The sequence below is a fragment of the Gastrolobium bilobum genome, unplaced genomic scaffold (assembly GCF_033153095.1).
Source record: "Gastrolobium bilobum isolate Gb01-03AN ecotype WA unplaced genomic scaffold, APGP_CSIRO_Gbil_v1 utg1991, whole genome shotgun sequence".
Taxonomy (NCBI): domain Eukaryota; kingdom Viridiplantae; phylum Streptophyta; class Magnoliopsida; order Fabales; family Fabaceae; genus Gastrolobium; species Gastrolobium bilobum.
In genome coordinates, this window is record NW_026898956.1 from 126,940 (window position 1) to 198,303 (window position 71,364).

The window sequence follows — 71,364 nt, forward strand, 5'->3', positions numbered from 1 at the left end:
TATATATATATATGGGATTCAGATTCAATAATAATGTAATGACCATTAGCAATTCGGAAGTTACACCTGTATGATGAGGGGCTTAGATGACTATCATGTAATAGCTGGACAATGGCTGTGATATATAAATAATTAGTCTTTCCAGAAACTCGGAGATCAAATCCTTTAAAAATAAGGCAATGAATTTATAATTTTTTGTTTTTTGTTTAATGAAATTTGGTTTAATCCAATTTGAGTACTGTACTGAACTCAAACTCGAGACCTCTCCTAAAAAGAAATTGAACTAATAATTGTTAGTTAATGAATTTATAATTCAATCATGAATTAATTAATTATCACATAAATTGCTAGAATCAATAATAATAACAATTTTTTCATTGCTAAAGAGAAAAGTAAAACCAAATTTGTCCAAAATAATGATTGAAATCAAACCCCAAATGGAATCCAATCCTTTTATTTTCAGCTTCATAGTTTAGTCACATAAAGATTTTATCATAAAATTTTCAAGTTTCTTTACTATGCCATCTCTTTTCTTAATATTTCTTTTATACACCTTTCAAACCAAACAACTGATAATTAAATCCTCTGGTTCCATTCATTTCTCCTCCATTCTGTTTCATCATCTTCCAAACTCTTAATAAACAGATATAAAAAAAACAAAAAAACCATTGATCCCAGGTTTGATTCTTTACCAGGTCTACAAAAAAAAAAAAAAAAAAAAAAGGCCAAAAATTAATAGCAATTATAATAAAAGTTCGTTTTTCATTTTTATATTATATTATAGGACTATTGACAAGGGGTTGGTAATTATCATCTGCGCAATTAAGCTGTTACCTGAAACATAAAAACTACATATTTGCTGTAATTATCATCTACACAAGGAATCATTCCATGAAAATTTGCCAATAACAATATTGTTTCAAAACTAAAATTTTCTAGGCCAATCTGAGATTAAGAAAAGGGGGGGAGGGGGTTTAAAAAATGTAAAACTGTGGCAATTAGCATTGATCATCAGAGAATCCAACATCTGCAGCCTTTGGAATCTTGGGGGCCTTCAAACCATCGATCCCACAAAGGATTTAAGGGACCAATTGTCCTGTCAAACAAGGAAAATGTATCTTTTGTTAGAAAAATATATAAAAGATAACATGTGGGTGCAACATAGATATAGGAAGTTCTGAGAAGAGATTTTACAATGGTAGTAACGGATCAGGTCTTGTTTCCACATTACTGAACATTCTAGCAAAACAAACACGGGATGGAAATTAAAAGTTAGACTAACATTGTGATTATGCATGATAGAATCACTTTTTGCTATTAAGCTTACTCTTTGCACGATGTAGATGCTTTCTCCATCCTTTCAAGTTGTCCCAGCTCTTCCTGCATTTTTTTTATTAGTGATTATTAAAACACTTTGTAACACAAGTTTGAAAACAAGAACTAAGCATGTCATTGACAAGAGAGGCTAAAAACCACAATCAGCCTCCCCATGAAAAGCTTATCAAATGGCTGCCTAGATATCCCATATTTTTTCATTATAAAAGTCAAGAGTTTGAAAATCACCATAAAAAGAGCCAGCAAACAACGGTAACACAAACAGTACAAAAAGAATAAGAAATTTAATCCTAAAGAATAGTGAAAATATGACCATAATAATAGTGAACCAAAAAAGTGTGCAGTAAAGAGATTCCATGTACTGAGAATTTTCATATTCAGTCTCCCTAAAGTTTAAGAAACAGGCAGAAAATAACAAACTTAATAACAAGCTTGTTATTAAGAATCATAGAATACTCTTAATAACAAGCTTCTGCCAAATGCTGGGGACATATAATGGAACAGGAAGCAGTTTCTCTTGCATGTCCAAAGAATTTTAAATACTCCTAGCCACTTCAAAGCGATCTCCACAGTCAGCCACTTTTATTAAGGATGTTCTGAAAGCAATACAAAAGTCAACCTATATATCTGAGATATTAATGATTGCTTCTATCCTCAAAGCATGAAATGAGCCTCATGATGGATATGGAATAATCTCAACTAGGTAAGGACTTGATAGCATATTTTCGAACATGAAAATGTTGTCAGACAAGATAATAATATTTGAGACTGTTGTTAACTAAAATTAACCAGTGGCCCCCTTATCAACTTTACTCAGCTGAAAAATCACCAAATGAGCCAAAGGAGGGGGCCACTGAAAGATCTTAGCAAAATTGTCTTGCTCCTTGTGTCCATTGATGTTGAAGAAGAAAACTGCACTGGGGATTTGCTAGTTCTCTGACCATTCAATGGTGATTGCTTAATTGCATATCCTTAACTGAGAAGCACAAGAGCTGAAAAAGGTGTTGGCAGAGGTCTATTCAGTTTGTCAAACACCCAATCTGATGTTTCTAGATTTCTACACACATAAATTTGAAGGTTTTAGGTTGGTAAGGATAAATGAAGGCAAGTAGTCTAATTTTAGTTTGATTTAGTCAAGATCTAAATCAACTTCTTACAGCATTAGCTCCATTTCCCAATTCAATAAAGATTACCTTATTGTAAATTTGCAAGTGATCTAAAATGTCCAAGTTTGGTTTCTAATTGGTCACAGAATTTAGAATTCATGATCTTAACCATCACCTGCTTCCTTAAAATTTAGAATTCTAATTGCAAGGACTTTGACAAATCATATTCCCTCTGTAGTCTATCCCATAATGTGTTGCTTCAGGACACAATTTAAATATTGCTAGTTGAGAAATGGAATCTCAATCATTTACAAAACGAAGTTAAAACGTTTGAGTTGTTGAAACATATAATTGTACAAAAAGAATCAAAACGGGGAAGTATAAAATTACTGATAGATAAGACCTAGATGCAAACTGTGAGACTTATATTGGAATGCATGGAGTACCTATTTCATGAAACTATTACCCCCAGTTCCAGTAAACCCTCTTCAGAAAATAACCTCATAGAAGAATGTACATTCATTATATATTAAGCCAACTATGTCAATGGCAATTATATCTGCATTAACCAAGATTAGCCGAATTTCTCCAACTTGTTTGTTAGTAGTGTTGACCATGAAAATATTATAAAACCCTAAAACACTCGCACACTCCCCGTTTGTGCCCCAACTTTATCCCATAAACGAAAAATACCAAGGTTGATGTGTGTCTAGACAGTTATCAGTTATGGTGACCTTCATTAAGTTATTAAGAACCCGAAAGTTAAATAAGAATACATACAAAAAGACTTCTGTCTCTCTCCCTCACTGCATAGTTAACTCTTCAAATAAGTATAATGCAACTACTGAGTCTCAGCAAATCCCTCCCTCCAATAAAATTCAAAAGTCAATGTGCATATCCATCTTTGCATAACTATGGTAATATGTTTTTTTTTTTCAAATTCTAAATCCATTTTAAATAAGGGATTAGTGTTTCTCATGCTGTAAGAGATAATTTTATCTCATACACACACATAAAGGTATGTGAGGGTCATGTGAAGAGAAAAGAGAGGGAAAAAAAAATATGGGTCCCACATACTTTTATATGTGTATAGAAGATAAAATTATCTCGTACAACATGGGAAATACTAATCCTTTTAAATAAAGCTGCCACTAGTAAAAAAAAAATGATAAAATAAATTGTCAATTTACAGTCATCTCTGAAAATATATGCCCCTTAATGCAAATAAATGTGATTCCCTATGAAACTAAAAGGTGAACTTGTCCAAACCGGAAGTCTCAACTCTTAACTGTAACAAGTAAGCAAAAATGAAAATTGAAGTAAAAATTGGAACATATGTTTAGTTATATCATTTAAATCATCAAGCTTCTATTGCTGTAATGACAAATTGACAAGACATTTAGACAGATTAATCTGCAAATCATCAATCATAGTAAAATGGAGCTTCCTAGGTGAGGACTCATGAACTGTATTAGATGGATCCTCAGATGAAATGTTCATACGTCATTCTGTTGATTGAGCATAATTGATAACCCAAAATGCTGTTAACATAACTGAGTAAAAAATTCAGGTACCAAAACGTTATTATTACCAGAAAAATATTCATTGGGAAAAAGAAAAAAGACCAAACTACCATTTTAGTCCTCCAAAGATACACTTAAGACATCAATTTGGTCTTCCAAAGATTTGCAACATCAAATTAGTCATCCATAGATGTAAAGTGAAATCAAAATGGTCCTTCGACCAATCTCTGTGTGTCATTAACTTGAACCATTTTGATGTAACTTCAAATATTTGGAGGACTAATTTGATGTCACAAATCTTTGGAGGACATAATTGATGCACGAAGCTTTGGAGGACCAAAATTGTAGTTTAGTAAAAAAAAAATTACTAAATAGCATGCATTTAATAAAACATGCCCTTTTTTAAATATCAGGAGGCCACCCCATACTTTAGGCTTATGGACCACAATAACATGTACCTTGCCTTTGCTCATTATATTCAAAAAATCCAGCTGACAGAAGAATACCTCAGCAATCAACTAAATAAAAAGACTGAATTGTTATCAATTTCAGTAATTTTACAGATGGCATTTGTTTCTGACAATAACAACACAACAACGAAGAAAAGTTAAAAACTTTCCCAACCCATTTTGCCATTTCTCGTTAACACATGGAAGAACAAAAAGTAACCCATCAAAAAGAAAAAGCCAATAAAAAAACGACACAGAGAGAGAACAAACAAAAAGAAAAACACCCTTCACCAATGAACAAAACTCCAAAACATTATGACGATGATGATGAAGTACCTACCTCTAAGAACCTTGTTTCTTGTTCCAACCGTTTCAGTTCTGCATGTATCCTATGCTTTCCCCTAGCATCTGCAGAAGACAGAGATTGAACCCGGTGGGTCATGGGTCCCGCGGAGTCGGGCACACCCGATTCCATCTTCTGAGGCTGAGGTTGGGACAATGGAAAATCCCTAGCTCTTGCACACGATTGACGAACCACAAAGCCTATGAAACAGAGGTGATCGAGTGCAAAGACTCAATTTTTGAGGTAAACGAGGACGACCCAGAAATCTTCATGGACCCCATCAAGTGTTGACCATGAAAGCAGGGTGGGTTCTACAAACAACAGAGGAGGATCTAAGGTGTACTTAAAAACACAGAGATAGAGACAAGTCACAAGTGGGTTTGGTGAATAATATGAAGGAGTTGTTTCAAGTTTGAAGCATTCACAGTGGAACGGAACATGAGTTGGAAAAAGGAACTTGAAATGTTTTGTGTTGGAAAAAAAGCTGGTTTTCTTTTGAGTTTCTCATTTTACTTTTTTGGTGTCCTTTTTTTCTCTCTCTCTCTCTCTCTCTTAATGATTCTTTTTCTCTCTCTTACTTTTCAACTTAGAGACTTTGCTGGAGCAGTCTCGCGGGGTAACAGTGTTTTCACTTATTATAAGGTTGCCACTCCCGTTTTTTTTTTAGCTGGCTTTTGGATTGTCACCTCAAAATTTATAACAATTAGTGCTTTAATTGACAATTAAGGCTAAAATTTACCTGAATTAAGGTATATCACTTAATAGATGATGCAAAGGGTTGTTCTATTTTCACTCTGCTTGTAAACATAAACAAAGAAACAATTACCGTTGTTTTTCAATTTCTTGGAATTTGCACGAGTTGCAGGTGTCATGCTGGACTTGATTTTAGGGGGAGAAATTTATTTATTTTTCAGATAATCATGATTTTCAAAAGTATAATGGAAAATTAATGTTTTCAATAATGTTATAAAACAGTTGTTCGAGGACAAAATATTTTCAAAAATATTGAATTAATTTTTCTAATGTTATGTTTAGTTAATTGTAAAATATGAGGAATGTTATACTTACAACCTCTTAAAATCTATTTTTTTTCATCGTTGATTTCGTTAGTCCAACGGTTATAATTTATCGGGTCGTATTTATTATTAATTATTAATTTTCAATAAATTACAACTGTTGAATTGATGGTAATCAACAGTAAAAAAAATTAAGTTGTAACAGGTTGTAAAACTTTTAGGCGACGTTTGGTATGAGATTTTTTTTTTTTACAGAGAAAAAAGATTGTTGGGAATTTAGTAGGAAATTTTTTATTCCGGGTAAGTTATGAAAAAGTGTTTGGTTGGTCAAAATTTTATCGGAAAAGTTGAGTTATTTTACTTATGTTTGGTTGATAGTAAAATATTGATGAGAATGTGAATTGAAATTATCAAAATATCTAAGATCATGGGCAATCTCTTTACACATGATGTCATATATTACAAGGGTATTTTTGACTCAATATATTACATTCAAAATCCAAGACCATGGCAAAAAAAATAAACCAAAGATTAAGTGGGATAATATTTTGTCTTTGTGTAGTTGAAAAAGAAAATACTGGGGAAAAAAATTTGCTAGCATTTTGTCAAAATACTCGTACCAAACATGGCAAATAAATATTCTCCATCCTACTTTCCCATCATTCCATACCAAATCTCCATACCACATACCCCTTTAGGTTGTAAGTATAATGTTCATCGTAAAATATTACTAGAAACAATTTAAATTTTCCTTTTTTCGAAATTCAAGAATACCACCCTTGTGTGGTATTGTTGGATGATATTTTTGGTTAAATTTTTCTCACAAAATAAAATTCGGAAAAAATCACATTCTCACAAAAATTTTCAAAAATCCACTACTAAACATGGGCAACTTAAATTACAACATTCAGTTTCCTAGGAATCTAAACAAAAACTCTCTACGAAACATCCCCGTAGAATTTTGAGAACAGATAAAAATTGCAAACATTATACATTGGCAAAATTTTAGGACTTAAATTTTTTTGTGATAAGTATATCCTACCCCTACTATATATATATATATGGAAAAACATTTCTCAAGCTACTTGAGATAAGTTTATTTCCGGCCATCCCAAAACTACGCCGTTTTGATTATTTATTTCTTTATATTTATTGATTCACCTTTAAATGGTTATGATTCTCTTTTTCTCTCTCTTCCTTTATCACCATTTATCCATCTTTGTACGGTTATGATTTAGTAGCCGGAGATAAAGTTATCTCCGACAGCTTAAGAAATGTTTAAGCCTATATATATATATATATATATATATATATATATATATAAGCCCAAAGGTGAATCAATTAATATAAGGAAATAAATAAACAATACGACATAATTTTGGGGTGGCCGGAGATAACATTGTCTCAAGCAGCTTGAGAAATGTTTTTCCCTATATGGGCTTATCATTTCTCAAGTTATGTTGAGATGATTTTATCTCCAACTACTAAAGGATCAATGGTGATAAAGGAAGAGAGAGAAAAAAGGAATCATAATCATTCAAAGGTGAATCAATTAATATAAGGAAATAAATAAACAAAACGACGTAGTTTTGGAGTGGCCGGAGATAAACTTAACTCGAGTTGTCGGAGAAATATTTTTTCATATATATATATATGTGTGTGTGGGGGGGGAAAGGATATTGTATCAACCAATCAGTGTTACTATCAATCAATTTCATCATTAGATCGATTATGTTGATCCAACGGTTATATTTACTTTCACATTTGTATGATTATGATTTTCCATATTTAATGCTTCCACATTAAATATGGAGAATCATAACCATACAAAGATGGAAATAAATATAACCCTTGTATCAACATAATCGATCTAACGATGAAATCGATTGGTAGTAACCTTAATTGATTGTTACAATATCCTACCCTATATATATATATATATATATATATATATATATATATATATATATATATATATATATGGACATGTTTTTTTTACACCAGGGTAAAACAAGTCTAACACCACATCTCAACTGTTGATGGACGGAAATTATCGGCTCATATTTATAATGTAATTAATGATTAATTAATATTAATTAATTCATATGACTTCTTGGGTCATGATCATTTTACACTTGTGTAAGTTACACTCTCAATCTTGTCTGTTGATCTCACTTATATCTAAAGGCTTCAACTTTTTAGTAATGTGAGTCATTGGATACAATGGATCAATGGTCAAAATTGAGTGTAAGACTTCTAACTCTTACACCGGTGTAAGAATATCTTGCCCTATATATATACATATATATATATATATATATAATATCAGACTCATTTTACATCGGTATAACACTACTAAGTCTTACATCTTATCTCAACCGTTGATTTTCGTGCATCCAACGGTTATAATTCAAGAAGTCATATGAATTAATTAATATTAATTAATCATTAATTACATTATAAATATGAGCCGATAATTTCCGTCCATCAACAGTTGAGATGTGGTGTTAGACTTGTTTTACCCTGGTGTAAAAAAAACATGTCCATATATATATATATATATATATATATATATATATATATGGATCTAATGCTTAGTTGTTTTACCTTGACAATCTGTTCTTTATTTACGTTAAAGTCTTAATCTAATGCTCAGTTGATAAAAGTTAATTTACATCTATCTCTGTATTACTATGGATCCAAATGATGGTGATGATATATGGGAAATACATCTATTTTATTATCATGTTTAAATCTTTCTCTTCTAAGTTCTCTTTCAAATCATCTCAGCCATCTTCTTCTTCTATCCATAAAGATCAAGTTAAAAATCAAACAAAAAATATTTTTAAAGAAGAAATCTCCTTTGAAGATATCAATCAAGATCTGGATAACTAGAAAATTCCCAAAATTCCAAGTAATGAACTGTACAAACTCAAAGGAAACTTCTTTCGAAAATCTGACTATATCATCAGAACAGTTGAAAGAAATATCCCTTTAAATAATGAATTTGAAGAATTTCAAATATATATATATATATATATATATATATATATATAGGGATAGGATCAACTTACACCGGTGTAAGAATAAAAAATATTACACCAGATCTTAATCGTTGATTTTTGTGCATCTAACGGTTGAGATTTATTGAGAATTAAAAATTAATTAATGAGTGAGACCTAATAAATCTTAACCGTTAGATATAGAAAATCAATGGTTAAGATTTGGTGTAAGATTTATTATTCTTACGCCAGTGTAACTTACACTGGTGTAAAATAATCTTGACATATATATATATATAAAGAGGAAAAAGTATTTGTCATTTTAAATGACATAAAATTATGTCATTTTAGGAGAGAGATAGACACAAATTAAATTTTTTATTTAAAATTTAAATTAAAAAAAAATCATCTACTTTCTCTTCCATAATTTTTATTTTTTGTGTCTATTTCTTTCTAGCTTATGTCATTTAAATCCACAAAGATGAAACTCATATAAAGAATAAAAGAAACCTTAAATGTTTGTATTCTTGTTCCATTCAATTCAATTCCATCCCAGTTTAGCGAAAAAACAAAACAAGATTGAAAATTCCGAGTTGGGGTATTTCAGTTCACCCCTTTTCCAACTAACCAATCAACTCCGATTCAGCTAAGAAAATACTTTTCAAGGTTCGATCGTTTTCGTTGTTCATGCTTTTTTCACATTTTATTTTATCGATCTGCAAGCTTGACTTTGATCCAACGCAAGTTCGTTGCTTTTTTGGTTTACAATCAGATTTTCAGATACCCATTTAGTTGGTAATTGATGGGTTTGGTTCGATAATTGTGCAGGTGAATAATTAAGAGGTAGATAGAGAGGATGGGGGCAATGATATCGCGGTTCTGGTTCATGTTATTCCCTGCTAAGGAGTATAAGATTGTGGTTGTTGGGTTGGATAACGCTGGAAAGACAACCACCCTTTATAAATTGCATCTCGGTGAGGTTGTCACTACCAACCCTACTGTTGGTAGCAACGTCGAAGAGCTTGTCTACAAGAATATACGATTCGAGGTCCCTCCTTCACTTCTCACTTTACTTTATTTATTTATTTATTTATTCTGCTATAAATATCATGATATGATTTTGCTTCAAGGGTTTTATGTCATCTTCAATTTTGCTGAATATATATGAGTCTGAGGTGAGGATTTGTCTCTTCTCAGTCTTTCATTGCCATTGGTCTGATCAAAGCTATATATCCCGGAAAGCACCCTCCCTTCCCTTTATTAGTAAATAATTGGCCACAAGCAGTTTGTTTTATAAGCACTCAAATTTAATTCTTTTAGAGTATCCGAACATACAGAAAATAGCCTTTGGACTTTTACCATTACGTCTGTTAGATTTCCATAAAATTTGTGTTTCGAAGGGTACTTGGACATGACACATCTTTGTCCTGGACATTGACTACCCTTTATTCTCTACAACTCCAATCACTCTTTTGGTATTCAATGCTGTTGAATGGTATGTGTTTCTGTATGAACACGGGATGATCACATTAATCTACCTTTTGCTTTGTCTTAGGTTTTGGCTAGGACAGGTATATTTAACCTTTCTTTAAGTCCTTTGCTTGCTAATTATTTTTATTTTTTTTCTCCTGGAGAAGGGGGTGATTGTGGTTTTCATAACAATCCACACTTATGTTTTTAATCTACATTTGGTATGGAATATTTGCAAGCTTTGCTATTGTGCTGGATGAGAGCTATTACTCACTACTCTTTGTCATTCATTTCAGGTCTGGGATCTTGGCGGACAAGAAAGACTGCGGACATCATGGGCAACATATTACCGAGGAACTCATGCTGTAATTGCGGTGATAGACAGCAGTGATAGAGCCAGGATCTCTATTATGAAGGATGAACTTTTCAGGTTGTTGGGGCATGAAGAATTACAACATTCTGTCATTCTTGTCTTTGCTAATAAACAAGATATCAAGGATGCTATGACTCCTGCTGAGATCACCGATGCACTATCCCTTCACAGCATCAAGGATCATGATTGGCATATACAAGCTTGCTGTGCCCTCTCAGGAGAAGGGTTGTATGATGGTCTTGGATGGATTGCCCAGCGAGTAACCGGCAAAGCACCAACATGATTTTGGGTTAATGGAAACTTACGACGAGATTCATTTTCAATGTATTGAACTTATATGACGAGTGACAAAAATCTATGTATCATTTATACTTCAAAGAAGAGTCAAGCCAAGCTGGTTTTTGATTTGCTGTGAAGAAAAATATTATTCGATAACCGTTTAAGACACACATTTCCCCAAATTGCTATAAAAAGAAACCCCTGCAACCAATCCAGGGCTTGGTCAGAAATGAATTCACAAAATCATCAAGTATTGGATATAAAATCCCAAGAACTTGTTAGCTTGGTGAGAAATGAATTCACGAAATCATCAATCTTTCAATTCTGCAGTCCATTAAGTGTACTTGTACAAAAGAAGGAAGCTTGTAAATACCTGCATCAAATTGTTTTTTTGGTGGATCTCCATACTGCCTAGTCAACATGTTGAAGAGACAAACGCTGAAAATAGATAATGATAGCGATCCATAAGTGGCACCGGCAGTATTGAGATCAAGAATTTGCAAGTTTGTAAGGGTTCCAAGATGGTGAGGAACCCTTCTACTGAATTGGCTGTTAGAGAGATTGAGATAAATGTTTCACGGAACCCAAGAAGGAAGGGATTCTAGTCCCTTGAAAAGTGTTTCCCCTTAAGTCTAAATAATTCAAGAACTTAATTCCTGCAAAGATGGATCAACAGCTTGAGAAAATCGCTGTGAAAGTTGACAACATGGTCAGCATCACAGCTCACTCCTCTCCATGTGCATCAAGCTTCACCTTGCCAAGAAGAAAACATGTGTGGTGAAAAGCATGGGCTATATTTGAGGCTACTTTTGAACTTCAAATATCTTGTGTGCAACCAAGGGCTATATTTCCACAACAGCAGAGTTTTGAAAGTTCAAGGAGAAAGAAAAACATGAAAATGAAGACAACTGTATATGGTACTTGGTTGCAAGCTCCCGTTCTAGTAGAAGGGATTTGAAAAGCATGCAAGAGGCTGGTAGTTCTAGGAGACAGGAGATTGATAAATAATTCTGCCATTTTTTTATGTGCTCTAGGAATACTCTTGTAATGCAGTAATATGGGAAGTAGTTCTTGCTTGACTGGATGAAATATGTTTCCAAGAAAAGATCACACAAGCAAGGTCAATGCCAAAATTGATCCCAATGGTGCAAAGACTTGGGATTTTATTTTTACCCCATCAACATGTATATCACACATAAATTGTTAAGTATCAAATTTTTGCATTAAAAAAAAAAAAACAGTGCTTCTGTGTTTTCTTCTTTTAAACTCACTCTGAAGCTAAGTTAATAAATTGTTCATGATTCCGTGATTCTATCAAGTTAGATTTTAGGACCCTTATCATTTTATAGACCATCACTTTTTATTTTATTTTTTTATTTTATTTCTAGGTAATAATGTTATGAGGTTCTTCGGGACATACACTCTTAATTCCGAACAACGTTTGGTAGGAAGTTACCTTCATAAGCATAGCGTGTGGGGCAATCAAGTCAGCAAATGCTTATAGAGATTGCATTAAATTTACAATAGGCTAATCTGCAAGGTCCAGAAGACCAGAACTGCAAGTTTGTAAATGAGTTTAGCTAATTAATTATGATGGTGATCCATAATTATTAACTCTGGAAACTAGGAGTATCTATCTGATAAAGAAATGGAAATACTTAACAAGATAAATCTGGATGAGCAAAAGACTGTCGTCTTCTTTCAGCAGAAAATGGACTCTGCCACTAGTTTGCTCGGTTCTGCATATTTTCTTTATAGAAATTAAAGTCCACTTTAATTTATAATACCAAATTTTTAGTTAAACTAAGACAACATACTCGAGTTGTTCGCTTTAAATATGATAGTGCTTTTAAGTCAAGGAGAAATTCAAATGTGAGTGAGTGAAGTTTCACATTGGTTAAGAATAGATTAATTGAATATCATATAAGTGAAAGAATCCATACATCTAATACTTTAAGATTTTGAGTTTGATTACAGTGATAAGAGTATTTGAAGATATGGAAAGCCAAAGTCTTGACCAGTGTAGCCAAGCCTTAATAGAAGAACCAATGTCTTGATGAGAAACCAATCATTGATGAATCCAATTAGTACTTTTGGAAAAAAGTGAAAGTAGAAGTAAATAAAATATTTTGATAATAAATAATGTTTCTAATATTTCATTTTAAAGGAGAAATACTTTCTTGTGTTATTGAAGAAAATATTTTTCGTGTCACTCATACATCGACTTACGTGCTTTGTTTTTTCTTTTTCTTTTTTAACTTTTTAATGGTTTGATCCATGTGAAACATGTGTGTGAAGGAAAATTTCTCCTCTCATGTGTGAAAAGAGAAAAACAAAGCCCCATTTTAAATTACTTATTTAGTCATTACTCAGTCTTTGTTGTCTTATCCGCGGATCAAAGAGCAAAAGCAAGATATAGCATATTATATACGGGGAAGGATCTATTTACAATTTTTTTTTACAAATTACACTAAGTATGACAAGTCATACACTCTTGATTGAAATATGACCGGTCAGACATAGTATAGTTTGTATACAAAAAGTTTGTAAAATAACTTTCTCCATTATATACATATCAAACTCGGCATATAAACTAAACAACTGAAGCTAATGGTTTTGAAGCAAGAATGTCATCCTGAATGAAATCTTCCCTAATATGTTGGCAAAATGGAAAGGTACAAGAAAGAATCATATGTTACCATCACATACAGTTATGTTAGAGATGAACAGTTCCAAAATTTTACCATCATATCCTACCCCAATTCGTTCTCCAATATTAGATGGGCATGCCCTTAGGAACAATTTGGTCCTTGATCCACATGTAAATTGGAACTAGGACATAGTAAGTGGCTGCAATTGCACCAAGAATGAACCGCGAAAGAAACAACAATGGATTTACTGGCTCCTTTACATCCTCTACCTTAGGACCAAGCTGCATAAAGACATGCATAACGACACATCAAAATTGCACTACAAGAAAAAGCAAGGAAATTAAGATTCCAAACAGATTAGTATACTTCTTGGTTAACATTGACTTACAATGTTCATTATGTATAACATCTTAGAGTGTATTTGATGATTCAAGAAGTGATGATGGATGCTAAAGATTGCTGAATATGAACATGAAGCTACTAAGGGATAATTTCGTACATTGGCCTCACAAAGAAAATGTATCTGGCTACAAGAATTTCAAGAGCTACATCATTAGCCACCTATAAGTAGAATATTCACGATATAGGTTGCTTGCTGAACTTTGGCTGCATAATACTCATTGAGACAATCAAATTGACTCCCTTGTTCATTAATATTCAGAACTAGGATTGCCTTCTAAGTTAATTGTCCTTTTCTATTCATCCAAATTTAGACACAATTTCTTCCCTTTCAATTGTTGCTTCAACAAGAGAATATAGAAGGCAGTGCAAAAGCAACAGTGATGCACGATAAAAGTTTAACATAAAAGCACAACCCTTGGTCATGGTTGACTTCACACTTGAATATATGATACATGCATACTCATCACTTCAGACTAAAATGGCTTCGTATGACTCGGCAGTGTTTCTTTTTCAGAAAATCTTTTGGTTACTTTGCTCCATACACAAAATAACAACATTCAAAAATCCAATCCAACTAAAAGTAAGCTTTGTGCTTTTTAAGGAAAAAGCAAGCAACTAAGTCTTCTCATTTCCCCCTCAAGACTTTTTCAACTTCTGAACAAACATATCTGAACTGTGAAAAGAAGTTCAGATACTACACTCTAAACATTCATTGCAAAAGCTGTACAAGATAATTATTTCTCTGTTAGTACATATTAAAAATCACCCCATATCAATATGCCAAATGTTAATCCTACTCTGCAGCACAATATGATCAAAAGTTCACAACAAGGGTCTGAGCATGGTAATTATGTTCATGTATTTGAACAAAAAAATATGAAGGCTTCCGGGAGGACTAATAAAAGGGTAAACTCTGGTGTACAAGGATTTCAGACTAGCGAGTGTAGGGGCGAGCGTTAATTGTTCGCAGCCTTACCCTTATAGTTTTTTACAAAGAATTGTTTCTCATACTCAAACCGATAACTTTACTGTGGCTCTAAGACTCGCCCTTTGAGGAGGACTAATGCTCAATGAATTTTGATATCAAAAGTAGAACATTAGAAGAATGAAAATGCATTACCTTCAAGGGAGAGTCCCCAGAGAAAGGCTTGACACCAGTCACAGAGCAACCCATGATGAGGCCATGCCGCCTTTCACCACGATACCATTTTGGACCTATCCTTTTCAGCTTGACATCTTTGAAACCAGCCTTTTTAAACCATTCAATATACTCTTCCTCCTTGGGGAAGAGCATCCACATGTCTGCAAAGAACCGAGACAACCAGAAAGTTGGGTATACAGGACCTATAATACATGCTTTGCCTCCTATTCTCAGCACTCTGTATGCTTCCTTAATGCCACGCTGTGGGTCAGGCCAGTATTCAATACTGAAGAACATAATCATATGTCATATTGATACAAGATTAGCCATTTTGTAAAAGATGCTTACATTTCATCATTAAGACTAATTTTGTATATTTGCTTTTTAGCTAATGATCATAGAGTTTAAGAATTAGTTATCATGATTCATGAAGGCTAAATTTTAAAAAAAAATTGGTTTGATGATCATAAGACTAAGATTTAGTTATGGTTTAACTTAAAAAGCTGAATTGGGCATCAGCTAATTTAGCTATCAACTATCCTATTATAAGTGTCATTTAAACTACATATCAGTTTAAATGCAAAACTACATTCAATTATCCTACAAGCATGCCTTAAAGTTGAGGTTCAAACCCATGTCAGAGAAATAGCCTTAAAAAGAGTGAATGTAACTCACTGACATTAAGACAAATTACCAAAGCCCCAAATCTTAATTGCAGTCCTTCAAAAGAAAAAATTGTCACTACATATTACCTTCCAGCAGAAACATATCGATCAGCATAATCAGTTGGAAATGGAAGATCTTCTGCATCACCCTCAATTATGTTGCATTCTTTCAAGGGTTCCTTCTTCTTAGCCTTGGCCAGCTGGTGAGGGGACTGGTCAAGAATGGTAACATTTTTGGCATCCACATGCTTCACAATACCAAGAGTGGTGAATCCAGTTCCACCCCCTACATCCACCACTCTCATATTACGGTCGTAGAGATCAGCAGGCTCCAGTGCCTCATCTCTCATGTCTTCAGTCCAGTGCCCAGGGTTTATAACATGATCATATACAATAGACAAAAACCTGTAGAACCAGAATGCCTCTTTCTTGTGTTGGATGAATCTAGGCTGAGAAGCAGGCCTGAAGGATGAGATGCTGCATCTGGGTGTCAAGTGTTTGTTACTATAAGACACTGCCCTCTTCTTCTTGAAGAAGCAGCTCTTGTGGAAGTTAAGACTCACTAAGCCTAACTCAGATGGAGCTATGCCACTAATGAGCTTTGTATTTTCAGCCCCACTAAGCATCAAGGAGGCCATGGAGTGATAACAATGAGAAAAGTTGCTGAAATACTAAGGTTCTTCCAAGGAATGGCACATTTTTTTTATTATGATAGTTTATATCAAAGAAACAAGACATGGATGGTTTGAAATTATGAAAGTGACTGGCTTAGTAAGGATTACGCTGTGAGAGATAAAGACACAGAACTTGGTGCTGGTTCAATAAATAAGTGAATATGCACCACATAACATAAACTAGCGCTGATGTGTTCTTGTTCTATTCATCACTGAGGTGTTGCCATCACATGACAATGGATTTTTTCATTTAATAAAGCAACACATATTTCATATTTATTAATAAGGTGGAGTTATATTTATAAACTTTTTTGACAAACTCTTACAAATTATATATTAGGGGTAGTACACTATGTGCTAGAATATATTATCCTTAATACATAGTTCAGTTTGTAAGAGTTTATAAATTAAAAAATTGTAAATATAACTTTAGTCTTGTTAATAAATCCAATTATTTTTATTTCTTAGCACGAGAATGAGAAAGGATGGATGAAAGAGTGAGTTCTGCGTTTTTGACCAAAAAATTGCAAATTTCAAAAAAATTCATATGTTTAGTTCGTTCACCAAATGTTTTATCGGATTAATGCAAGAAGACACGTTTCAGGTGGTTACGTGTTTAGTCGCGCACTTGACACATGCGTGTTTCTGACAAATCTGAATACGTACATACTAGGTGCGCGTTTCTGACAGTGACGGAACATGCATGCCTGAATATGACACATCTTGGTACTGTACTCATCAGACTTGTCAGAAACACGCACCTGGTACAGACATGTTTAGACACGTACCTGATACAGACGTGTTCAAATTCGTCAGAAACATGTCAGATGCGCAACTAAACACGTAACTACGTGAAATGTGTCTTCTTACATTAGTCCGGTAAAACATTTACTGAACGAACTAAACATATGGATTTTTTTGAAATTTGCAATTTTTTTGTCAAAAACCCATCGAGATTCTATATGATTTTACTTAAGCACCCTTGGCTCATTTATGGAAATATGCTGCATCCATGAGAGTAACGAAACTAACAATTTTCTATATAGGAATAAGTTTTGGAAGCATATGAAAAAAGGAAACATGAATAAACATCGAACCCCGAACGAGTCAAAGGGCGCAATAATAAAGAGCCAAGGAAAAAAACAGTGGAAAAGTGTAGACCATCTATGATTTTAGTCTATGAGTTGCAAAATTAGAACGAGGACAAGAAGGTAATTCAATCAAAGAGCATATTAGAGGTTAAACGAACTGGATTATGAGGTGGTTCCAAGGAGACCAATCAACTGCTACCAGCTGTACACTCAAAGATGAAGATATGATAGTGGCTAACATATTCACAAGGCATCTTATCAGGTCCAGAACAGCAAGATTAACAGCAAAATTCCTCCATAAATAAAAGAAAGAATTCACATTAATGAGAAACTAACAATATAGTAAAAATGATTGGTGTTTTTTTGTGTTATAGACACTGTACATTTTTACGTAGGAGTAAAAAATAAAATTATCTCATGTAATATAAGAAATATTAAAGTAAAAAGCAAAAACATTCAGAGCCATTGATTGTTTCCTTTTAACTGTTTCTCCACCAATGATAGATCGAGAAAAGCTAGTGTAGATGGGAGAAACTTAAAGAAGGGAAATTCCATGAAAAGGATTGTTAGGATTCTTTTTTAGAAAAAAAGGAATAAAATGAAGGAAGAAGGTCGTTGGTAGGTTAAGATGGCTTTATATACAAAGCAAATTGACATTGTACAAAGAGTATTATTGAATAGGTGGGGTTTGGTAGAGGAGCAGAGCAGGTACTAGGTAACAACTGCCCTTTTACCATACCAATGTACGTGTTGTCTAAATTCTAAAGTCCCGTGAAGAAAAGGAATAGAGATTTATTAATTGATCCAAATCGATTCAAATTGTGGTGATTGAATCGATAAATTAAAAATTAAAAAATTAAAAACTGAAAAAAAAAATTATAAATTTTAATTTTATTAGATCAATTTTTGAATTAGTTGATAAAAATGGATCCAATATATTAATTTTTTTTATCTACTTGAATCTTTATCTAATCATAGCCTAAAAATTTTTAAATAGTATCCATTTATATATATTTTTTCTCTTTATTTCTATATATGTGAGTGTAGAAACATAATTTTATGTTATATTAAATGAGATAAACAATTTTCATTTTCAGTAAAGATAGTATTTGCCTTTCCCCAAAATAAAAGTATATAGTATTTGCCACAGTAACAGAGTGAAGACACCGGCACCGCGTGCGACTACTGCTCAAACAAAGTCTCAAAGGTGGAAAGAGAGAGAGAGAGAGAGAGAGAGAGAGAGAGAGAGAGAGACAAAAAGGACCCACCCAAAATGAGAAACTCAAAAGAAAACCAGCTTTTCTTCCAACACAACAACACAATAAGGAAAACTTCAATTTCAACTTGAACACTTGAAAACACGGTTTTCTTTTACACCCCCATAATATTGGCTTCATTGTGAATACTTCATACTTCAAACATCCAACACACAAGCTGAAAAACCTTTCTTTCATATTCTTCACCAAACACACTTGTGTCCTGTCTTTGTCTCTGTTTGTTCTTTTAAGTACAACCTTAGATCCTCCTTTGTTGTTTTCAGAACCTACCTTGCTTTCATGGCCAACACTTGATTGAGTTCATGAAGATTTCTGGGTCATTCTTGTTTTCCTCAAAAATGGAATCTTGGGATTCAATCACATCTGTTTCATAAGTTTCGTTATTCATCAACCGTGTGCAAGCTAGGGATTTTCCATTGCCACCACCTCAGCTTCAGAAGATGCAATCGGGTGGGCTTGAATCTGCAAGCCCCGTGACCAACCGGGTTCAGTCTCTGTCTTCTGCAACAGATACAAGAGGGAAGCATAGGATACATGCAGAACTGAAACGGTTGGAACAAGAAACGCGGTTCTTAGAGGTAGGTACTTCACCATCTTCATCACAATGTTTTTGGAGTATTGTTCATTGGCGGGGTGTGTTTTTTCTTTTTGTTTGTTCTGAAAGTGTGTCGTTTTTATATTGGCCTTTTTGTGTTTTGATGGGTTACTTTTTGTTCTTCTATGTGTTAACGTGAAATGGTAAAACGGGTTGGGAAAGTTTTTTTTTTTTTTTTACTTTTATTCATTGTTATGTTAGTATCGTCTGAAACAAATGGCATATGTGAAATTAATAAAATTGGTTGTTGAAGAACCTTGAGGTCACCACCCCAAAAGCTAGCTCAAAGGGTGGGAGTGCTCAAGACCTTATAAACTCCACATTAGTTGCACTTACAACCAATGTAGGACTATATATCTCAACACGCCCCCTCACACGAGAGCCCATTGGGCTTGAAGAGTGGACAAAGCAACAGACCCATCCTACCTGTGCTAAGAAACGCCACAAGAGAAAGTGGGGGGCGGCGAGACTTTGATACCATGTAAAGAATCTTGGGATAATGTAAAGAACCTTGGGATAATGTTGGAAATTAAATTAACAATTTAGTTGATTGCTGGAATAACAGACAGTTTGGTTTATGGAATTTGGTCATATAAGATAGTTTGTTAAATTAATGTTCAGATAGCGGAATTACATGCTATTTGCAGTCTATGAACCTCAAGTATGGGGTGGCCTCCTGATAGTTAGAAGGTAGTTGTTTTATTAAATGCATGCTATGTAGTAATTTTTCCCCCCTATGAATATTTTCTGGCAATCATAATGTTTTGGTACCTGAATTTTTTACAAAGTTATGTTAATAACATTTGGGTCATCAATTATGGTTGCTGAACAAAATGTGTTTTTACAATGAGTCCTCACTTAGAAATCTTAACTTTACAGTGATTGATGATGTGCGGATTAATCGGTCTACATGTTGTCAATTTGTCATTGCAGCAATAGGAGCTAGATGGTTTAAATGATATAACAGAACTTATTTTCTATATTTTTTTACTTTTATTTTTCATTGTTTGTTTCTTATTACAGTTGGACAACTTAACTTTTACATTTTGTAAGAAATTGCCAGAAAGTCCATTTATTAGCATTAAGGGGCATAGAATCTCTAAGTTGACTCAAAATTGATAATTTATTTTATCACTGTTTTTACTAGTGGTAGCTTCATTTTGTAATCTATGCCTCATGGCTCAAGGAGACGAGCCTTGTTTAATTTTAAATGAGTTTTGATGTTGTATCTCTTTTCATTTTAAGAAAATTGTTTCACCGAGCCCAACTATTTTGGGATAAAAGTGATGTTGATGTTGATGTTGATGTTCATTTTAATAAAAATGTCTGTCCATTTTAACTATCGTTGATATGCATCCATGTTTCTTTCGTAATTTTACCTTCAAAAGTATTCTTCGAAGTCATTATTATTTAAATTATAAAACAAAATGATGACATGGCAATAATTAATTAAGTGATCATAAAGTTGAACAAACACCAAAGTCTTATAGGGGACCTTATTTTTTAGCATAAACTGGAAATTGAGTTTCAGGAATGACATGAATTTCCAATTTTTGGGGCTCTGATGCCTACCTCTTTATTTCCCTGCATTCTGTTAAATGTGGGCTATGTTGACTCACATTCTTGAAGTTGTGTTCATCAAGCTTTAATCAAGGCTTTCCCCTTCCTAGCCTCAATTTTGAAACTGAAGAAGATTAATTAGGACCATCAAGAAAGGTGGACACAGGGATACGTTTCAACAAAATTAAGTCAGTTTTTGGTCTGGTCTCATATGCTTGCATTATCACTTAGTTGATGCTAGTCTTGTAATATCTTAATTGCCTATTTATTGGCAATAGGAAATACTTTTCTTTGGAGAATTATCACATGCGCTTCCTGCATTCCAGAGGTTACTGCTCCTTCTGTAGATTATTTATGCTAGTGCACTGTTTGAGAAAAGATTAATAAAATCAGAGTCATTCTGATCAATCAACAGAGACTGGGATTTAAAGGGTCCTCTATTCATCTATAAACCAATATGTGAATGATTACACGAGGTTAATCTAAATTAACTAGGAATTGAAGGTGGATGTCGAAGTGATAAATTGGGAGTATAAAAAGCGAAAGCATATGAAGATTACCTATGCTTTCTAGACTATTTTATGCAAACCTTGAAGATATTACTCCATTACACATTGCATTCAATATCTTATCCCCATTTCAATGTAAAAAAAGTAGAAGTTTAAAACTACATATAGTCATAAATCTCAGAAATATCATAAATATTACATGGAGGCTCCTATCCCCCTTGCAAATGGAACAAACAGCAATAGAGTTTAAAAAACTTCAAGTTATTATAGTTATACAAAAATGGAATGTGTGCCTTTACTTTTGAATTTTATTGGATGGAGGGCCTTGCTGAGACTTAAGGTGTGTTTGGATTTGATTATTGGGGGGCTGGGGAATCACTTTTTTTTTTTTTCAAAAGCTGTGTCAGGGGGCTTTTTTGTTATAAGCTGTTTTGAATACAAAATAAGCTAATTCAAACACACATTTATCTGGAGAATTATCTATAGAAGGGAGAGAGAGATAGAAATCTTTCTCTACATAGTCTTATTTAAGGTTTAGGGTCTTAAAAACTTAATGTATCTCACCATAATAGATAACTGTCAATCTGCTCAGACTATGCCTTTTGAAAATATTTCGGAGTTTCTGTAGTTTTTTTATACATACATGAACCTTAGTATTTTTTGTTTGGGATAAAAGTTGAGGCACAAACTGGAAGCGCGAGTTTTTTTTGGCTTTTGTAATAATTCCATGGTCAACACTAACAAACAAGTTGGAGAAGATATAATTGCAATTGACATAGTTGGCTTAATGCATATGATGAATGTACCTTCTTTCATTAAGTTATTCATGAAATAGGTACTCCATCCATTAATTTAAGTCTCCCAGTTTGCTTCTGGTTCTTATCTATCAGTAATTTACTACTTTCCCGTTTGAATTCTTTGTACATATTTATTAGCATAAAAAACTCTTTAAGTGTTTCAACTTCATCTCTGGAAATAATTGAGATTCCATTTCTCAACTAACAATCTTCAAATTGTGTCCTGAGGCAACACGTAATGGGACAGAGGGAATATGATTTATCACCAAAGACCTTCCAATCTTATGGCATCTCTTCTTTTAAACATAAGATCATGAATTCTAAATTCTATGACCAATTAAACACCAAATTTGGACATTTTAGATCACTTACAAGTAGGCACTCTCTATTGAATTGGGGAATTGCGGGAATGCTGTACGAACTTGATTTAGATCTTGACTAAATCAAACAAAAATTAGACCCCTTCATTGATCCTTACCATCCTAAAACCTACCTTCAAATTTAGGTGTGAAGGAAATATGGTAACATTAGATTCGGGATTTGTCAAGCTGAATAGATCACTGCCAATACCTTTTAGAGCTCGTGTTCTGGTCAGTTAAGGATATGCAATTAAGCGGTCACCACTGAAGGTTCAGAGAACTAGCAATCCCCTGTGCAGTTATGTTGAGCAAAATAATGTTGCCAGTGATGAGTAAAGCTGATAAGGGGACCACTGCTAACTTTTTAGTTAATATAGTTTCATGTTAGGAGGTATGTTATCAAGTCCTTACCTAGTTAAGATTATTCTGTATCCATCAAGAGGCACATTTCATCCATTGAGAATAGAACCAAGCATTAATTTGTCAGATATATAGGTTTATTTGTTATTGCTTTAAGTGGCCAGCTGTGTAGGTCACTTTGAAGAGGATAGGACTGTAGAAGGATTTGAATTTTTTTAGACATACCTTAAAAACTGCTTCTTGTTTTGCTATATACCCCAAGCATTTGGCATAAGCTCATTTGTTAGGAGTCTTCTATTATTCTGAAGTCCGAACTCCAAACAAGCTGGTTCTTAGCCTCTCTCTTTTCAAAGACTTGCATTTAATTCTCAATCCCAAACTTGTGCTGCAAGTGTTTTAATATTCACTATAAAATGAATGCAGGAAGAGCTGGAAGAGCTTGAAAGGATGGAGAAAGCATCTACACGGTGCAAAGAGTAAGCTTAAAAGCGAAAATTGATTTGATAATGTATAATCAATGTTGTTTTAAGTTTTAACTTTGAATTTCCATCTGGTGTTTGTTTTGCCAGAATGCTCAGCAATGTGGAAACAAGACCTGATCCGTTACTACCATCGTAAAATCTCTTATCCGAACTTCTTATCTATATCTATGTTGCAACCACATGTTATCTTTGATATGTTTTTGGTAACAAAAGATCTGTTTTTCTGGTTTGATAGAACAATTGGTCCCCTAAATTCTTCATGGGATCGATGGTTTGAAGGCCCTCAAGATTCCAAAGGCTGCAGATGCTGGATTCTCTGATGGTCAATGCTAATTGCCAGAGTTTTTTTTTTTTTTTTCTTTCGTTTTTCTATCCCAGATTGGCCTAGAAAATTTGTGAGTTTTGAAACAATATTATTGTTGTCAAATTTTCATGAATGCTTCCGTGTGCAGATGACAATTACAGCAAATACATAGTTTTTCTTTCAGTTAACAGCTAAATTGTTCCGGTGATAATTACCATTGATGATAAGCGTGGGATATGAGATATGGCAGTAGGGGTTTCAATTTCTTGATATCTTTGGTAACGACATGCTCTTAACAAATTGAAACTAAAACAATCTACAAATTAGCTTGGCTTAACTCTTTGAAGTATGCAGATACGTAAATTTTTGTCACTTATCACATAAATTGAATTCATGAAAATTGAATCTTATTCGAAGTTTCCAGCAACCCAACGTCGTGTTGGTGTTTTGCTAGTTACTTGCTGGCCAATCCATTCAAGACCATCATACATCCCTTCTCCAGAGAGGACACTGCAAGCTTGTCAGAACAAATAATCAAGATTAATTCTTCTCATGTTCTCACTTGATACACTTTATATACTTGATAGGCTATATATAGTCTATAAAGTGCGTGGGATAGGGTAGGGCTGCAGGGATTTCAAACTATTGATAGCTTTGGTAAACGATATGCTCCATTACACAAATTGAAACTGAAAAAACCTACAAATTAGCTTGGCTTGACTCTTTGAAGTATAAATGATACGTAGATTCTGTAATTCATCACATAAATTCAAGAATATGAATCTCATCGTAAGTTTCCATCAACCCAACATCATGTTGGTGCTTTGCCAGTTACTCGCTGGGCAATCCATCCAAGACCATCATACAACCCTTCTCCTGAGAGGGCACAGCAAGCTTGTATATGCCAATCATGATCCTTGATGCTGTGAAGGGATAGTGCATCGGTGATCTCAGCAGGAGTCATAGCATCCTTGATATCTTGTTTATTAGCAAAGACAAGAATGACAGAATGTTGTAATTCTTCATGCCCCAACAACCTGAAAAGTTCATCCTTCATAATAGAGATCCTGGCTCTATCACTGCTGTCTATCACCGCAATTACAGCATGAGTTCCTCGGTAATATGTTGCCCATGATGTCCGCAGTCTTTCTTGTCCGCCAAGATCCCAGACCTGAAATGAATGACAAAGAGTAGTGAGTAATAGCTCTCATCCAGCACAATAGCAAAGCTTGCAAATATTCCATACCAAATGTAGATTAAAAACATAAGTGTGGATTGTTATGAAAACCAGAACCATCCCTTCTTCAAGAAAATAAAATAAAATAATCATTAGCAAGCAAAGGACTTGAAGAAAAGTTAAAAATGCCTCTCCTCGCCAAAACCTAAAGAAGAAAAGCAGAAATATAGTTATAATAAATGCTATCAACTTCCAGTCTCCTCATTCTCCTCTATCACAATTGTCACTCACCATGCGCAACCCACCTACATGCATTTGCAAATCCATCATCTGGGCACATCACTTTCACAACCGCCACATTACTCCTGTAAATCAAGGAGCTTACACCCCAAAACAACACACATCCTCCATACTTCTCACTTGTGCACCCTATGTCCAGAATTTCCTAACTGTTGAGATATATAGTCCCACATTGATTATATGTGCAACTAATGTAGAGTTTATAAGGTCTTGGGCACTCCCACCCTTTGAGCTAGCTTTTGGGGTAGTGTATCCCAAGGTTCTTTACACTAACCTCCTTCACTTTGCAGGTATCCACACACACATACCTGATTATTGGCCTACAATTCTGGTCTTATCTATTCCTGTGTCCATACCAACGATTTGAGGATTGAAACACCAGCCTCTATCAATTGGACTGGATATTTCTTGTCCCATCGTACCGAACAGTGATCATCTCATGTTCATACAGAAACACCTAGCATTCAATAACATTGAATGCCAACACGGTGGTTGGAGTTGTAAAGAATGAAGGGTAGTCAAGCATTCTTAGAAACGGAGACAAGTAAACAATGTCCAGGACAAAGCTGAGTCTGGTCCCAAGTATCTTCAAAACACAAATTTCATGGAAACCTAACAGATATATTGGTAAAAGTCCAAAGGCTATTTTCTGTATGTTCGGATACTCTAAAGAATTAAATTTGAGTGCTTATAAAAACAAACTTCCTGTGGCCTGTTATTTACTAATAAAGGGAAGGAAGGGTGCTTTTCGGGATATAGCTTTGATCAGACCAATGGCAATGAAAGACTGAGAAGAGACAAGTCCTCACCTCAGACTCATATATATTCAGCAAAAATGAAGATGACATAAAATCCTTGAAGCAAGATCATATCATGATATTTTATAGCAGAATAAATAAAAAAATAAAAATAAAAGTAAAGTGACAAGTGAAGAAGGGACCTCGAATCGTATATTCTTGTATACAAGCTCTTCGACGTTGCTACCAACAGTGGGATTTGTAGTGACAACCTCACCGAGATGCAATTTATAAAGGGTGGTTGTCTTTCCAGCGTTATCCAACCCAACAACCACAATCTTATACTCCTTAGCAGGGAATAACATGAACCAGAACCGTGATATCATTGCCCCCATCCTCTCTATCTATCTACCTCTTAATTATTCACCTACACAATCATCGAACCAAACCCATCAATTACCAACTAAATGGGTATCTGAAAATCTGATTGTAAACCAAAAAAGCAACAAACTTGCGCTGGATCAAAGTCAAGCTTGCAGATCGATAAAACAAAAATGTGCAAAAAAAAGCATGGAGAACGAAAACGATCGAACCTGGAAACGTTGTTTCTTGCAAGGAGAATCGGAGTTGTTTGCTGTGTGAATTGGAATCGTGAAAAGGAACCCCAAATTCCGATTTGTGACGGAATTTTCAATTTTGATTTGGTTTTCAGTGGAAAGGAACTACGTCGTTGGAATATAAAATTGTGGTTTACGGGCATGACGTGGACCGCATTGAGGTCGCTGAGTCGCCAGCCACGTCGGCAATTACAAAAATTTTAATGTTTATTTATTGAAAAAAGAGTTTGTGATTTTAAATGACATAAAGTTATGTTATTTAGGAGAGAGATAGACACAAAATTAATTTTTATTTAAAATTTAAATTAAAAAAAATCACTCACTTTCTCTCTCCAATGATTTCCATTTTTTGTGTTTATCTCTTTCTTAAAATCACATAACTTATGTCATTTAAAATGTCAAACATCAAACCCTTATTTATTAAGTTTAAAGTTTCTAAAATTATTTTAAGGGAATAATATCTGTCATTTTAAATGATATAAGCTTATATCATTTTAGATCATAATCGTTGATTTCCGTCCATCAACGGTTATAATTTATTAAAATTTATAAAATTACTTTAGATAACTTTATTTAATATTCATTAAAATACACACATAAAGATGTGAGTTTATATTTTTTTTCTCTCTCTTCTCTTTACATATGTGGACCATACATATTTTTTTATGTATATTTTGATGAACAATAGTTAAAGTTAGGGAAAAATATCTATCATTTTAAAGAATATAAACTTATATCATTTTAGATCTTAACCGTTGATTTTCGTCCATCAACAATTATAATCTATTGGGTCAAACTTAATGGGCCAAATTTATTATTAATTAATTAATAATTTTGATCCAATAAATTATAACCGTTGATGGACGAGAATCAACGGTTATGATTTAAAATGATATAAGCTTATATCATTTAAAATGACAGATGTTGTTATCAAAAAAAAAAAAAAAAAAAAATGACAGATGTTATTCCCATTAATTAATTAACAATTATAAGTTTTAAAATTTTTTTTTGGTACAATATAAGTTTTAAAATCTTTTTTTTCTTGTTTATGTTCTAAATAGAAATGGTTAAAAGTAATTGTTTCACCGTCAAGCTCAAAATTTCGATTATTTGATAAGCACTCTTTATTTTTTGGAGTTACCCAACCCTAATTATCTCTTTGAGACGAGTTGGCTCCCTCCGATATCCCCACGAGCTTCGACTCTTTGAGCCGGCTCTGGGACTAATCCGGAGTGCGGGGAAACAGTGATGGCTAAAGGTTCAGCCCCCTCCCCAAGAATGCATTCAGCTGAAATCGAACACATATCCAACCCTATTAGCTCAGCGCCAAGTTACTAACTGAGCTGCACCATTGGGTTTTTTATCGATAAGCACTCTTATGTCTATATATCTCAAATAGATCTCAATTGTTTTTCGTTAATTTTGTTTATCTCCAAGTCCTTAAATGTTTTCTTAATTAGAGATTTTATATTTGAACATTGGGCTATTATTGTCTACTCCTTTGTGTTTTTTTCTTGATTATTATCAAGTGACATCGAAATATCAAGCCAGATTTACGAGAGAACGAAAAAATAAAATAAAATCAAAGTTAGGGATTTTAAATGGGCTGCTTTAATAGTTTAAGAGTTTTATTAATGTCATGTAACATAATTTAAATGTTGTTTCCAACACATACAATAAAAGAGAGAGAAAGTGGAATAATGAAAGAAAAAAAAAAATATGGATCCCATCTGTTTAATGTGTGTATAGAAAAATGAAATTATATTATATTACATGATAAACATAAAACTCGTAGTTTAAACCCTGCCTACTTAATATTGGTTCAAAATATAAAGATATAAAGACAATGCCATCCGTGTCAAGAGCTTTTGTCAAGATAACATTATATTACGATAAATGATGCTTTCCATACCATTTTTTACATATTCGTATAATTTAGGGGACAAAAATATCGTTTTTTCAAACGCTAGAGACAAAATGTAACAATTTATTAAGCGAAATAACCTAAATTTGTAATTAAACCAAAACTATAGTAACAATTCTATTTAAAGTCAGGATTTTGAAAATATTTCCCTCATACAAAGATGGTGAATGATAAACAAGCACCCATTTTATATTTTCTTTAATTTAGTTTTAATTTTTTTTTTAAAATAAAATTATTTAGTTGACTCGTAGTAAAAATTTTAAATTATTCTGTATAAAAATATTTAAAATAGTTATTGCTTAAAATATATAAATTTTTGTTTTAAATTATCTTAATAAATTAAAAAAAACTTAATAATTAATAATCACACCACATCAGGTTTAGCTAAATTGAAAAAATATTTAATATAATCCCAGCCCACTAATTGATTCAATGATCTGAGCTAATTAAAATAAAATATTTTTTAACATGTGAGTCGAGAGAAAATAATATTTTTATCCAAATACCCTCCTCCTAATGAAGTGCGCAAAAGATGATCTCCCAAATTGTGTTGTGTCAAGTCTGGTCAAAATCAATTTCTTCTCCAATTTTATAACCTCAACTCACCTTACATATTTTGTTTGATTATTTGGGTCACTTCCCATATTTTGACATTTCTAATTTTAATTACATAACTAAAAACAACTTTAATTATTCATTATCCCTAAGGATGGTGTTCGGTCCTAGAAAGACCGTATTGCTATACCGTATGGTATGCGCTCAGAGATACTGTATAAACTGGTGTATACTTGGCTTATAGCCGATGTCTCAATCACTGCGCACAAGCAATAGGCTTATAGCCAAGACGTGAGTGTGTGCACAGTGTTGGCAGTATTAGTAAATAGGTTAAAAGTGTATACCTGAGGTCTTTAACCTCTTATTTATAAGGGTTACCTCTTGGGCTTGTGTAGATCTTCCAGTTGTAGTAGGATTTAACTTCCTTTCTGTTGGGATAGGGACTCTATCTTTAGCTGCCTTACTGTTTTATATTGTTAGGATAATTGAAGAATTATCCTTTAAGGGATCCTTGGGTAGGTGGTTAGGATATGGAAATATTCCATAACAGTTGCCCCCCAGCCCGGCAGTTCGAAAGCTCGGACTGCTGGGGTGCCTAAGTTTGATTGATAAATCGACCCTACCGAGGTACTATGATCCTGCCTTGGGTCTGGTGTGACTACCTCTTCTGATTTTAGCTTTTTATATTGGTTTCTTTTCTCTTGAAGTCTCTGAGTGGTGAGTTTGTTGACTTTGAGCTCTGCTTCTCTTGCCAAGGTTTTTTAGTTTTGACTAGGCTTATAGTCAGTCTTTTATATAGGCGTTCGCCTAAGTTTAGGATGGCTTTTCATGCCTCCTTAATAATTAACCCGACTTTGCACTTCCTGGCGTTAAGTGTCGTGGTTCCAGATTTGGCTCGGTTTCGCATACCGAGGTCTCTATTAGCATGGACTTCACCTTTTGCAAATGTGTATTGTACTTTAGGGAGCATGAATTTTCTTACTACGACTTCCCCCTTTTGGATTTGACTTGCTGCCAATGTTAATTTTGGGAAGGTCTTTCGTGCCTTCTTGAACCATTAATCCGGCTTCGAATATCACGACTTCTCTTGTTTTTGATGGACTTGGCTTCTTTTGCCATAGTCTTAGATTCTTGAATGAGGAGTTCGCCTCCTCCATTTTAAGCCCGAATACGTATACCGAGGCTTTTATTTTGAGCCCCGCTTCATTTGCGATGGCTTTCTTTAAATTGACTCGGCTTTTGCCTTGTCTACACTTTTGAAGGCAGTATCGTTGCCTTTCTTATTTTAGCCCGGCTTAAAGTACCGTGGCTTTACTGTTGGATTAGAATTTTTGCCAGTTTTGTTTGAGTCCGGCTTCGCATACCGTGGCTTTCTACTTTGAGCCACGCTTCATTAGCGGTGGACTTTTTATCTGAACCCGGCTTCTTACGCCGTGGTTTTCTTATTTTGAACCCCGCATCATTAACGATGGATCTTTAATTTGAGGCTGTCCTGTTGGGCCGCCGCCTCGATTTTTCTTTTATCTCAAATTGGGATGTGATCTTTTTCCAGATCACTATCTCTCCAAATTCGTCTTCTCGGATTGGGGTGTGATCTTTTTACTAGAATCACATCTCTTCAATTCTGTCTTCATTTTTATCTCAGATTGGGGTGTGATCCTTTTATTAGGATCACATCTCTCATTTTCTGTCTCCATTTTGATCTCGGAGCCTGAAGATAAGGCTAGGGCTGAGTTGGAGCTCAAGGCTGAGGCCGAGCTATTAAATTTGAAGCCCTTCATTGGGCTGAGTTGGAGCTCAAGGCCGAGGCCGAGCTATTAAAGTTGAAGTCCTTCACTGGGCTGAGCTCGAGGCTGATGCCGAGCTTTTAAACTTGAAGCCCTTTGTTGGGTTGAGCTCAAGACCGAGGCCGAGCTATTAAATTTGAAACCTTCATTGGGCTGAGTTGGAGCTCAAGGCCGAGGCCGAGCTATTGAAGTTGAAGCCCTTCATTGTGCTGAGTTGGAGCTCAAGGCTGAGGTCGAGCTATTAAATTTGAAGCCCTTTATTGGGCTGAGTTGGAGCTCAAGACCAAGGCCGAGCTATTAAAGTTGAAGCCCTTCACTGGGCTGAGCTCGAGGCTGATGCCGAGCTTTTAGACTTGAAGCCCTATGTTGGGCTGAGCTCAAGGCCGAGGCCGAGTTATTAAATTTGAAGCCTTCATTGGGCTGAGTTGGAGCTCAAGGCTGAGGTCGAGCTATTAAAGTTGAAGCCCTTCACTGGGCTGAGTTCGAGGCTGATGCCGAGCTTTTAAACTTGAAGCCCTTTGTTGGGTTGAGCTCAAGGCCGAGGCCGAGCTTTAATCTTGAAGCCCTTTGTTGGGCTTAGCTCAAGGCCGAGGCCGAGCTAATAAATTTGAAGCCTTCATTGGGCTGAGTTGGAGCTCAAGGCCGAGGCCGAGCTATTAAAGTGAAGCCCTTCACTGGGCTGAGCTCGAGGATGATGCCGAGCTTTTAAACTTGAAGCCCTTTTTTTGGGCTGAGCTCAAGGCTGATGCCGAGCTTTTAAACTTGAAGCTCTTTTTTTTGGGCTGAGCTCAAGGTCGTGGCCGAGCTATTAAACTTGAAGCCGTTCGTTGGGCTAAGCTCGAGGCTAATGCCGAGCTTTTAAACTTGAGGCCCTTCATTGGGCTGAGCTCCAGGCTGTGGCCGAGCTAATAAACATGAAGCCATTCGTTGGGTTGAGCTCAAGCCTAGGCCAAGCTAATAAATTTGAAGCCCTTCACTGGGCTGAGTTGGAACTCAAGACCGAGGCCGAGCTAATAAATTTGAAGCCCTTCATTGGACTGAGTTGGAGCTCAAGGCCGTGGCCGAGCTATTAAAGTTGAAGCCCTTCACTGGGCTGAGCTCGAGGCTGATGCCGAGCTTTTAAACTTGAAGCCCTTTTTTTGGGCTGAGCTCAAGGCCGTGGCCGAGCTATTAAACTTGAAGCCCTTCGTTGGGCTGAGCTTACGACCGAGGCCGAGCTAATAAATTTGAAGCCTTCATTGGGCTGAGTTGGAGCTTAAGGCCGTGGCCGAGCTAATAAATTTGAAGCCCTTCATTGGTCTGAGTTGGAGCTTTTTCCTTATGATTTAATGACCTCCAGGTCTTCACTTGCTCCATCAAGAATTGCGACGACGAGAATCTTCGTCAAATCGTCGCCTGCTTGGATCTTGAGCTCTATTCTAGAGTCTCTCGGAGGATCAAAAGCCTTTTTTGCGGTAGGATTTGTCTCCTCATATGTATGTGGTTTCAGCAATTTCAGGGCGCGCGAGGTCGCCTGCAATCTGTGGCTTCATGCTATGCCGCGCGTGTTCACCATGGATGGGAGTCGAAATTTGCCGTTTCCCACAGACGGCGCCAATGTTCGGTCCTAGAAAGACCGTATTGTTATACCGTATGGTATGCGCTCAGAGATACTGTATAAACTGGTGTATACTTGGCTTATAGCCGATGTCCCAATCACTGCGCACAATCAATAGGCTTATAGCCAAGACGTGAGTGTGTGCACAGTGTTGACAGTATTAGTAAATAGGTTAAAAGTGTATACCTGGGGTCTTTAACCTCTTATTTATAAGGGTTACCTCTTGGGCTTGTGTAGATCTCTCAGTTGTAGTAGGATTTAACTTCCTTTCTGTTGGGATAGGGACTCTATCCTTAGCTGCCTTACTGTTTTATATTGTTAGGATAATTGGAGAATTATCCTTGGGTAGGTGGTTAGGATATGGAAATATTCCATAACAGATGAAAATAACATAGTTATCTCTAATTTTAACATGAACGTGGAGGAAAAAAAGGGTGAAAATTATTAGTTAGTTATATCTAAGAGCTTTATTAATCTCATACAATAGGAAAGAACTCTCTTATGCAATAGAGATAATAATGTGTGAAACCCACCCACTCTAAAAAAATAACACAAAAATTAATGTATATATAGAAGAGAAAAATTTTCAACTACAACATAAAAATATATTTTCTCTGTATCTAATAGTTGTGTTTGATGTTATAAGATAATAGGTAACAATTGAAAGAAGCATGTATAACACTGTTAATGAAAAACACGTGTTTGTGTTAGGAACAGCACAAAGCCTAGTCCCTTCCGCAGTTTGGCGACAACATCAAAACGCATTTCTCAGTTCTCTGTCTGTTCCTTTTTCCTCGTTCTCTCCGCCCCTCTCTCTCTCTCTTAACCCAAACATTAAACATTAAACACAAACCTCGCCGCCACCGCCACTACAACTAACCTTCTCTCTCTTTCTCTCTCTCCTCGCCACTACCACAATGTCAGTGTCACACTCCCTCCAACTCCAATTCCAACTGGTGTCAACCCCACCATACACCGCACACACCCGCCTCCCAAGTTCCAAACTTTCCTTCCACCGTCACTCAGATCGGCGATTTGCCACCAACCACCTCAGCATCCGCGCTTCCTCCACTTCCGAAGTGTTGGTCTCCGACAACAACGGAGTGGGTCCAGGGTTGTCCTCGGATTTGAGCTCCATTGAGGTGGATGCTGTCACTGAGACAGAGCTCAAGGAGAATGGCTTCCGCAGCACGAGGAGGACGAAGCTTGTGTGCACCGTTGGACCCGCCACGTGCGGCTTCGAGGAGCTGGAGGCTCTGGCCGTTGGAGGCATGAACGTGGCGAGGATCAACATGTGCCATGGCACAAGGGAATGGCATAAGACCGTCATCGACCGTGTCCGAAGACTCAACCACGAAAAGGGTTTTGCTGTTGCTATCATGATGGACACTGAAGGGAGTGAGATTCACATGGGTGATCTTGGTGGTGCTTCCTCTGTCAAAGCTGACGTATATATATAATATATATCTCTTGTTATGCTTCATATTCTTTCCTTTTCTTGCTTCATTCATTGCTTGTTGCTTGTTTGATTGCTTTCTTGTAGGATGGTGAGATTTGGACTTTCAGTGTTAGAGCCTTTGGTTCAACTCTCCCGGAGCACACCATCAATGTAAATTATGATGGTTTTGCTGAAGGTTAATCTAATGAACCATTTTTTGTTTCTTATGAGCTGCTTTTATTTTTTAACTGTTGTTTACGAGGTTTTTAATTAACCTAATCTGCCAGATGTCAAAGTTGGGGATGATCTATTGGTGGATGGAGGAATGGTTAGGTTTGAGGTGATTGAAAAGATAGGTCCCGATGTTAAGTGCCGTTGTACTGATCCTGGATTGTTGCTGCCGAGAGCCAATCTCACATTCTGGAGGAATGGTAGTTTGGTACGAGAAAGGAATGCCATGCTCCCTACAATTTCTTCAAAGGTTCGCATCTCCTTTGCCTCTTTACTTTTTTGCATCAGTTTAATGTTAATTTTTTGTGCTTGAAAAGTACATGATTGGTGGAGTATAATATCTATTTTTGTGATGAGCTTTGCCTTAAGCAAGAAACGAAAGCTTGCTAATGCTGTAGTGTTATCCAAGGTCACAATTAGAAGCAATTGGTGCAAATGGGACTTTTTTTATTTGGGTCAGTGTCTGGGGTCAAATGACACCATTGGACTCTATCAAAAATCGAAAGTTCAGTAACACCATTTAGAGTAAGGTCTATTTTAATGGTTTCTCCTTAAAGTTTTCTGAGGTCTTCTGCTCCTTTTTGTTGTACCATCATAAATTTTGATCAAAATTTCTCATACGAGTCTTTGTTGGTCTTCTTACAAGTCATGACCAATCCACCTTAAGCAAGCTTCCATCATTTTCTCATCAATAGGCTTTGGTGTGTTACTCTACTTTCTGCTCTTGTTCACACTTCACTGACCAACATTGACTATCATAAAGCATTTCTGGTTTGATTGTTGCCATAGTTTGATGAGCACTTTGCATTCATAAATTGTAACTAAAGCATTTCTCCATTTCATCAACCCAGCTTGAATATGCATGACATGACATCCCCATCACTTTATGTGGTGGTTCCAAGATACGCAAACTGTGCAACTAATTGTATGATGTGCTTCCCAATTGACACTTCCAAAACATTCTCACATCTTATTGAACTTGCATTTCATATATTCCTTATTATTCCTACTCAACTGAAATCTCTTTGATTCCAAAGCTTCTCTCCACAAAAAGCATGCATTGACTCTTAGATGTGCCCTCTGCCCAATTAGTACGTCCAACCAAGTTGACCCCTGGTTCAAACCTATCATATTGTTATAGGAAAATCTTTTGTTACATCTGCATGAGTTTCAATACTTGTTGTTGTCCTATCATGCATATCCTTTATAGCAATAATATATGCGACATGAACTCCTTGATTCTCTAGATCCTATTACATGATTTCGCATGGCATCTTATCATAGGTTTTTTCTAGATCAATGAAGATCATGTGTAGATTTATTTTATTTTCCTGTTTCATTCTATATCTTTCTATCAAACCCAGCACTAGGTATATAGCCTCCATGATTACCACTACAGCATAATAGTAATTGAGTGTCCTCTTGTTGTAATATACTCTCAATTACTCTTTTTTCAGAGTGTCATCATTTGGCTTATTCTGTAGTTCGCACAATTTTGCATGTCTTTTTCATTCTTGTAAATAATTATCTAAGTGCTCATTCTCCACTCATCAAGCATTTTTGAGACCTTCTATCTCAATGAAAAACTTTGTGATCTGAGTTTATACCTTTCTCCCCTAAACATTTCCAAACTTTCATAGGCATATTATCCTGTCCTACTACTTTAGCATTGTCCATATCCTTTAGTGCTTCCTTTACCAAATTCTCGAATTATGTAAAAAAAGTATAATTTTGACATTCTCTAGTTTTCAAACTCTACAAGCCTACTATTGTTGCATGTTCTTGGTTTACTAGCTTGCTTGTAGAAGTAACTTTTCAATCTTTCCTTGATATCTTGTTTAGTATACAAAACTTTTCCTTCTTTTTTAATGTATTTCACTTTATCTGAATCTCTTGCTTGCCTTTTTTTTTTCCTCGGCTAGTTTGTAAATATTAACTTTTCCCGTTGTTGGTGCTTAAAGATTGATACATCCCCTCAAAAGCTTTGGCTTTCATCTGGCTAACTTCCTTCTTGTATCTTTCTTAGCTATTTGATACTTTCCCAGTTTTCAGTACGTTTTGCATGAGTGCAATACTTAAAAGCACTGTCTTTTAATTTAAACCTTTTGCTGAACACTTTCTTTGCACCATCATGCTTCTTTACTTTAGTTCTGTGTGGGTCTGGGTTTGGAGTAGCATTACTCTTGTTCAAGTAGCTAGAATTTGTTCTTTTTGTCTTGAATTGAAACATAAAGTCATGGATCAGTACAGTGAGTTCTGATGTCTGAGAATTATATATTTTACGAATGACATCCTAAGGTCATTTGTCTGCATTTCTTTTTTCTTCTTTATTTTCTTACAAGTACAAATTTGCTGAGAGATAAGAATAATATTATCATGCATAGCCAGTGTTGTAACAATAAGGTACCTGTTGTTTGTGATGATTCTAAACTGTATCACTAAAACCAAATTGACAACCTAATTTTGCACTACTATTTCCCATCCAATGTAGGCCTTGGAGAAACATGTTGACTATGGTTAGATTGACCTTGGGTTCAAATTGATGAGAAATCCGCGATCAAAATCTTAAAAAATTTTAAATCTTGTAATGCATGTGGCGATGGCAAATGATTTAACCATTGTGCATCATGGATCTGTGGTGAAATCTAAAGTCTAATTGTCATGCAAATATTTGGGAATTTATGCTTTCAAGTCTAAACCATTCATGTTGGATTCAGGTTGTTCATGTATTGATGCTGAATTTCCTTTGGTCAGAAAACTATCCATCCCAAATGATGTAATTTTTCATTTATCTGATTTTCCATATCCAGGATTGGTTAGACATTGATTTTGGTATTGCTGAGGGTGTTGATTTCATTGCTATTTCATTTGTCAAGTCTGCTGAAGTTATTACTCATCTTAAGAGTTATATTGCTGCGCGATCTCGTGATAGGTATGCATAAGAACTTTTTTACATTACTATTAAAAAGTATTATCATTATATCATTTCTAGTACTATTATTATTTCACCTTTGACAAGTAACACCTTTGTTATTTACTCCTTCTGGTATGCATCTTATTCTTGTCTTACGTTTTTCTTTATTCTTTGGTTGACTACGTGATTTTATAATGTTCTTTTTTTTTATAAAAAAATGGCTATGGAGTACATCTCAAAGAGACTAAAAGGTTAAAGCAAAAAGGAAAAAAACCATGGATGTTGATTTTATTGCTTGTTTACAGCTCAGTCCTTTTGATTACTTACGGCCCCATTTATGGGGATTTTCTAAGTCAAATGTGTTGGGGGGTTTTTCTATCCCATTGTTGGATTGAATAGCTACGTCATTCAACTGGAAGAGATCTACTATATTAATTGGGAGCTTAGATAACTCACATGAGAAGCTAGGACAGAAGCTGAGATTTGTTGCTGTCAGAATAAGATATCTCATTTCTGTGAAGTAATTCAACAGTAGCATGAGGGCTAAGAGATAAAGGAAGATAAATTATAAGAATAGAGCAGGTTCTTCATTAAGGTTTTCTCCTCTTATATAACTATTTATGGTAACCTGAAATTGTTTAATTGTTGTTTGATGAGGTGAACATTATTTCTAGAGGCTAAGGCTTGATGCAAGAAATGTTAATTCGTTATAAGTGAACACACAACATAAACTAAGGCATCCAAAAGGACTAGAGTATTTTGATTTGTGAACTGCCAATCAAATGTTTGTATGGTACTCTAAATACCATACCATAAAAGTATATGCCTGATTGAAGAAAGGTATTAATATTAGAAAAAGAAGAAAACAGTAAAAATTATTGGGCTATTTTATATAGAAATTGACTAGTCAGAGCATAACATTCATAGTAAAAGAAAACAGTAAAATGTTTTAAGTTATAAACATAAACATGCTAGTAAGTAGTAAGTTGATAACAAGTTCTAAAGGTTAAAGTTCACGACCTAGATAGATGTGGTAAATTTAATTCATAACTAAAAGAGATAAGCAGCCCAATGTTACGCAATCCTGAGTTCATAAGATAAACATAAATCAGTCCAAGAGTTCTATGGATTATGGAATTATATTGTATTCAGTGTCATCTTCTTTCTTAGATTTATCTCATTCCTGACATCATTTTTGTTTGATCCAAATCTGCCTTGGTCTCTTTCAATATTTGGAAGTGATTTGATCCTTTTCTGTGGACCATCATATTGGTTAGGCTTTTTGGCTTGACTAACAAAAATAATTTCATCCAAGGCACTAAGGGTGCTGTAGACATATGCCCAAATGAAGGCCATTGCCTCAAGCACCAGAGGCTATGAACCCCCTGATGCCTTGCCTTAGTGCCCATGCCTTTTGGAACCTTCAACTACACTTCCTCTTTGGCTTGAATACCATATGAATTTGAGTGAGGCGCTAGAGGCTATCTCCTTGCCTGAACCAGAAAAGCTCTATAAGGTGCTAGGGACGTGTGACTGACTGAAGGGGCATTGCCTTAATCAGGCTCGCGGACCCTTTCTCTAGTGCCTCTACTCTGTGCCTTGAGCACACCTTATGGCACCTTTAACTACATTGTTATCAAGTATGAGCTTCTAATTTCATTATTTTGCGGACTGCATTTCTTTTCCTTTTTTTGTTGTTTACTTTATGCGCTATCTTTTAGTAGTAAAATAAATTTATGAAGGAAGAAGAGAAAAGTACCAAGAAAGAGGATAAGACATCCTCTCAAGAAAACAAAACAAAGAGAGCAAAACTAGAAACTAGGAGATTGGAACATGTAACAAAGCATGCCAATTTCTCTGCATGTCTGAAAAAGGAAAATCTGTAAAAACACCGTGTACAGAACACCAAAGGTTGGCAAAAAAAATAATCCTATCCCAAATGAAGTCTAGAGCCAAACAAGTGCCCTTAAATATTTGCATTCCTCTCCAGCCATAAACGCCAAAGAACTGCAAAGACAGAACAATGCCACAAAATTTTAGCCTCTTTGTGCAAGCCAAAACCACTGAAATTAATCAAGAAAAACTGATCCAAATCCTTAGGAAGACCCAGTATTCTCCTAAAATTTCCAACAGCTTATTCCAAAGAAAATTAGATGCAGAACAGTGTAAAAAGAGATGAGCCCTGGTTTCCAAACTCAAATTAGGCATTTGGGGGACAAAGCAGGGAGAGGTCTGCACTTCTGTAATATGCCATCACTGTTAATCCTGTTAAGATCAACAATCCAAACAATTTTATGCGCTGTTGTCAATGTTGGCTTTATTACATATTTGGAATATGCTAATACTGAGAGTTGAGACTGAAGTACTGTAATGTAAATATGTAATGAATCTGGTTGTGCAGTGATATTTCTGTCATTGCAAAGATAGAAAGTATCGACTCATTGAAGAACTTGGAGGAGATAATTCAAGCGTCGGACGGAGCTATGGTGGCACGAGGAGACTTGGGAGCTCAGATACCTTTGGAACAGGTTCCATCTGCTCAACAGAGGATTGTTCAAGTTTGCAGACAGATGAATAAGCCTGTCATTGTTGCCTCTCAGCTACTTGAATCCATGATTGAGTACCCTACGCCTACAAGAGCTGAAGTAGCAGATGTTTCAGAAGCAGTCAGGCAACGAGCTGATGCTTTGATGCTTTCTGGTGAGTCAGCCATGGGCCAGTACCCTGAGAAGGCCTTAACTGTTTTAAGAAGTGTCAGTTTGAGAATTGAGAGGTGGTGGAGGGAACAGAAACGCTATGAAGCTATGGCACTCCCATCAGTTGGGACTTCATTTTCAGAAAAAATATCTGAAGAAATCTGCAATTCAGCTGCAAAGATGGGTAAGCAGTCTTCAAGTCTTGACTTCTTGCTTTGTTTGTTTTTCTTATTTTGTTCTTACAATTTGCATTTTCTATAATTTTCACTACTGCATACTTGATTTGATTTGTCAGCATCGGCATATAGTCATATACTGTTTAAGAGTTCAAAGTTAACAAAAATTTTATAGGCTGCTGTGTTGCTTTCCAATTGTTATGTTCGATAATCATGGTAATAAGCCTAAAACAATGATAGTTTTCGACTTTCTGTAAGAATCTCTGTGTTTAAGGAAACTTATATGCTGGAAGTCTTTTTTAATTATTCAGCATTGTTGTCTTTTACTTTCTTACAATAATATGACTTATAAGAGGCTTGCTGTGTTCTTGACATTATTTGATGAGGAATTCTGTGCTCGTAGTATTCATATTTCAGTCTACCTTCATGGTCAAGAGATCCTGATAGCTCATTTTATATTTTCAGTTTTGTATGCTTTTGAGTTGTTTAGTGTTGTATCTTAATTTGAGCTATAAACTTTTGGCAGCCAATAATTTAGAGGTGGATGCGCTTTTTGTTTACACAAAGACAGGCCACATGGCATCTTTGTTGTCACGTTGTCGTCCTGACTGCCCAATCTTTGCTTTTACAACCACTCCTTCTGTGCGTAGGCGTTTGAACCTTCAGTGGGGCTTGATACCTTTCCGTTTGAGCTTCTCCGATGATATGGAGACCAATCTCAACAAAACCTTTTCATTGCTTAAGGCCAGAAATCTGATCAAATCAGGTGACCTTGTTATTGCTGTCTCAGATATGTTGCAGTCAATACAAGTGATGAATGTTCCTTGAGAATGTTTCATTTCTTCTGAAAGCACGCTCTCTCTATATATTGCCCTTGGTTCAAAACTTGGGTTGCTGCTAGAGTGTTTAAATGGAGCACACCCACTACATGAATGAATTCTGTCATTCTGTCATTTTAAAACTAAAGGATGCAACTAAACTTTGGTTGAATTTATGTTTATGCTACTGGTGTTCTTTATTGTAGTGCATACATGTTATACACCTTCAAGGCCTACATATCTTATTGCAGTTGAGTGAGGAAATATATTACAATATTTACCCTTGTAAGTTATAAGGAAAATCTGAATTTTCTATGTTATATTGTATCATTGCATTAGCTTTTTTAACTTGCTTATTGTGTAAAACATGAAGTTTCAATAAAGATTCCACAGCAGTCAGTATGGGACCGTGTCAGATATGCTCAAAGTTATATACAAGCTGCAAATTTTCTGCATGCACCTTATTGTCAATTTCTACAGTTGCTTTACTTTAGGTTTTGGTATTTTAAGATACTCCTATTGTGATTGAGGAAGGAAATAAATAACCTTACCAAAGCAAGATGCTTCATAGTTCATATTGACTAGGATTGGCTTTGTTTAGTAACTCACATGGTTCAGTTTTCTTTATTCTTTTTCTTTTAATTTGGTTCCTTGTGGGCACAAGCATCATGTAGAATGCACGCCACAAAGTCACTCAATGATTGAATCATAAACGGATACTTCGATTTTTTGTTCTTATGGCATTAGCTAACCCATTAACATATAAACTGTTAAGAAGTTTGATACATTCATTCTTCCAAGAAACTGGTAAGACAATGTCCACGCTCACAATTTAAGTAGTCTAATTATAATTGTGCATAATATGGATAGAAGAATAGTACTATTTTATTCAGTGGTTTTTCTTTCTTATGTAACAGACACAATATATATTGCAAAAGAAAAATCACAAACGTCATTACTCCCGCAATAAAAATCGAAACTTGCCATTGCTAATTTGCTACCGAAACTTGTCCTCTGAATTTTTGTTTGTATTTCGTAAAGGGGAAATCTGAAATTAGAAGCAACGTGTTGTTGAGCATTCTTCACTCAGAAAAATTTTAAAAGCGAAAAAGTATCTACATGACGGCAACTAATGCAAATCCCTAATCAAATTTGATGGGAAGTTTAATTTTCCTGTGGTGGATAAGGAGGTACATTATTGGAAAAAGTGTAATATACCACATATTACATTTGTTAAAGATAGTTCTCAACTTTTGATGTTTTCGTGATATTAAATTTTTGGGGAAAACATTTGTCCTTTTAAACGATGTTGTATCCTTTTAATTTTTAACATTATGTATTAGTATTACGGGTAGTATATGAGGTTCGTTTTTTCTGCAGTTACTGCAAATAAGTTATCTGCAGTAAGCTTAATACGACGTCGTTTTGAGGTGAAAATCATGGTGTTTTTATAATTTTAATTTGTTTCAGGGTTATAATAGTCTTTATATTTATAATTTTTTAAGATTTCAATACCAAAACAACGTCGTTTTGAAAATAAATGCAGATAACATATCTGCATTAACTGCAGAAATATTTTTTCCATAGTTATAATATGAAAAATTACTTTTTTTTCTCTCCTCAATCATTTCAGTTGATGTGGAGAGAGAGAAAATGAAATTTTCATATTATAACTATATACTACCCATAGAACATAGTGTAAAAAATTAAAAAGAAACACACTTAACCCTAAATTTTTTGTATATATTTTGGTAAAACTTCAAAAGAAATTATAATCGTCAGATTGACAAAACTCAACGGTTAGGATTTGGTGTCAAACTTTTTAGTTTGATACCGGTGTCAAATAATCCTATCCATATATATAATATATATAATATTACATTAAATATAGTATACTATTTTTGAAAGAAGTGTGTACAGTACTGAGTCCAACAATATAAATGAAATTATTCAATGTCATCTGCCTTGTAAATGATCTTAATTGCAGGCAGTTAACTAAAATTTTGACCGAGTCAAGTTCTTTATGATCCTTTGAACAGGTACCTTCCTTGGCTTTTAATGGATTCTCATATGATCCTTTGAACAGGTACCTTCCTTGGCTTGTTTGTCTTCCAAGCCAACCCACTCAGAAAGGTGAAAGGGGCAAAAGGGTAGAGTGAGAAAAAGACATGGGATGTACAAGTGACCTTAAATGACCAAAATATTAAGTCTTTTAAGCTGCTGCAAAGTATTGCAACAACTTCAGATGAAGCTATTCAACTTCTATAATTAAAATTTGAATAGGGGTACTAACTGCTCTTTTTGTTCCTTTCTTTATTGTTCTTTTCTCTTTAACTTGAACCCAGGAAGAACATAAAGATACACATAGAACAAACGAAAAAAGAAATGCAAGAGAGCTCGCCATTTAAATAACCAAAAAATGAATGCAGAGAAGATGCTTATCTGTTTACTGATTTGACATAGTCAAGTTAAAGAAGACATAAGATATAAAGTGCCTTATGTTATCCTCACATTATTTAAAGAATTACATATACTGAATTTATGTGCTGCAACACCATCTAATATGCATTAACTAAGTACAAAAATTATTTCTCTTTTTGAAATAAGAGTAACTAGAATGGGGTGTTAGTTTGTGAGAGTGAGAAGAATCCAAGTGTAATCAATTGAAACCACATAGTAAAGTGGCTTTCAACTTACCACACAAGGCCAACAGATTGGGCTCAATTTACCAAACTATCAAACTCCAACTCCATAATTTAGTGGACCCACATTTGGAATTGCAAGTTGGGGAAAAAGATATGAAGGTGACTTGAAAACTTGAAAGCACCATATAACACCTGCTACACTACCCATTATTGTGGTCACTGACAAATGATATAATGTCCTTGTAGTCTTCAAGTTAATCCCTAGTTGGGTTTGGTTAGTAAATATCTACACAAAGATCATCCAAACTGAACATTTGATCATCACACGTGAGAAGATATTCTTTGCTGAGGTTAAAATCACTTACTTGATTCAAACGGGTGGTTAAATCATCTAAGAAAAAAATGTTTATTTTTGTTGAATTACAATTTTTGAAATTCTTAGCATCATCATGAATGGGACCCATTTGTAAAACAATTAAAGTGGCTCTTAGATTCATCATCAGCCGCGACTCTTTCAGCCCAGGTGTATAACATCATCCTAGGACAGTTAAAATGTGCCATTTGTTTGAGCTCAATAACTTAGGCCTCAAATCCAATAAAGGGTACAACGTTAATAATATAAAGCTTAGTATTTTGGCTTATGACATGGGAAAACCAGGAAAACCCAAACAAGAATCCCAAAGATGGTTTTGTAGGAGAAGGAACAGGGACAGGGGTGTGGGGCATGTCCTGTATGGCCCTTCCTTATGGAACACTTTATGTCCTCATCAGTCATCATCTCCCATTTTATTTTATATATCAACCTAGAAAAATTAGTATTGTTGAGGCACGAATTTTTGTTGCAATTGATACAAACAAATACAAACCTCATTATAGTTAAAATAACTCACCATGAAGCGGCCATTTATCATGATGATAGTCCACACTTTTGAATGTGGTGTGCTCAGCATATTCACGACAAATACATTTCAAACAAATAAAAAAAAAAGTTTATCTTTAATAAAAATTTGATTTGATTAAATAAGGAAAATCAACCCATAAGATGAGTTCAAACGTCCTGTTCTGTAAGTAAGAAGTTTGAGCAAGCACAATCAGAATGATTGCTTTAGCCTCATTCATTATTCACAAATTTATATCAGCAAGGCACCACAATAACATTATTTTATATACTGATAAGAAAGAGGGTTTGAATTAATAAATATTGCATTTGGACAGTAGCTGCTATATCCATATCAAATAGTGGAATTAACAAGGTCAAACAAAGCATACTTTTATTTTTATATACCTCTTAGGAAAATCAAATATTTACAATCACAAAAAAAAAGTGGGTCCAATCTCATATGGCATATTGTATCAAATAATATAAGCATGTCATTGCAAATAGTTCTCTTAGGTGAGCGAGATATACACTTGACTAGGTATAAGGGTAAGTAACTACTAAATGGTGCTGTGGTAGGCCAACCATTGAGGTACTTTGGGCGGAATATGGATAGTGACAACTATGTCTGACAATAGCCTCTCTGTTTGGCTAAGTGGTTAAATGGTGGTGGATGCCTATTCTTTAGTTTTCTGTTGCTTCCGTGGGGTGGTCACCCACATTTTTGACTCTCTCCAGGACCATGCTTTTTAATCAACACTTATATATTTCTGATATATTTTGATGGTCATTTTGTACTCTAATTTGGTTAACTGTATCAAACAAGGTAAGAATTGCGTTTTCCTATTTTAGGGATAAGATAATATGAATAAGATAAGGCACATTTATATTTTGGGAAATGATGGAATATTATATATTTGCAACTTTCCCGCTTTTAAAAGTTGGAAAAGAAAAGAAATTGATTAAGCTATAAAGAGTTTTAAGGGAACGAAAGATTTCAAGTAATTGTGACTAGAGTACTTATTTAGGTGTTAACGGTGTGTTCTCATTTTTGTTGAGACAATGAGGGTCACAATGATGAAATTAAAATTTGTAACTTTTCCTTTATGTGAAAGTTAATAATTTTAAGAAATCGCCAAATAAGTTTACTATGCATAGTACATTGGAAATCAAGCTAAAACAGGCTAGCTAGTTTACTTTGATTGATCTGGACCTTCCATGGAAAATATGACATAAGATCTTCCTACCCCAAAAGTTAAGAGTATGTTAACAAAGAGAAAATTGAAAGAAACGGAAATTGTAAGTGAAAACTAACTTAAACCTACTTTTGGTTAAATTGAAAATGAAAACAAGAGGCCAAAAAGAAGTTTATGCATGAAAATTGTCGTTCTCGTATGTCTTTCAGAAAGTTTTATGTTTTTTTTTTGAGCAGGTTATATTTACAAACTTTTTTGTTTACAAACTCTTACAAACTACACTATCTTCTCTTGGGAGAACACTCATTACACTATGTTCTCCCGGGAGAACATAGTGTAATTTGTAAAAATTTTCATAAAAAATTTGTAAACAGACCCTTCTCCTTTCTTTTTATACAAATAAAAGAATATGATGTAACTGTTATTACCCTTTGTACTTTTAATTATGGAAAAAATGTTTGTCATTTCAAATGACATAAAATTATGTCATTATAAGAGAGAAATAGACATAAGAAAAAAATTATTTAAAATTTAAATTAAAAAAAATCACTCACTTTCTCTCTCATGATTTTCATTCCTTGTGTCTATTTCTCTCTTAAAATGACATAACTTATGTCATTTAAAATGACAAACACCAAACTCATTAATTATTTTAACAATATTTTTAAATTTTTATTTTTTTTTAAATTTTCCAATAATTCATTGATTACATGATTAATCTATTTCGAGTTCAATAAGATCACTAGCATGGTAAAATTCTCTCTACTAAATTTTTAACATGACTGCATATATATATTTTTTAGGGATAGGTTATTCTACCTATTATTTTTTTCTGTCTATCTTTGCCTACCACTTTAAAACATCATTAGATCGGAATTTTGGCTAACATTTATCTTTCTCTCTCTTCCTGAGATTCTAATCTAACGGTATTTTAGAGTAGTAGGCAATGGTAGGTAGAATAATCTATCCCTATTTTTTAATATTTTTCTTAGATTTTCTTTATTCTATTTTAATTAAGGTTTTCCTTTGCTTCCTTTTTTAATTTGAGATGTTTAAGGTTTTCCTAGTTGGACTAAAAAACTGTGAGTGACAGTGTACATCCTCATGTATATATCATACAATATATATGTTTTCTTATGCATCCATGCGTGCTTGCAAATTTGGGTTCTCGACATGAGAATCATCTTGTTGCTTTAGAGGGTACAGGTTTTTTCGTTTATTTTGTTGTACACAATACAAACCGCATATATAGACTTTGAATTAGTAAACCATGTTCGTCCACTCAAAATGGTCAAAGTCCAATATTATTTCTTTAATAAATAATCATATTATTAGTTACTAAATGGGAATTGTAGCATTTTTCTCCTCTCTTTTCAAATAGCATCCACTGAAATTATGCCATAGGATCAGAGGTAAAACAAAAAAAATTTATTAGAAAAACAATTAGTCTAGAGTTTTAACAAAAATATTTAAAATTTTGAAGGTTCTAATAATATAAAATAGTAATATTATAACAGTAGAAATTAAAATCTAAAAATTTAAAGAGGGCCGTGCATGGCCCCTCTAAAAAATCTGGTCCTGTGAGAACCGCTGATTCCAAGTGTCTTTTTATACTATTTATTTTGGAGAAGAATCCGTTTATAAATATTTTTTATAAATTTTTATAAATTATACTATATATTCTCAGAAGTACATAGTGTAATCAAGTGTATTTCTGAAAATACATAGTATAGTTTGTAAGAATTTACAAATATAACTCTCCCATTTATTTTAGTAGTTTTCAATAGTTTAATTTGAAATGTAAAAGCCCCGAATTGGGAGATTGAGTGATCAATAGTCAACTAATCCGGTTACATTTACAATTTTTTTTGTTTTGAACTCTTATAATCTTAACTATGTACTTTGAGAATTATACTCTCAAATATTTATACTCCCTAAAATATATAGTTTAAGTTGTAAGAATTATAAAAAAAATTATAAATATAACCCTTCCCATTAAATAGTGCATATTGTTTTCAACAAACGGATCTTAAATAAAACCCAAGTAACACATTCATTACAGATCCAAAATTCATTTTTTTTTTTTTTAAATAAAGAGGGACTAAGCCCCAGAAACAGAAAGAAATTACAAATCAGAAACTAACAAGCTAGACATATTTCTAGAATCAGCAACTATAAGTTCCATCAACTGAGGAGGAGGATCTTTAAAAATCTTGAAATTGAGATTATTAGTCTGCCCAGCTTTAGCTAACCAATGAGCACATTTGTTCTTTTCTCTCTTTAAAAATTCATTTGGATCTTGGATAACTCATATATATTCAGTAATGCTAATTGTACTGTAATGTAATAATGTGATAATTGAAGTATTGAAGTTGGATGGCTCATATATACTTAATTTTTTTTAATACAATGAGAGTATTGAAATTTGAACCTGTAAACTACTCAAATCTTTTATTACTGGACCAATTTCTATGGCTTGACACACTAGTGGACCCAGGTTGACGCACATGTTCGCAAATGCCGACATAAAACTGGTGATTTTAGTTTTCTTTTTTCTTTTTTTGTAGGTTTTTATCTGTCTCTTGGTTCACTATTTATATTAGGAGTAAATACCTTTTTAAGTCTTTAACAAAAAATACGGTCTCCACTTTAGTCCCTTATAAAAAAAATTAGATTTGAGGTTTCTAAGAAATTCAAAGTGGATCAATTTAGTTAAAATCGTGATCCTCACAAATTCAAAAAAGACCCACATTAGTCGCTCAAAAGGACTAAAATGTGTCCACTTTGAATTTCATAGAGACCAGGTCACTACATTTTTTTGTAAGAGACTAAAGTGGGGACCAAATTTGTTGTTAGGGACTAAAAAGAGTATTTACTCTTATATTAGTTAGTTAGCAACGTAACAAAGTATAGAGATGATTAAAACAACGTAGCCAATGCAAATTGTTTAGAGAGAAAACTTATTCTTCCTCCACTGTCACGTACCCATTCCCATGCTCTCTTCATCATTTGTTTCCTTTTTCATTTTTCTAAAAAGAGATGATTGATTGCAGGTCTGACATTCTCAAATAAGTTAATCTCTAGAGACGATGCCTTCACGGTGATTTCGCTTGCCTTCTGTACAGGTAGTGTTGACTTTTTTATTCACCTCTATAAAATAGAATGATAATGTATGGATGTACTGGAGTATATTCTAATATTTGTTTTAAAGGATTGGTAAGATTTAGGAGGGAATAATTGGTCAAACTATTGCTTGTAGCTTGTTATGGAAGCAACTAGATTATGAGCGAGTTCATAACTTTGTACATAAAGCGTTAATCTAAACTGTCTTTACAAAAAAAAAATCGGGGCCACCACTAAATGTGCGGACATAAAGAATTTTTCCTGGATCCACCATTAGCTCTTGACATATATTTAATTTAGACATTTCAAATTAAATTAATTATAAGTATATGTCTAAATTAACTTTTTTTTCTTCATGAAAACTTTAAAATGGAAATATTTTAAGGATAATTTTTGGTTGAAAATTTGAACATTTTTATAATCTCTTAAATTATAATAGAGTGATTCATATTTAAATATTATTTAACTCTATTTTAATTGTTTTTAATAATATATAAATATACTTTTAACTTTTTATACATAACTTAGATGAAAAATGTCATTATATTTAATTATTTCAATATGATAATTATAATTTTTAGGACAAAAACTAGTTATAATTATTACTACTAATTTTTTTATTTTAAAAAATAATTTTTTAACTTAATCACAATTATATTTTAACAATTTCTTCTTGCACATATAGTTTGATAATTAAAACTTATTTTCTATGTCATCTTAATAATACTTAGAAAAATCTCGGCACATCATATATTAATATTATTTACAGAAATAAAATAGAAATATATTAAATAATATTATTCAATTTTTGAATAATATTATTTAAGTTTTTTTTTGCTGGAAGATCTATCATAAATGTAGGCCTTGGGAAAATTCACAGATAGTTCATCTCGAAGGGAGAACTCTCAATTTTTTCAAATATTATTATTAGTAGATTTATGAGATTAAAATTAAAATAAATTTATAAATATTTAGAAAACAATATTTTTGAAGTATTTAGTAATGATAATTTTATAATAAAATGTATATATATTTATTTTATTTTAAGGAATAAAAATGAAAAATTTAAAATAAATAAAAGAAGAAAAATAATAAAAAATTAAGTTGTGTAATGAATTTTTTTTAAAAACTTATTACGTGACAATATTAGAATAAAAACTCTTATGTTATCTGCCCCTTTAGATTACCAAAAAAAATAAAAAAAGTGTTATATATAAATAGATAAATAGCCACGACAATTTTTAGTTTGTTAGTACAAAGTTAGTTCCAATCATACATATATATGTTAAACAAAATAAGCTATGCATAAAGAAAATCAGTTTCACGACAATTTATAGTAGCACAGCACAAAAAGGCTAGGAATGAAAACTTTCAGCTTAGATGAAAATTTAATAAGAGTATTGATTTTGGGAGTACCATTATTTTGGGGGATTTGTACAAGGATTTGACCCCTCATCTACAAAAATTATAGAAAATCGAGGCCCCACTATATGAAGCATTCATTTATAGGCCTGCTTCTATTGTAATGACTATATGGAAAATGACACTCATCTACCGCATTCTGTCTCCCCATTCTTCCCTCTTAATCTAGCTTTTTTCTTTTACTCTAGGCCAAATACAACCCTAGTCTTTTCAACTCAGCAAAGAGATTTATCGGATAACATCAGTTATATGATGAGACTAAGTTTTACCCAAATAAACCTTACGAGGGTTATATATACAAATTATATTATGTATTCTCAAAAATATACTAAGTTACATTATGTACTTTCAGGAATATATAATGTAATTTATAAAAATTCGTAAAAAAAAATTGTAAACGGATTCTCCGATAATCTTTCCCTTCTAACATGTGTATTATTCACGGGGAAAGGAAATAAATAAATATGTGTTTTGAAAAATTGGAACTGATGTGAGACCAAAATATATGGGGAAAAAATGAAGTATTTCAATTTTTTTACTAATATATGAGTATTTAATGATAACAAAATAATCCGTCTCCGTTTTAAAATAGATGATAATGTTTTATCAATGTGATTTTGTTTTCTTTTATTTTTTGAATGTGTTCATTATGAGAACATCCAATTAGATTGAATTTCATATATATGAATGCGATTTTTCTAATGTTATTTTTTCCCTTCCTATGACTGAAATGCTAGATTTCTCATTAACGCAAAAAGAATCTTATCATTTAAATCAATGATTATTGATTATCAGCGTGAATTTTTCTCTTCATAAGTTGTTAAATAATTAAACATTTTTTTCATATTATATTATTGAAGTTTTAAATAATTTTGAAATAATATTAAATTTATAATATAATTGTATAATAAGAATTTTCAATTCAATAATAAATATTATAATATAATTATTCAATAAAAAAAATTATTAAACATGTTTTCATATTATATATCTGCTTTCAATTGTTTTTTAAATGTTAAGTGTGTTTGGTTAAATTTCAAAGAATGTTTACCAAACAAAAAATTTATATATAAAAAAAAAAACAGCATTTAGAAATATATCCTGTTCTTATCTACAAAGCTCTTCCACAGTTCAAGTGTTCCTATTTTGTAGAATGTTAATAAATTTAATCCAAGCACACCTACATCTCATGCCCTAATTTCCCTTTTTAATTAGTTGTTTCTTTCTTTAACGATTGATCTGATAGTTAAATTTGGCAACGTTAATGAAAAGTAAGCTAAATGTGGTCCTCAAGGGTAGGTTTCTAGGGAATAAAAATTAAGTACAAAAATACTCAATGTTTATCTTTGTAAATTATGAAGGTAGGACCTCCTTAATGAAATTCTTTGAACTTCTCACCTAACAAAAGAGTGCAACTTTTCCTCAAGTCGCACAAAAGCAAACCCCTACTATGATTAAAGCATTTGCATCTATAAAAGCTAATAACAATCCCGTGTTCCCACAAAAGATTTTGAGAGACAATGATGGCCCTTTTTTTTTTTTTCAAAAGAAATTTTAATAATTTCAATAGCATTATCAAAAGAAGTTCACTAAAGCGCCATCAATAATCTAGCCACATTAAAGTTCTAACATGGGGAAAAAAAAAGCCATAGTGTTTAATGACAAATAAGCTAATCCATTGAACATGATTATGTTTCCCTAATTGCAAACCCTTTGGCTTTTTCGCATCCTAATCATAAGAGAACAGAAAAGATACTTTTTTTAATAATAAATAATTCAAATGAAAATAAACCCTTATTATAAGTTTGATGTTTGAGATTAAAAGATTTGGGATGAAAACTCGATGTGGTTATTAATTTTTTTCTTTATGAAAAAAAGAAAAAGAAAAAACATTGTCATTTGTCGATTGTCGGTCTAAAACTTCTTTTTTTATTTAAACATAGTAAAACGTACATCAATTATATGAATGCTCTGGTAATATCTATCTTAAAAGAAAACAAGTACTTAATTTTTTTTTATTAAAAGCAAGATTATTAGTCTATCCAAAAAAAAAAAAAAGATTATTCGATTAAGTTAGATCGGGGTTGTTATAGGATGTGTGAATTAATGATGTCTATGCAAAAAATACTTATGAATCATAACAGATCAATGTGCATAAAAAATATGCAAAAATTCAAAGGATGTATGTGCGCCCGTATAATAACAATTAAGCTTTTATAAAAGTTATGTTGTAGAAAAAGTGATTGTGTAATGTTATAGAGATTCGTTTTGCATGCCATAATTTTTTTTTTGTTTCAAAAAGTGTAGACCCCACAAAATGTTGTGTGTATAGAAGATTTTGTTATATCATGTTAAATGATAAATGCCAACCCCTAACAACTATATGAGTTAGAGTTTTAAGAGGACATGTATGTAAGTTTTAATTATTTTTTTTATAAAGGGATGTATCTGATAATCAATAGAACACAATTTCCAAGATTTGGGGCCTATTACATGGATTCAGGAAAAAAATTGAAATACAAATGTAAATTTTGCTAGTATGAGAATAAGCATCTTAATGATTTAAAATAATCCAACAATAAACAAATGAGCACTATTTTAAATTCAGGTGATGAAGATAAGTAACATGTTAAAAAAAATTAAATATGATTGCTCTTTATTTATAAATCACCTGTTTTTAATGTGATTTGTAATATGCCTTGACATTCAAACAAGACAATATTTTTTCTCTATGAACTTTCTTAATCTTTTAAACAAATATAAAAGCAATTAATAACCCCTTAACAAATTCAAAATTCGAGCTTCTTGTTGCTTGTGACAACATATTGGTATAATGCCGGCAAGACTTCCTTCACCAAATGATTCTTTCTTTTTCTCTTTTAGGAAAAAAGAAAAGAAAAAGTAAGAAATTCATGTATAGAAATCGTTGAAGCTCAATTATGTCCTCTAATTTATTCCCCTCTTGTTTCCTTTTCCCCGTCCAAATGCAACATCGGTGAGATATAAATAGGAAATGAAATATTCCTTTCATCTTTTTTTTCTCCTTTGTTTCTTTCTTTCTTTCCCTTTTTTTTAAGTAGATATCTTTCTTTATAGTTTGGGCCAAGAATCCATCCAATTTTTTTTCTCTAATCAAAGACCATCAACTTATACAAAATTATATTATTCACAATCCAGTAGATTTCAACATAAACCAAATTATGAGAAAATATAATATGACTTGAAATCGTGTGGAAAAATATAACATTTCACGTTCAAATTTGCTTAACACATTGATTATAACTTTTGGCCTGCTTCCTCTAAATCAGACAACTTCTTGTGGCTGGAAAAAGTGTACACAAGATCATACATAAAATTATAACAAGTGATATGTCTTTATTGTAAATCTGATGGCAAAAATTGACCAGACATATATGCGTACAACTGAAGAATTCTCCCACACTGTAAATATTGATTTTACTATTTTTAATGTCATAAACGACAACCCATTCCATCATTAATTTTGATAGCCTTCGACCTAACTTTCTTAGTTCATGAATTGTTTGACTGCTAAAATGACCCACAAGCTACCTAGACGATCATTACAGTATGATCATGCAGTTCCAATGTTAGAGTTTATAAGATCAAATATTTGATTTCATTACTACAAGAATTTTCTAAGGATTTTAATTCACAAATTTGGGTGGAAGCAATCAGCAATGCTATTTATCAAGAAGCTTTTTTCGCTGAGTTGGACGAAAAAAGGAAATGCATGCATATACCGATATACGGATACAATTATGATCAAGGAAAAAAAAAATTAATGCTTACACCCATTATATATATTCAACAATCACGTCATTTTATATATTATTTTTACAAAGAAGATTTTCAATTAAAAATTGGGATATAAATCTATCATATAATAGGAAAAAAAATATTCTTGCAGACACAAAATTAGTTGGGGTCCATTGATTTTTTGTTCTCTCTCTTACTTTCACTTTCTCTTTCTTCTAAATTTGTGTCTATTGGATAAATTAAAATTTTCTTGTCGCATGATACATATATGGATTTAGGGCTTGATTGGTGGACAAGATAGGATAAGGGTAGGATATGATATGGAGCTGATAAGGGTAGGATATGATATGAGGTTTATAAGCCTATATCATGTCTTGTGTTTGATGAACACCTAATTGACAATCTGATAAGATTATGTAGAAAGATAAAAGAGAAAGAAAAAATAAAATATAATGCAATAAATACAAATATATTGGGTAGTGGGGGAATACATTGGGTAGCGTGAGGATATATTGGGTATCCAATATTGCTATCCTATCATATTGAATCCTAACCCAACTTCCCCTCATAGGATAAGAAATCGTGTATTGGATAGGATAAAATGAAACAATAGGATAAACTAATTATATCCTATTGACCCACCAAACAAGAGATAAAAGTAGGATATGATAAGTTATCCTATCATATCTTCTTTATCAGGTGCTCCAAACAGGACCTTAGTGTGTATAATTTAAAAGGACACAAGTTGTGTCTTTTTAGTGACTTACACAAAGTATGACCGGTCATACTTTGTGCAAATTTTAAAAGTTACTTTTTTTCATTTTACACTTCATTGATGTGACTGAGGAGAGAAAAAAAAATCAACTTTTCATATTTACACAAAGTATGGCCTGTCATACTTTGTGTAAAATACCTAAAAGGACACAAACTTGTGTCATTTAAAATGATACTTCTTTTTTCCTACATGTATATCCCTTAAAAATTTCCTTTGAAAATATTTTGTTAGTGTAAAATACCTAAAAGGACACAAACTTGTGTCATTTAAAATGATACTTCTTTTTTCCTACATGTATATGCCTTAAAAATTTCCTTTGGAAATATTTTGTTATAATTAAGTAAAGAACCAACTGCATATGTTAAATTAGAATTGGAAGTGCTTTCTCATTTTTTTTTTAAATAGGATGTGCATAATTAATTTAACTGTACAACCAATATGGGTAACACTACCATACAAGGAAATTACATATGCAATATAAATCAAATCAATAGATTCAATGGAATTAAGATAAGAATTATTGAATTGAAAAATAAATCAACAAGAAGACCAATAAAAATTGAGTGTCACAATAAACAATCTGCGCTTTTATGAAGAATACCTAAATTCAATCCGACTATGCCGCGGCGCAATTAGTCTTATAGGATTTGAATTTTAAAAAGTGCATATGTAATTTAAAAGTCAAATTGTAAATAATGATTATTATTGAGAAAATTAAGAGATTATATTTCTTTTTATAGTAGGTAGAATGGGTTTTAATATGATCATATATGCTTGTGTTTTGCTTGCTTTTTCATTAATAATTATCAATCTCATATATTATTTTTTAAAATGTATCATACACTATAAATAATGTTGGTTTTAACTTACAAGTTGTTCAAGGTGTAAATATAATAGCCTTGCTGAATTATAATTGTAAGGTAAATACCCTTTTGGTCCTCGACAAAAAAATACGGAATCTATTTTAATTTTTTTTAAAAAATATTCATATTAGTTCTTTTTAAGGGACTAAAATGGGTCTTCTTTGAATTTCACAGAGATCATAATTTCAAAGAACTGAAATTTCAAAAGAATCACAAGTCGACTCTTTTTTTTAAGGATTAAAATAGGTTCCGTATTTTTATTGAGGACCTAAAAGGATACTTACTCATAATTGTATTTATTGAAAAAATAATAATAAGGAACAATTTCAATCACTGTTTTAAATTGCACTCGCCAGCACACATATATGGGAAAATATAAACTTACACAAATATAAGAATATCAATATTAATGTTAGGAAAACTCTGGTAAAATGTTTACCTAACTCCATGCGTCGAACCAAAAAACTCTTTCTTCTTCCAATTTTTCGATCTTCCCATTCATTTTCATTGTACTTAAATTCCTCTCCTCCTAATTCCTTACATTCAACCAACGAAGAATCAATAATAAGTCTTAAATCCAGATCGGATAATTGTTCTCGAATAGCGTCAGCTCCACTAGAAATTTCTTGATTTCGAAATGTATTGAAACCTTGCGTAGTAAAAAAAAAGTGGATGCTATATTTCCAAGATTGAATTTCTTATTCAAATGAACCTCATAATCGTAAGAAAATGTAATTTTATTGTCACTGTAGAAAGAAAATTTTACAGCAACACATAGAAAAGCAGGATACGCCGATGGATCCTAGCTTTTTTTTAAGAACATGCGAGTCCTACTTTTTCTGTGTCTGTTGTGCCAGAAAAAGTGGCACAGTGATAGCAGAAAAAGGCACCTTTAATTTTATTTATATGTAACTGCTCACATTATTAATAAATTAAAGTCATTAAATATAAATGAAATCAATATTTAAAATTAAATGTAGGATTTTTTTTTTTGCATAGGATCATTTGACATTGTGTCAAATTAAAAATTTGACACTATGAGTAGCGCCAACAAAACGGGATCGACTCGGCGGGCTGACCCGACTGAGCGGGACGGGCTGAGTTTTATAACCCATCTCAAAAGCGGTGCGGGCTCATTTTTTGGCTGGGAAATGCGAGGCGAGGCGGGTTAGTGTAAAACAGGTTGGGGCCGACAGACCGAGTTTTTTAATCCACTTTCAGAAGCGAGGCGAGCTGCCCACTTTGCCACCTCTAACTATGAGGGTCATTAAATCAAGATAGATCAACTAGGGGTGGCAATATGGGTTGAGCCCGGCGGGTTGGGTTGAGGTTTTCAACCCACCAACCCACCTCAACCCGCCCCGCCAGGAAGTGGGTCAAAACGGGTTCAACCCGCCGCGGGCCGGGTTGACCCGCCGGGTTATAATATATATATTTTTTTTACAATTTGATAGTATTTCATTAATCCTTAAATTTTTGTGATATCTAATTTTTTTTTTATCTTAGTACTTCCTAGAAAAAATAAAGAATAACAATTTTATTTATGTCAAATGTTATCTATATATAAATTCCTAAAGAATGTTTGACAAATATTAGTATACATTTAAGATTGAGACTAAAAAAATATAGAGAAGTGTGAAATAAAATAAAATAATATTAGAAAAATTCATAAAATACAATTTATTTTTAAATTTTAATTAATTTTTTTTTAATTGGCGGGTTGGGGGGTTGACCCGCCAACCCACCATAAAACGGGGTGGGTTCATTTTTCTAACCCATATTTTTTGGCAGGTCAACCCGCCCCGCCCCGTTTTTTGTGGGTTGGTGGCGGGGCGGGTCGGGACGGGTCAACCCAAATTGCCACCCCTAAGATCAACGATATCACAAATTTATAAATTGGAGTCGTTAGATAAAGGCAAGATCAATGACTCTTAGACGAGATGTTAAACTTTTCATTTGACACCAATGTCAAGTCAAATGATTGTGTCCTTTTTTTATATAAAATAACACAAACTCCAAAATTTCAAGCATGAGTATGAATAAACTTAGGGAAAAAAAGGTTTGTCTTTTAAAAGAATACAAAGTTATATTCTTTTAGTGATTAATACTATGTGCTTCGGGGAGTACATAATTATGATATAATTTTTTTTTCTCAGTCATTTCAACTGATATTTTTTATATTATAACTATACACTACTCATAATATATAGTGTTAATTATTAAAATAACACAATTTATATCATTTAAAAGTACGTAGAGTTAACCCTTATTTTTACGAAGATAACTTTCACATTGAAGAGAAGAGTGTAACTAGTTCTTATATTATTTTCTGTGTGTTTTTTCCCCCCCTCCTATCCCCCCTTAAGGTGGGTTGCGATTGAGTAATTGGATAAAGTTGCCAATGCCAAGGGCACACTCATTTTTGCAAGTAACGTGCTTGCATGATCCTTGGTGTCAATGTCATCAAGTTGAAAATATTTACAAGTTGCTATAAGAATAATTTTTATGTTTAAAAATTAACTTAAAGTACTTTTCTAAAAATAATGTTTATCTAAATTAATACAATATTAATTTAATGTATAAAAGTACTAAAATATAATAATACATGTATTTTCACATAAATACATTAACTTTTATAGAAGTAAATCAAGAAATTACATCCAAAATGCATTTTAGTATTTTGCCGAAGCCAAATGCACTTCGGGTGGTCAGCGTCACTCAAAATGTATTTTGTACTCCTAGAATGCATTTATCATGGTTATTCAAAATGTATTTTTTAAATTGCAACAATTTTTATATTAAGTACTTAGAGGTAAAATAAATCAATATCAATCGTTGAATGCTACATAAATAATTAACTTTTGTTTATCTGACATTCACACTTTTTCTCACACACACAAAATAATTGTTGTCACAATAAAACTGCTGCTCTTTGCACTTCATTTTTTTCTAGTTATTTGTTTCATTACACTTTTGATTTTCTTTGGCTAATCAAAATAGTAAAATCAATACAATTTCGAATGTCATATTTTTAGTAAGGTGAGTAAACTATTTTTTTCATGTTTAAATTGTTTTTAGAATATTGATTCAGTTCATAAAAAAATACTACATCAATTTATATAGTCATTAATTGATACTTTTTATATTAAAAAAAAACCATAAATTACAACTTTATTAATGTCATGACATGAACAAAAATATCATTTGAGAAATTGGTTGACGTCATCAATATTTTGAATACCAAATTAATGTTGTCCTTAATTTTTTTTTTCTATTACTGATTAACTTGTTTTATATATGTAATTCACTTAATGGAGACAGTTACTTGGATTTTTATGACATGTCACAAATATAATATATGTATGCGGCGAATTGAAAATATGACTCTGGGAGCTTAATAAGTGACAATGCAAGTAGATATAAAATAAAAGATGAATTTTGAGCAATAATCTAATAAACTATTATTTACAATGCGGTTTGTAAGAATTTATTCGAAAATTTTACCCGGTAACATGCATAAACACCTATTCCATCAAGTGACATCATTTTACAAAATATTGTCTTTTGCAAAATTTGAATTTTAAGAAATTTTATTGTGTGGCCTCAAAGGTTAAAAAGTTGTTCATTGATGATCGATTATAAGTTCACAAAAGGTCAAATTGGCATCTTTCTTACGTAAAAATAGTTGAAATTAGGGGAACAAATTTTTTATGTTTAATACTGACATTGCAAACCCTTGATTAGTATATATATTTGATGTCTCTAAATTAAAATATTTTAGAAAAATATATATTGGAAATTATGATTTGTAGTTTATAATGGAATTTGTGTATGGTATTTTTTTTTAATTATGTATCTCTTTTAGGATATTTGCTATGAAGTAACATTGAAATGGATTTTCTCATGTCATGTTGGGTGGTGTTCCTTATTTATTCTATTCACCTCATTTAAAGGGTACAAAGCTAAAGACTCCAAAAACCTCCAATAAATGCTCATTTGTTGGGAATATTCCTCCATTAATGCTATTAGTTGTGACATGCACCATTTTTTTTTTTAGAAATATTCCAATCGATTCATTGCTTCGCAATTAATCCGATTCGGGGCACCATTTTTATTCGTGCAGGGCTCAAAGACTTCGGCCACATACAATAAATGCTACCCACCATATTGATTGAAGAAGATTCTTGAAGAAGGCGAAGGGTTCCTCTCACCTTAGAAAACCCCCTTAAATTCACTTGTAATAGGATAGACATTTAGAGAGAGATTTAGTGAGGATACCTCTAGAGCGAAGTTTGAGTGTGACCTCTTTATGAAAGTTTGAATACCACCACTGTTGGAAGATTTTTCACATTGGGGAAGATTTTCCACGTTAAAAATTTGACTGTTTTCTTCTTTATCTCTCTCCTCTGCATTCTTTCTTATTTTTGCTGTGCAAGCACAACAGTGGTATTAGAATCCGAGTTCAAAGGGTTCTGAGGAGACGAGATGGAGACTCGCAACGTTGACCACAGCGGAGACATGTTTAAACTGATTGTTAACAACTTCACTTACTGGAGACCTATGATGGAAGACCATCTGTAATGCAAAGTAATGTATGAGCCCATAGTGCATGGAGAGATGCCTAAAAGAAAAAAATGATAAAGAGTGAGAAATCCTAAATCGAAAGGCAGTGGCCATGATAAGGAAATATATTGACAAAAGCCTTTTTGAGCACGTGTTCGAGTTCACTAATACCTATGAGTTATGGACAAAGCTGGAGTCCATGATTCACAAGAAGACTCCCAGGAACAAGGCATACCTAATTCGCTGACTTGTGAAGCTAGAGTACAAGGACGACATAAGTATGATCGAACATCTCAACACCTACAAAGGTATAGTGAATCAGCTGTCTAAAGTTAAGCTGAAAATAAATGACGACATGCAGGCTTTGCTACTTTTGAGCATGCTGCCAGAAAGATGGGATACTTTGGTAGTTACTTTAATTAACCTATCTCCTAATGGAAAGTTGACGATGGACGTCGTGACAGACAACATCCTGAATGAGGAATCTAGGAGAAGAGAACGAGGTGTAACTAGCACATATGAGGCGAACGTTGTTGAGAACAAGGGAAGGTCCAACGCCCGGGGTCGAAGTAAGAGCCGGGGTCGTGACAAACCTAATAAGTCGAGAGGCCAATCTAGGCCGAGATATGAGCTAAAGTGCTTCTACTGTGGGAAGCCTAACAAAAGAAGGCAGACGAGAAAAATGGCACTGTGAAGCCTGATTATATTGTGCCAAAAAAGAAAGAAGACAATAGCACCACTGCGGTAGTTGCTAATGTTGAGGCCGAGATATTCCTCCTTGGTGATGACAATTTTTTGAACATTGCATATAATGAATATTCCTGGATCGTTGGCTCTGATGCCTCCTTCCATGTCAGTCCATATAGTTTTTTTCTCCTCTCGTAGAAGTGGTGACTTCAAAGTTGTAAAGTTGGGAAATCATGTGACAAGATTGTTGGGGTTGGTGACATAATCGTGACCACGTATGTTAGGTGCCGACATGTGCTAAAATATGTAAGGCACGTGCTTGACATGTGTCTGAATCTAGGCTCTGTAGGCAAGCTTGATGATGTCGTGTTAGCAAATTACTTTGGATGAAGTAGATGAAAACTGGCCAAGGGAAACTTGATAGTGGCCCGAGGTAAGAAGGAAGGCTCCTTGTACGTGAAGTAAGGAAAAATAAATGGTGGAGTGGCCAACTCTGTCTGAGATGAACACAGTATGGAGTTGTGGCACAAACATCTTGACGACATGAATGATAAATGACTTCAAATTCGAACAAGAAAGAATTACTGATCGGGTTGAAAGGCCAAATGTTGGAGAGTTGCAGATATTACCTAACTAGAAAGCAACACTGGGTTTCGTTTGTGAGACTGAATCAACCTAAACTACTCATGTATGTTCTTTACCTCGTTCATACAGATGTATGCTCCATGTCTGAAAATTCTCTCAACGGAGCTCAATCAAGACACTCTACATGAGTGAAACTACCTTCTACAAGGTATCACTAAGTCCGTGATATGGTGGAAGATGGATAACTCAAACTCGTCAAAGTGCACACCGATCTAAATCAGTTAGACAAGATAACCAACCTAGTACCATATAGTAAATTTGAAGACTGTTGTGAAGGTACCGGGATGCTGCTGAACTTGACTCATTAATGTCCGATGGGGGAGATTTGTTGGCTGGTGTTCCTCCATTAATGCTAGCATGCACCTTATTTTATGGGTGCAAGACTCAAGACTCCAAATACCTCCAATATATGCTTATTTGTTGGGAAGGTTCTTCCATTAATGTTGTTAGTTGTGACATGCACCATAATTATTGGTGCAGGGCTCAAGAACTCCAGCCACCTACAATAAATGTTACCTACCATATTGATTGAAGAAGATCATGGAAGAATGTGAAGGTCCTCTCACCTTAGAAAAATCCCTTGAATTCACTTGTAATGAGTTGGAGATTTAAAAAGGGATTTAGTGAGAATACCCTTTGAGAGAAGTTTGAGTGTGACCTATTTAGGAAAGTTTGAATACCACCATTGTTGGTTATGCTTGATTGTACCTTTAGTGAAAGACTAGGGAAACTTGACTCTTTGTAATCTTTCTTTCGACATAGTGGAAGATTTTCTGAACCAGTGTCTCGTGGTTTTTACTTCTCCACGTTGAGGAAGGCATTCCACGTTAAAAATTTGACGTATTCTCCTTTATCTCTCTCTTCTGCATTCTTTCTTATTTTCGCTGCGCACGCCCAACATGTCTAAGTAACATGATTAATATCAATCATTTATGCGGTGTTTGGTAGGGGGATTATTTTTTGATACCTAGGAAAGTGAGGATGAGCTTTTAAGAAGTCCATGTTTGGTAGCCCATTTTGAAAAATTTTTCCAGGAAAGCAATTTTCCCGAGATTCGCTTTTATGTGTATTTTATATATCAGATTACCACCGAAAAATACCACCCGTGTGGTGGTATTTTCAATTTCTTGGGAAACCACAAAATAGTGACACGAATATATCGACAAAATTAACCTCCCCTGCTATTCACAAAATCTTTAGAGAGAAAGATAGTACACCATATTCTCGCTTCATCTTCTGAACCTGGCCATGAATCAGGACACCCTTTTTGTGAAAAGATATAATATTTCTTGATCTTCATGTTCTCCATGCTCTAACTCAAAGAAAAAGATTCAATCTTTATCTTCAGACAAAGTTTCCTAGCTATAGCTACCTATTCTGTTTCTGCATATGCTAATCTGAAAGGGTAAAAACAAAACCATAGGGAATTCAAGGTTGAAACGTAAGGGAGAAGGGAAGAGAAAAGAAAAGTGAAGTTTGATGGGAACTGGGAAGCTTTATCTTTGTGGATCACGTCGTTGACAAATGTTGGGTTAGTTTTGTAAATACACCTAACATTCCTGGCAATATTTGACAATTAACAAAATATAGACTTAGTAATATTGGGCCAATATTCTCAGTAATATTTTGGTGTACCAAACAATTTTTTGGTAATTCGCAAAAAATTTATTTTTCCTCCATATTTATAGGAATCATTATTCTCGAGTGAATTTTTTTTTCTCCTACCAAATGCCACCTTAGAGATAAATTGATGGGTAGAGATAAATTGATGGGTTTTTTTCTTCTTTTTCTCACGCTCTATTCTAACGCGCTCCCTCTCTTTTGTTTGTTGCCATGGTTGATTTATTTTTGGATGACTAAAATCATTTGACAACTTGATTTCATTAAATGATACATGAGACAATTTATTCTCAAGATAATTAGATACACTTCTAAAACTTGATTTACTATTAGATATAAAAAGTTAGTCGAAATGGACAAAATATTTTAGGCTTTGTCTGGGAGTTTGGAGGGGAGGGGATCCAAGGGAAAGAAATGGGAAGGAATGGAAGGAAAATAGAGGATATTCCCTCCTCTTGATTGGGAGTTAAAAACGGCTCAAAATGAAAGAACTTTAATTTTAAGAACAAGAAGAATTTTGAAGGATTTTGTAAAAAAAATTATTTATTTTTTTAAACTTACAAACAAAGGAAGGAGTTAATAAAATCCTTTATTTTCTTTCCTTTTCCTCTTAAAATTCACTCCCAAACAAGCCCTCTACAAGAACTTACAAGGCTAGTTATAGATCTTCTATTAAAGAGAAACTATTGACAGTGAAAATCAAAGTTAACCTTTATACAAGGTGCTTGATTATCATTATAGATAATGCAACCTTTTTTTATGGGAAAAATATTTGTTCTTTTAAATGACGTAACTTGTGTCATTTCACTTTCACAAAAAAGTGAGACCCACACTTTTAATTTTTTTTGTCTACTTTCTCTTTTTTATAATCTATTTTTTTCTCTAAATTAAAATGATACAACTTTATCTCCTTTAAAATGATACACACTTTTTTCTTTTTTTTTTTATTGTAGATAATGCAACCTTTGTGTTTGTTGCCTGTTATGCTTTGTCTTTGGGTTAAATAAACTAATATTTCTATGCAGTGCACGCCATTGTAATTGTTCTCAATACTCAACGGCTTTAATTCCAAGTTACTGCACTGTGTCTCTAAGATTTGTCCATTAATTCATGCCTCTCTCCACTTTCGTAAGGAGCAAGACAAAGTTTTCCGTAAAAAATTACTGTAACCTTTAAGGAATCTATATCTTCTTGTGGTTTCTTTTACGTTGCTGTTATTGTTACCCATGGAACTTATGGGTTCCAAAAATTGAAAAAATATAATTGTTATATATGATTTGAGATGAGAAACTAGAAGAAGAAAAAGATTAATGGCTGAATTTTTAGTTGAAATCATTATTAAAATAAGAGTAAGATTTACTTAAAATATTATATTTATATATTTTTTAGTATAATGATGCTCTAACAAATTATAAAATATATAAAAATGGTGTCTGCATATTAAAAATGTTTTTATGCATATGTTTTTTTTATGCATATGCTTTTACCATTTCATTAAGATGATTTAGCATATTAACATTAATTTGACTTAATGACAACTTCAAGGGAATTTTATGACACACTAACAAATTATAAACTATAAAAAGAATACAATGTTTCCGTATGTTGAAATAAGTTTGTGTTATTTACAAAAAAAGAAAAGAAATAAGTTTGTGTGTATAAGTTTTTCCCATTTCATTAAGATTGCTTATCATATTGAAATTTTATTCTTTTATATACACTGAAGACAAACTCTTCATAAATAATTATTTTATAAACTATTCTCCCTGTGTGAGTTTTGTATCGTGATATAATTTAAAAAAAAAATGGAGAATGAAACAAGTTTGTATTAGTTTAGATCATTAATATTTCAGTAAACAAAATTCAATCCTCTAAAAATATAATCAATATTAAATTAGTCAAAATTAAAACTTTAATATATGCAACATCAAATCATATTTTTAATGTCATATTTTATTTTTAAAAAATTGATTCTTAAATTAATATTAAATTTATCCTTGAAGACTGGAACGAATATATATAATTCACTAAAAAATAAATTTAATGTTACCGATAAATAAAAAATTAATATAATATTGCATATATTTTTAGAAACCGAAATATTTTTAATCTAAAAATCATCAAATACATAAAGTAGAAAAAACTAATATGAATTGGGGAAAGACGATATTTAATAAAAAAGAGAGTAAACACCATTTTTAGTCCCCGTCAATATCTACGAAGTTCTTTTTAGTCCCTGGCAATAAAAAAGGACCAAATTGGTCCCTGAAATTACAAAAAAAGGGCCATGTTAGTCCTTATGTCAACTCCCAAATATGTAGAGTGACTCTTTTCTTGTACTTTCAGGGACCAATTTGGTCCTTTTTTATTGCCAGGGACTGAAAAGGACTTCGTAGATATTGCCAGAGACTAAAAAGGATATTTACTCTAAAAAAAATTATAACGACAGGAGGACAATGAGCAGTATACTCAAATTGCGTCCAAATACACACAGGAAAGTTACATCAAATTTTTCTATATATAGCTGGGCAGAATTTTTTATTTTTTATTTCCGATCTTTGTATTTATCTGTCCAATGTATTTATTAAAAAATAAATAATATTTTATTATAAAAATTTATTTAATATATTTGGAATTGAATACATATTATATATTTATGTTTACAATAACTTTTAACTGTGATACATATATATTGTTAAATTTTGTTTAAATAAATTAAAATGAGAAAATATTATCACGAATTATTTTACACACTTGATCTACCCTAAACGTGTCCAAAGCCTCTGGTTCATAACAACCTAACGGCATAGTCTTCGTACACACCTCACAAAAAATCACCATCTCTTTTTTTTTTTTTTTTGGGAAATACAAGGAAAATCAACATCTCTCGTCTCACATCACAGGTTTCAAATTTTCTCCTTTTGCAATTTAAAATTTCAAAAATAACAATTATTTATTTTCTTTAAAAAAGCACGTAGTCGTAATGCACAATCACCACGATCACTCTGCACAGTGTGGGTGGTTTTCGATAACCCCAGAACACGAGGGGCATCTACCCGATATTCCACGTTAGTGGCAAGGGCAACACTGTAAATTCCTCCTGACAAAAACCCAATGCGTATAGCGCACGATAATGTTCCCCCACACGCGTCACCAATCCTAACGCTCCGTGATTCCCTTCGGTCCCAAATCATCCATGCCACGTAGGATCATACGTGGCAACTAAGGCCCATGTCAGCAACTCAGCATCTTCTCTATAAATTCTCATCCCTCCCACTCTTCACACCTAATCCAAAACGCTTAAACACAGAACGAAGATTAAAAAGAAAAAGAAAAAGAAAAGCTCCTGAAACTATTTATCTTCCTCAACCGTAAACCGCCACTGACGACGGTGAACTCGCCGGGGAAATGATAATTCCGGCGAAGCTGTCTTTCCTGTCTATTAACAATGCCTGTCTCTCCGATCATCCCCGTTACGTTTTCCACGGGAACCTTGACCTCGAAACGTTTTTTACCTCCCTCTTCTTCTCTCCTCGCTTAGCCTAGAAGTTATTCGATGCTTCATCTCTGAAAATGGAACATAGATGATAGAGTAGTTGTTACAAAGAGAAACGTTTTTCTCGAGAATTTTTGCTCTTGCGATTTATTTTCTTTTTGTTCTCTTTTTATTAATCATGCCTCCGATGAAGATCCAACCAATCGACATCGATTCACCGAAGCTTAATGAAGCGACGGCGGTGGTTCGAAACGACGTCGTCAAGCCGGTGTTAAAGTCGAGGCTGAAAAGGCTGTTCATATTCGACCGGCAGTTTCCAAGCGTGTTGAAAACTTCCTCCTCCTCATCGGAGAAACCTGTCTCCGGCGATGCTCCTCACTCCAACAACAAAGACGGAGCTGGAACAACAACGGAGTTCGAGCCAAGCTCGGTTTGCTTGGCCAAAATGGTGCAGAGTTTTATCGAAGAGAGTAACGAGAAGCAGCCACCGGCCGCGAAGTACGGTCGCAACCGCTGCAACTGCTTTAATGGCAACAGCAACGACAGCTCTGACGAGGAACTCGACGTCTTTGGCGAATCAATATCCTCTGGCTCCTTCGGCGACGCTGGCGACGCTCTCAAGGTAACTTAACTAACTGAATTTGCGAAAACCTCACCGTTCTCAAGCTTAGCTAGCTAGTTCAGGGTTTTCGATTTTTCTCGCTGTTTCTCGCAGCATCCTAAAACTCCATTTCCGTGCTTTCTTTTTCGTGCAGAGCTTGATTCCTTGTGCAAGTGTTGCCGAGAGAAACCTCTTAGCTGACACATCGAAGATCGTTGACAAGAACAGTAAGGTCTACAAACGAAAAGACGATTTGAGAAAGATTGTCACGGAAAGTCTTTCGTCTCTCGGCTACGATTCTTCCATTTGCAAATCCAAATGGGACAAAACTCTATCTTACCCCGCCGGTACTCTTTTTTTCCCCCCTTATAATTTTGCTTTCCACTGAAAAAATTATCGTTGTTTTTCAATTCAAAATTGAAGTTCATTTTAGAAAAAAATTGAATGTTCTGGTTTTGATTCAGGTGAATATGAATACATCGATGTGGTTGTGGAAGGTGAGAGATTGATAATTGATATCGATTTCCGATCAGAGTTCGAGGTAGCTCGATCGACGGGGACGTATAAGGCGATCCTTCAGTATCTGCCTTGCATTTTCGTCGGGAAATCAGATCGTCTTTGTCAGATCGTCGCCGCCGTATCGGAGTCGGCGAAACAGAGCTTGAAGAAGAAAGGGATGCACGTTCCGCCGTGGAGGAAGGCAGATTACATGCTAGCTAAGTGGCTGTCCAGTTCCTGCACCAGAGCGAATCCGCCGCCTTCCTCCTCCACCACCGTGCATGGCACGCCGGAGAAACTGAGCGACGGCGACGGTGCTTCGGTGGAGAGCGATTGTGGTGAGTTGGAACTGATCTTCGGCGAGAAGACCTCGTCACCGGTGCTGGGGGCTGTTACCGGTGATGAAAAGAGCTTGCCGGCGGTGGGGACGCCTACGTGGCAGCCGCCGGCGGTGAAAGTGAGGAGTGTTGAGAGAGGAGCGAAGGTGGTCACCGGATTAGCCTCTCTTCTCAAGGACAAACCATAGAAGAAATTTTGCACTTTCTTTTTTTAACTTTTTCTTTAAATCGTTTTAAGTAAAAAATATAACCAAAATATTTGGATAAGAGTAAGGCTTTTTTCGATTTTTTTTTTTTTTTTTTTTTTGGTATCCCTTCTTCGTCTTCCGTTTTTCCTTTGGGAGGGGACTCTGTAAGAAGCAACTGGATATATGGTCAATCAATGTAATAAAATAGCTGAAAAAAAGAAGTAAATATTTGCAAAAATCTAAGTCTATGTTGTCATTCTGTAAAGTGATTTTGTGGAAAAAAAAATTGTTGGATATTTTAAATTAAAATTTTCTCTCTTAAAAGCGTGTTTGTCTAAAATATTTTTGTACTGAATTGAAAATTTTATTATAATTTTATTTTTAATTTACTCTTATTTTAAATAAAAAATAACCTTTAAACTCTTTAGAGTGATATTTATTTAAGAATCAAGTCTATAAACTAACCAGATTGAATACACATTAAATGTAAAAGGAAAGTACAATATTTATTTGAGGTTAAGAACAAAAGAAAAGAAAAGTTCGTAGTATCTTAGAATGAATGCATTACATTGAAGCACTGGAGAGACTTTTCTCTCGTTATTATATTATAAAGATAAATATATATATTAATAAATAAATAACCAATTCTCTGCTTGGTTTTTGTAATGTATTTAAGTGTTGTGCTATGAGAATTTTTTTTATATAACACCTTATTTTGTCCTTTTTTTTTATAAACTCAATATTAATGTGGTGTGTTACTGTGTTATATCATTTGCTGTTGGGTTGATTTCTTCGAGAGGAGTTACTACTTGCAACGTTTTCGGTCGCTTGAAAGGAGACAAAGAGGGATGCAACTTCTCTTTCTTAAAATTTTCGCATCTTTTCATGAAATCAGATTAATCAATAAAATCCTTATTTATGTATTTTCTCATTTTCATTATAGAAAGCAAGGAACTAGGGAAGAGGGCGGTGGTATTGGTTACGTCAGCATACGATGCAGAAGAACGAAAGATTCGTGCCATCTCGAAATAAACAGAAACAGGAAATCCGTGAAGATCAAGAGCGAACAAAGAAAAAACAATAAAATATTTTCCGAAAATACTTCGATTAATAAATAAAAAGTAGAAAAAAGCGAAATTATTTTTACACCGCAGAAATATAACTTTTTTATTATAGACTTATCAAATTGTGTGTTTTAATTTTTTTTTATTTTAAAAAAATATGAGCTCTGTATGTCTTTGCCCAAAATTTCAACCTCTGTTATTAATGGAGAGGTATAAAGCCTATAAATAAAAAATCTTTACTTTACGATATCCTTTCCAAAATCCCGGAAAAGAAATTGACATTAAATCTATGCAAGCATTGCCTAATGTCTAGCTTTATTAATTTTAGTGAAAAGTTCACGCTTTTGTGTTCAGAATTATTTAGGCTCCTGTGGTCTTTTCTATCACATATGCTCCTGTGCTTTGTAAAAAATAAGAAACCACTCGGATATATATGATAAAAAATATACCTTTTTACAAACCACAGGGACATATGTGATAAAAAAAATTATAAGAACATAAATAATTCTAAAATAAACCACAAAAATATTGGTCAACTTTTTCATTAATTTTATTTGGATAGTACAAAAACAACAAGTAGCTAGAACGTGGTGTGGTGAATTTATTCCCGAGCTGGTAAAAAACAAAACGTGGCAGGAGATCATGAAACTGAGGGGCCCACAGTAAAAAAAAGAAAAGTGAGAAAGTGTGTGTGAGCAGTTAATTTGACTGTGACTGAGGGGCAGTAACTAGTAATTTAACATATTTATCCTCTTTCCGAGTCTGAGGGGAAGGTACCTTTAAAGGGCCTTGGAATGCATGACACGTGAGAGGCATTGCATTTCGTAGTGACGGTTGGGAAGGTTGAAAATAGTGAACACTGAACAAGTGAACATACACATATATATATATTTGTCTGTGTTGGCTTCTTAACAAATTTGGTGCTTTTCTAAATTTTATATGCCTCAGACTGATTATACTCTCACATGTCACCACTCTCTTCTCAGTTTTCACTTCTCAGTTCTGACCACTGATCAGACTTTGACACTTCTGATTTTTTTCTTCTTCTCAAATTCATACTCTCGTCTTGGGTCATGGAGATTGTATCCAGAGGACTACCTCTTCAAACACTTCGACTCGCGAGGATGGAAAAGGGTGAGAAGAGATTGTAAATAATTTATTCTACTTCTGATAAAAGGGAAGAATTATTTGTGGTCGATTTAGTAACAAATAAATATTAATTTTTATCGATATGTATCTTTATTTAAAGTTTAAGATTTATGGTATAACTCGAAATTCAAAATAGAAAAATATAATAAATAAACTTTGGGATATATGAATTCTCGAACCGTGGTGGTTACCCCTAAATTTTTGGAAGGATGACAATTAGAAAAAATCTATTTAATGACAAAATTTTAATAAAATTTTCCTCGTAAAATTTCTTGGCTAATTTAATTTTCGTAATAAATTTCGTCTTAAATCTTGTTTGCGAGAGAATTTATGACGAAAAATAAATGTGAAGATAAAATTTGCGATGAAAATTTCATAACAATTCTCTCACTAAAAAAGTTTTTTTTTAGTAGTTAATTCTACAATGCATATTATATATGTAAATATTGTAATTTTTTGAACAAGGATAATTGTATATTCAAGTATATATTAATTTTATATTGTTAATCTGCCTTTACTTATTTTTTTTCTCTAAACACCGTTATCTTTTGAATGTTTTATTACATCATATTTGTCTCTAAATTTATGGAAAAATTAACTTGTATAGTTTTACAACTTTAAACTAAGTATAAAATATAGGCTCGGAATGTAACTATACTTTATATATGTGCATGTAAATAAATGTCTTTATATAATTTTTCTTCTTGAAGTTATCATAGTCATAACTTTTCCACTTGTTTTGTGAGAGATAATCAGTCAAGTCAGTACAAATAATTTCTTTTAAGATTTTTTTTTAAATATTCATTACTTATAAACTGACGATAAATTGTTTTCCTTTGAGTGACATGATTTTGCTTAGTTAGTGTCTATAATTTGTTTGAGAACGAGTTGCAACGGAACGGATGGAAGCAGGGCGAGTATGCTAGTCTTTAACTCTTAATAAGATGTCAACAAATTGGGCATTAACGAAACCCCACCCCCTTTCTTTGCTATCTTTGCTGATTTTTTATTTTATTTTTTGTTACTTCAAACAAATGTAACGTTTCCATTTATCCAGGAAAAAAAGGTAATGCATTCATCAAATTATTGTATAGATTTTGAGTTATG

The 71,364-nt window shown here is 33.6% G+C and overlaps 7 protein-coding genes across 7 annotated transcripts; 4 read left to right on the forward strand and 3 right to left on the reverse strand.

Moving 5' to 3' along the window:
- Nucleotides 1-835: 835 nt before the first annotated feature.
- On the reverse strand, nt 836-5,343 carry LOC133285780 (guanine nucleotide-binding protein subunit gamma 2-like). The gene is made up of 4 exons (XM_061483061.1): nt 4,754-5,343; nt 1,328-1,380; nt 1,195-1,239; nt 836-1,096 (listed from the first exon to the last, which is right to left on the reverse strand). Exons 1-4 carry the CDS (start codon nt 4,886-4,888, stop codon nt 1,012-1,014), a joined length of 318 nt encoding a protein of 105 aa, XP_061339045.1. The 5' UTR covers nt 4,889-5,343; the 3' UTR covers nt 836-1,011.
- Nucleotides 5,344-9,308: 3,965 nt separating this feature from the next.
- Nucleotides 9,309-11,255, forward strand: LOC133285774 (uncharacterized). Its single transcript, XM_061483055.1, has 3 exons — nt 9,309-9,440; nt 9,603-9,822; nt 10,541-11,255. The coding sequence occupies exons 2-3, from the start codon at nt 9,631-9,633 to the stop codon at nt 10,898-10,900; spliced, it is 552 nt and encodes a 183-aa protein (XP_061339039.1). The 5' UTR covers nt 9,309-9,440; nt 9,603-9,630; the 3' UTR covers nt 10,901-11,255.
- A 2,076-nt stretch (nt 11,256-13,331) lies between these two features.
- Nucleotides 13,332-16,476, reverse strand: LOC133285749 (2-methyl-6-phytyl-1,4-hydroquinone methyltransferase, chloroplastic-like). Its single transcript, XM_061483028.1, has 3 exons — nt 15,843-16,476; nt 15,070-15,376; nt 13,332-13,828 (listed from the first exon to the last, which is right to left on the reverse strand). Exons 1-3 carry the CDS (start codon nt 16,391-16,393, stop codon nt 13,673-13,675), a joined length of 1,014 nt encoding a protein of 337 aa, XP_061339012.1. The 5' UTR covers nt 16,394-16,476; the 3' UTR covers nt 13,332-13,672.
- Nucleotides 16,477-18,723: 2,247 nt separating this feature from the next.
- Nucleotides 18,724-23,920, forward strand: LOC133285781 (guanine nucleotide-binding protein subunit gamma 2-like). The gene is made up of 4 exons (XM_061483062.1): nt 18,724-19,375; nt 23,401-23,453; nt 23,547-23,591; nt 23,695-23,920. The coding sequence occupies exons 1-4, from the start codon at nt 19,238-19,240 to the stop codon at nt 23,777-23,779; spliced, it is 321 nt and encodes a 106-aa protein (XP_061339046.1). The 5' UTR covers nt 18,724-19,237; the 3' UTR covers nt 23,780-23,920.
- Nucleotides 23,921-24,237: 317 nt separating this feature from the next.
- On the reverse strand, nt 24,238-26,688 carry LOC133285770 (uncharacterized). Its single transcript, XM_061483049.1, has 3 exons — nt 26,571-26,688; nt 26,181-26,404; nt 24,238-24,934 (listed from the first exon to the last, which is right to left on the reverse strand). Exons 2-3 carry the CDS (start codon nt 26,370-26,372, stop codon nt 24,575-24,577), a joined length of 552 nt encoding a protein of 183 aa, XP_061339033.1. The 5' UTR covers nt 26,373-26,404; nt 26,571-26,688; the 3' UTR covers nt 24,238-24,574.
- Nucleotides 26,689-33,229: 6,541 nt separating this feature from the next.
- Nucleotides 33,230-41,148, forward strand: LOC133285752 (pyruvate kinase isozyme A, chloroplastic). Its single transcript, XM_061483032.1, has 6 exons — nt 33,230-33,905; nt 34,001-34,091; nt 34,183-34,376; nt 36,937-37,058; nt 39,442-39,920; nt 40,439-41,148. Exons 1-6 carry the CDS (start codon nt 33,375-33,377, stop codon nt 40,738-40,740), a joined length of 1,719 nt encoding a protein of 572 aa, XP_061339016.1. The 5' UTR covers nt 33,230-33,374; the 3' UTR covers nt 40,741-41,148.
- Nucleotides 41,149-66,228: 25,080 nt separating this feature from the next.
- Nucleotides 66,229-68,261, forward strand: LOC133285773 (uncharacterized). Its single transcript, XM_061483054.1, has 3 exons — nt 66,229-67,041; nt 67,175-67,367; nt 67,485-68,261. The coding sequence occupies exons 1-3, from the start codon at nt 66,598-66,600 to the stop codon at nt 68,042-68,044; spliced, it is 1,197 nt and encodes a 398-aa protein (XP_061339038.1). The 5' UTR covers nt 66,229-66,597; the 3' UTR covers nt 68,045-68,261.
- Nucleotides 68,262-71,364: the final 3,103 nt, after the last annotated feature.

Excerpts from the sequence above, each read along its gene's own strand:
- LOC133285780 (XM_061483061.1), bottom strand. The coding sequence starts at position 4,888 with ATGGAATCGGGTGTGCCCGACTCCGCGGGACCCATGACCCACCGGGTT. Across the intron at positions 1,381-4,753 it reads AAGAAACAAGGTTCTTAGAG|GAAGAGCTGGGACAACTTGA; the intron begins GTAGGTACTTCA and ends AAAAAAATGCAG. Across the intron at positions 1,240-1,327 it reads GCATCTACATCGTGCAAAGA|AATGTTCAGTAATGTGGAAA; the intron begins GTAAGCTTAATA and ends TTGTTTTGCTAG.
- LOC133285774 (XM_061483055.1), top strand. The coding sequence starts at position 9,631 with ATGGGGGCAATGATATCGCGGTTCTGGTTCATGTTATTCCCTGCTAAG. Across the intron at positions 9,823-10,540 it reads ACAAGAATATACGATTCGAG|GTCTGGGATCTTGGCGGACA; the intron begins GTCCCTCCTTCA and ends CATTCATTTCAG.
- LOC133285773 (XM_061483054.1), top strand. The coding sequence starts at position 66,598 with ATGCCTCCGATGAAGATCCAACCAATCGACATCGATTCACCGAAGCTT. Across the intron at positions 67,042-67,174 it reads ACGCTGGCGACGCTCTCAAG|AGCTTGATTCCTTGTGCAAG; the intron begins GTAACTTAACTA and ends TTTTTCGTGCAG. Across the intron at positions 67,368-67,484 it reads AACTCTATCTTACCCCGCCG|GTGAATATGAATACATCGAT; the intron begins GTACTCTTTTTT and ends GTTTTGATTCAG.
- LOC133285749 (XM_061483028.1), bottom strand. The coding sequence starts at position 16,393 with ATGGCCTCCTTGATGCTTAGTGGGGCTGAAAATACAAAGCTCATTAGT. Across the intron at positions 15,377-15,842 it reads CGATATGTTTCTGCTGGAAG|TATTGAATACTGGCCTGACC; the intron begins GTAATATGTAGT and ends TATGTTCTTCAG. Across the intron at positions 13,829-15,069 it reads CTGGGGACTCTCCCTTGAAG|CTTGGTCCTAAGGTAGAGGA; the intron begins GTAATGCATTTT and ends GTCTTTATGCAG.
- LOC133285770 (XM_061483049.1), bottom strand. The coding sequence starts at position 26,372 with ATGGGGGCAATGATATCACGGTTCTGGTTCATGTTATTCCCTGCTAAG. Across the intron at positions 24,935-26,180 it reads ACAAGAATATACGATTCGAG|GTCTGGGATCTTGGCGGACA; the intron begins GTCCCTTCTTCA and ends CATTCATTTCAG.
- LOC133285752 (XM_061483032.1), top strand. The coding sequence starts at position 33,375 with ATGTCAGTGTCACACTCCCTCCAACTCCAATTCCAACTGGTGTCAACC. Across the intron at positions 37,059-39,441 it reads GCTGCGCGATCTCGTGATAG|TGATATTTCTGTCATTGCAA; the intron begins GTATGCATAAGA and ends CTGGTTGTGCAG. Across the intron at positions 39,921-40,438 it reads CAATTCAGCTGCAAAGATGG|CCAATAATTTAGAGGTGGAT; the intron begins GTAAGCAGTCTT and ends AACTTTTGGCAG.
- LOC133285781 (XM_061483062.1), top strand. The coding sequence starts at position 19,238 with ATGCAATCGGGTGGGCTTGAATCTGCAAGCCCCGTGACCAACCGGGTT. Across the intron at positions 19,376-23,400 it reads AAGAAACGCGGTTCTTAGAG|GAAGAGCTGGAAGAGCTTGA; the intron begins GTAGGTACTTCA and ends AAATGAATGCAG. Across the intron at positions 23,454-23,546 it reads GCATCTACACGGTGCAAAGA|AATGCTCAGCAATGTGGAAA; the intron begins GTAAGCTTAAAA and ends TTGTTTTGCCAG.